The following is a 72089-nucleotide window of genomic DNA, read 5'->3' on the forward strand; positions in this document are numbered from 1 at the left end:
AATAATATTACATAAACATAATATCATAATTTTACAAAATTAAAATTAAAATTAAATATTATTTTTTGTATTTTATTTTTTAAAAGTGCATGTAAAAGTTTAAATATAATATTTAAATTTTAATTTTAATAAAAATATAATAATATATATTGACAATTTTATATTAAGTAGAAAAATCTTAAATTAATGTAATATAAAATACAAAATATTATGATATAAAAATTATAAATTAATATAATTCACTAAATTATATCTTTATAAAATAAATTATTGAAAATAAAAAATAACATAATTTATTTTAATTTATAATTTTTATGGAATATATTTCTTTATTTATCATAAAAATATTTTTTTAAAAAAAATATTGGTTCAATCTGATTTTTAGATCATTTGATTTTTTTTCAGTTTCTTTACACCAATCATATATTTTTTTAACTAATAGACCGATCAATTTTTAGTTTTACTAGTTAAACCGATCAACTCGGTCGAAATTTTACAGATCCATAGTAAAACTTTTTATATATCAATATATGTAATATTTATTATAATGAGGTATATATATATTATATAAAAACTTATAAACATATGGTTTTCATTTTTTAATTCAAAGGCAAAATGAAAATTAAATCAATTGAAATGAATACATTTATTTCTGTTATGATAAATACATCGTTTTTTTTTAAATGACATGTTAATATAGTAGCGACTGCAGCGTTGTAATATCAATAGAAAATAATCCTAACGGTTAAACGGACCTCTCTAACCAGTGATTTTGCTGGGTCAATCATTAATTCCACCATCTCATAAATTTCATAATTAATTTGACATGAATAAAATACAAAATTATCAGTTAATAATAATGAAATAAATTTTTAATTTTGATTAATACTGATTTATATAATAATAAATAAATAAATAAAATTTAAATAAAGTGTTCTACTATATACGGTGGCATGAAATTTGGACCAAAAATTTTAAAAGAAAAATTTATAGAATATTGTTAGCCATAGATGAAGAACTTAAGCTTTTAAATATATATATATATATATATATATAAACAATATTCTGATTCAAATGCAACAGTTCCTAATGATGAATGATGATAAGGAAAACTAAAAAAATATGTGCGAAAATTTTTTATATTTGAAAAATAGATTAATTAATATTAAAGTTTAAGGATACTTTTAATATTTGTAAAATGAACGAGTTTTTATTCTTGATCTTGAAAAAATAATATTTAATTTTCATCCACAAAAAAAGTAACTATTTCATGATAAATCTATTAGTATATTTATAGTATTAAATCAATGTCAATATGTGACATATCTAAAAAAAATTTCTAAATTTCTAAAATAAATATAATTTATTTGGGTTAAATTTAATAATATTTTGAATTTCTGAAGGACGAAAATTAAATAAAATATATTTACAAAAGTTAATATCAAAATTGACCTATTTTATTTTAAACATAATAATTTTAAATTTTACAATGATGTATAAAGAAAATATTTTAGAAGTGAAAAAATTAAAACATTTTATAAAATCTAAAAATATATTTTTATTTAAAATTAACGTGAATAATTGAAAAAAAAAAGGGTAACAAATAAAAAAAGAGCACGCACTGCGCACTAGTATAAATAGTATATAGATCAGTATTATTATGGCGAAGCAAGAAGCAATTATAATAGATGAGTTGCGTGATGATGAATTGGTGGATAACATTTGAATCACATTATGATTAGAGAGATGGATCTTTTGCCTCGGTCTAAGGATTTAAATTTGGCTTATGAGTTTATTCTTAATAGTGTGAGACTAGATATGACTCGAGTAACTAGTGGATTGTCAAAGGAAATTGGAGAAGCACATTTAGATGATTCATTTTTTGTGGCAAAATGGGTTATAGGATAAGATAATGGATACGAGTTTGCCTTGGTTGTAGGTGGAGTGGTGAGATTTAGAGACCGGGTATGTATACTTAGTGAACCTATGGCTACGCTTAGGCCCTTGATCTTTGGACAGGATCATAGAAGTATAGATAATATTATAACAGATGTCTTGAGTAGGATGAACATTCACCAATCACTTTTGATGATTTATGGGTTGGATCTGATTGAGGAGGTTAGAAACTTAAGCATGATGTAACGCCCGATTCTAACGCCCAATTTATATAATAATAATTATATATTTTCTTATATAATATTTTCACAATTATATCGTTAACAATATATATTTTTTATTTTTTAATAAAGATAAAGGTAAAGAACAATCATGTTTTGTGAATTTAATACATGATATATCGTTCTAAAATATTTACAATAATGTATTATTTTACACAATATATTTTTCTTTCACTTTTATTACAATATTTACATTGATAGTGAAAATAAATTTACAAAAATTGTAATAGATTCATCAAATAGCCTCCTTCCAAGGAATACCACAGCTATATCAACTGCAAAATGATCTGGAATCCAAAGTAGATCCATCTATTTTGTAATATATTTAATTTATAAAAACAAAGAAAAGAGAGGAGTAAGAACAATATCCAATAAATACAATAATTCAAAAGAATATACAGAATTATTTATAATCAATATTAAACACATATATATATATATATATATATATATAAATATATATACAGATCATATATTAAATTTTCATGAAACAATAAAATTTGAATTATACTTGTAGTGACTAGTCAGGATAAATGAGCATCATCATAACATCAACCAATAAAAGGATATTTCACCTTAATCAACAATAGGATATTTCACCTTCATTTCTTACTCATTTAAATCCCCAAGGTCAAACCTCCAGCTACAAATAATTCAAACTTTATCTTCTATGGCCATAGAACAATATTTATCTTCATAAATACGTGAAGAAATAACAACAAAACGAGTCCAAGATATCACAACTATAACATAGTTGATTATAAATATATTTACAATAAATATATCTATGTAAAAAGAATATATTAAGAATACCAATGATATAAATAAAAATGACCATCATTATAAAATAATGAAACAATATAAAATATGAACACCTTAATAATTATTATAGACAAAAATAATCAAAGGTTAAGCAAATAAATGAGGTTAGGGACACCCCACTAAATAAATATACATAAAAAGTAACATAAATAAATAAAAATAGGAGTAGATAAAATTTTAAAGAGATAAGGTTCTCCTCCCCCTTACCTGGATTCCCTCTTTCTTTCCCTCTCTTTCCCTCTTTCTTTCTCTTTCTCTCTCTCTCTCTCTCTCTCTCTCTCTCTCTCTCTCTCTAAATTTCCACTTCTGGCTGTATGATTTTTTTCACAGCCCCCTGCCTCCTATTTATAGGCAATCTGACGCACTCGGAACGGCCCGTACTGATTTCGGAACGGCCCGTTCCGGAACGTTCAAATATGCGTAAAATTCTCAACTGGAACGGCCCGTTCTAATATCTGAACGGCCCGTTTTCAAAAAGCAGAACGGCCCGTTCTGAAACCAGAACGGCCCGTTCTCAATCTCAGTAGAACGGCCCGTTCTCCCTCCGGAACGGCCCGTTCTCCTTGTTGGAACGGCCCGTTCTGGGCCCGTTCTCAACTTGAAATTTCAGTATATTTTTATTGCTTGGAACGGCCCGTTCCAATTTTGGAACAGCCCGTTCCAAGTTACCCTTTTACCCCTCAAACTTTAATAAAATTGCGAAAATGCCATTAATAATAAAATTACAAAAATACCCTTATTCCTTTATTAAAATTACAAAATGCCATTAATTACAAAAATACCTTTTTAAAAAAATTGGGGTGTTACAATTCTCCCCTCCTTTTAGAAATTTCGTCCCCGAAATTTACCTGAAAACAGAAATGGATAAGCTTCTCGCATCTTGCTTTCTAATTTCCATGTAGCACTTTTTACCTTATTGATGCACAAATCTATCAATCTCTCTTTCTAATGTTCATAAGTACAAGATGCGCAAACTCGGTAAGTCTATCCATAAGATCAAATTTCTTAAGAATATCATACATAACTACAACTAAGTCCATGGATACAGAATCTTATTTCCAAATTAGGACGTCTAAAGACTGTAAACATATTAAAGACTCTAGTGTTTCACCTCAAACTTTTGGCATATTATATACTAGTATCCAAATTCCTCTACTTCTCTTTTCTCCTTAGGCTATGCTTCCGCTGCACAACTCTGATACATTTTAGTATCTCCTAAATGAATACTAAAAGTACTTTTATGTCCTTCTTCTAAGATCATCTTCCTTAATTCGAGATTACTAAGCACATAGATTCTATCTTTGAATCATCAACTTTCAAGCGTAAAGGGCTATTTATACCTCTACCAATTTTTTCCACTTAGCCCACTAAAAAAGGATTTAACTCCTGAGTCCTCCAATCACATCTATTAATCTATTAGTCCTTTCAACATACTCAATTCAATGTTCCTAAGGGTGAGCTTACACATCACGCTTAAGTTTCTAAATTCTTCAATCAAATCCAATCCTTAAATAATAAAAAATAATATATCAGTGATCATCATAATCAAGGCATCTGTCACAATATTGGTTTAACTTTTATGAGTCTTTCCACAACCTTTCCAAAGATCAAACACTTAAGCATAAGTTCACTAGGTACACATACTAGATCTCTAATTTTACCATTCCATCTACACCCAAGTCAAACTTAAATTTCTAATGTGAGCAAATATACATCCCTTTAACCATAAGAGGAGATATATACAGAGCTTTCGTACTCAAAGTATCGATTACCACATTGACTTTTTCCAAATAACAACTAAAATTAAAATCTTAATCATTAACAGTTTTGAACTATCTCTTTGTCTCATATTCAACTCCTTTGGATCAAACAGATGTGTAAGATTCTTATGATCACTAAATATCTCAAACTTAGAATCATACCAGTAATGTCTCCAAAATCTTAAGTGTAAATATTACAATCTCTAATTCAAGGTTATGGGTAAGGTAAATTTTTTTTTCATGAATTTTTTTTTCTTCATACCTAGATACCTAGAAATATAAGCTACTACCTTTCCTTCTTACATCAACGATCCACTCAAACCCGTTTTCGAAGCATCACTATATAACACATAACACTTACTAAAATCCGATAATCTTAACACTAAGCAATATTTCCTTAAGAGTTTGAAAACTACCTTCACTTACTATTCCATAAAGGCAACTCTCTCTTTTTGGTGAATCCAAACAAAAGTAATGATATCTTAGAAATTTCCTCAATAAATCTCCTATATTAATAAGTTAATGCAAGAAAGCTCTTAACCTCACTAATTGACTTAGGTATCTCCCACTTAAATACAATTTCTAGATAGATCTATATCATATCTCCACTAGAAATTACAAGACCTAGAAAATTCACTTTATACAATAAAAATTCATACTTAGATAACTTAGTGTAATGTTGTCTTGGATATATCTTCACCCTTAACTCCAATATGATGATATCACATCCTAAGGTCAATCTCACTAAACACACAAATATTCATTACTTGATCCCTAAAGTTATCTATCCACATATCAACATACATGCATATCAAATCATATCAAAATACTTACTTTAATCCTTCATATATACCATCCTTAAGCATGTATGAATCAATTACCGTTTACTACGTATGACCTGTACATGAACAACCTTTTTCCCCATAACATCATACAACCTTAAAGAAACTTTTGATCCACAATACAACACCTCAGAATATCAGAATAAAATTGATTTCCTAATAACTCACAAACATCATATGATAACATATATATCCCTTTAACAACTATCAACAAAAATGATACACAGAAAATTATAATCATCCAAATGATCTCAAACCTATCACCAAAAGAAAGCTAACAGGATAAGCTATCACTCTTATGAAGACTTGAAATTCTAAAATGATCATATACTTAGCTAAAATTTTCAAAAATTGTAATAGGTATAATCAGCGCTAACAGCTAGACCTTTGTTTGCTAAAATAGTCATAACGAAAGTTCTAATCTCCATTGTACCTGATTTTGGTGCCCTTTAAAAGTTAACATCCAAGACTACAACTTTATGAAGATCATAAAATCCAACTCTATCAATATAATACTTGTACTGGCACAACAAAACTGCAGTTAAGACATTCCCTGTATTGATCAGCCAAAAGAGCGCACCAAAGTCTAAAGCCACAAAAATACCTTAAAACACTTTCAAACCATTATTTAAGCTTCTTCCTACAATCTTAAACCAAAATAACTTACATATTTAGCACAAAGAACTTAGAAACTAAAATAAAACCCTTATTCAACCTAACCCATAAAAATCAATATATAAGCATCAAATATAATAAATCATATAATAAGATTTTAAAAGTAATAAAGGAAATATAAATTGATTCCAGTAAAGGTGGCAGTGCCTCCTAGTTAGGAATAATTTATAACTTCCAAATCATGTAAAATAAAATAACAGAGATGTACACTTGAGCCTTTTATCAAAACATTCAAAACTTTCTTGGATTCATTCGCTAAAACTATAAACTCTACCAAATGAGCACGGTAAACTCATAACTCACGGCCGATTGGATCGACCTGCTCTGATACCACTTAATGTAACGCCCGATTCTAACGCCCAATTTATATAATAATAATTATATATTTTCTTATATAATATTTTCACAATTATATCGTTAACAATATATATTTTTTATTTTTTAATAAAGATAAAGGTAAAGAACAATCATGTTTTGTGAATTTAATACATGATATATCGTTCTAAAATATTTACAATAATGTATTATTTTACACAATATATTTTTCTTTCACTTTTATTACAATATTTACATTGATAGTGAAAATAAATTTACAAAAATTGTAATAGATTCATCAAATAGCCTCCTTCCAAGGAATACCACAGCTATATCAACTGCAAAATGATCTGGAATCCAAAGTAGATCCATCTATTTTGTAATATATTTAATTTATAAAAACAAAGAAAAGAGAGGAGTAAGAACAATATCCAATAAATACAATAATTCAAAAGAATATACAGAATTATTTATAATCAATATTAAACACATATATATATATATATATATAAATATATATACAGATCATATATTAAATTTTCATGAAACAATAAAATTTGAATTATACTTGTAGTGACTAGTCAGGATAAATGAGCATCATCATAACATCAACCAATAAAAGGATATTTCACCTTAATCAACAATAGGATATTTCACCTTCATTTCTTACTCATTTAAATCCCCAAGGTCAAACCTCCAGCTACAAATAATTCAAACTTTATCTTCTATGGCCATAGAACAATATTTATCTTCATAAATACGTGAAGAAATAACAACAAAACGAGTCCAAGATATCACAACTATAACATAGTTGATTATAAATATATTTACAATAAATATATCTATGTAAAAAGAATATATTAAGAATACCAATGATATAAATAAAAATGACCATCATTATAAAATAATGAAACAATATAAAATATGAACACCTTAATAATTATTATAGACAAAAATAATCAAAGGTTAAGCAAATAAATGAGGTTAGGGACACCCCACTAAATAAATATACATAAAAAGTAACATAAATAAATAAAAATAGGAGTAGATAAAATTTTAAAGAGATAAGGTTCTCCTCCCCCTTACCTGGATTCCCTCTTTCTTTCCCTCTCTTTCCCTCTTTCTTTCTCTTTCTCTCTCTCTCTCTCTCTCTCTCTCTCTCTCTCTCTCTCTCTAAATTTCCACTTCTGGCTGTATGATTTTTTTCACAGCCCCCTGCCTCCTATTTATAGGCAATCTGACGCACTCAGAACGGCCCGTACTGATTTCGGAACGGCCCGTTCCGGAACGTTCAAATATGCGTAAAATTCTCAACTGGAACGGCCCGTTCTAATATCTGAACGGCCCGTTTTCAAAAAGCAGAACGGCCCGTTCTGAAACCAGAACGGCCCGTTCTCAATCTCAGTAGAACGGCCCGTTCTCCCTCCGGAACGACCCGTTCTCCTTGTTGGAACGGCCCGTTCTGGGCCCGTTCTCAACTTGAAATTTCAGTATATTTTTATTGCTTGGAACGGCCCGTTCCAATTTTGGAACAGCCCGTTCCAAGTTACCCTTTTACCCCTCAAACTTTAATAAAATTGCGAAAATGCCATTAATAATAAAATTACAAAAATACCCTTATTCCTTTATTAAAATTACAAAATGCCATTAATTACAAAAATACCTTTTTAAAAAAATTGGGGTGTTACACATGATGTGTGAACTTATCCCTAGGAGCATTAGATTGAGTATGTGGAAGTGACTAATAAAATAATGGATGAGATTAGAGAAGCTTAAGAGTTAGATCCTTTGTTAGTGAACCAAGTGGAGAAGATTAGTAGGAGTATAGATAACCTTTTTCGAGTAGGAGTTGGTGTTGTTTTGAAATTCAAGAATAAAATTTGGGTGCTTAGTAATCCTGAATTTAAGAAGATGATCTTAGAAGAAGGACATACGAGTACTTTTAGTGTTCACTCGGGAGCTACTAAGACCTATCAGAGGACTTTAGGAAGATGTCTTGGTGGCCTAAGATGAAGAGAGAAGTAGAGAAATTTGTGTACTCGTGTTTAGTATGCCAAAAGTCTAAAGTAGAACACTAGAAGTCTTTAGGACTTTTGCAGCCTTTAGACGTCCTAGTTTGGAAGTGAGATGGTGTATCGATGGACTTAGTTGTAGGTTTGCCTGAGATGTTTAAGAAATTTGATCCTATTCGGTTACAATGGATAGATTCACCAAGTTTACTTGTTTTATCCTTATTAATATTAGATATTCCTTGGGGAGATTGATAAAGTTGTACATCAATGAGGTAGTGAAGTTACATGGGTTTCCCTACTAGTATGGTTTCTAATAGGGAACTGAGGAGAGTGCGACTTGGGAATTTGAGAGCCAAATGCAAGAATATCCGATGTTGTACTTAATAGTTAAATTTTGAGGAAGAAATTTCAAAAAGTGGGGGGGGGGGGAGAGTTGTAACACCCTGATTCTCATAAAATTATATTAATATTTTTAAATGTGTTTATTAAAGGACTTGGATATTATTTAATTATCTATATGAGCTCTATTTTATTATAAAAGCTTGATTTATAATTATTATTTTAATCAAATTCTGTTCGTGCTTCGTCCTTTACTCATCAAGGTAAAGAAGGAGTGAGAAACCTCACTCGAGGATGTGAGAATAATTATTTGGTAGTCGGATTGACCCTAATTCCTTGCCTGATGCATGCTTTAGGAACAAGCAAATTATGAAAGCTTTTTGTTTTTCTTTCTGATTGTTCTATTGCATTCCTTGGGGAATGCATCTAAAGTGGAGAAATCCACCCGGTGCAGCTTCACATGCGCTCATTGTGACTTTCTTGTGCCCAACACAACTTTCCTGAGCTTGGCTCAATTTTTCTAAGCACAACTCAATTTTCCTAGGAAACTATTAATTAGTGCCTTGAGCAAAGAACTGTGTTTGACACCCTCAACCCGAACCTACACTTTGAAATCACATGATTTTTCACAACAAACATGTAATCATATAAATCAATCGGTAAAAATCTTCCAAATAACACCAAAAACATGAATCCATACTCAATTTTACATAAAATTCCTCAATTCTTGTTAAAAGATCATATTCCTAATTGTTTCTCTCAAGGTTTCCCATAGGAACCCACATAACTCTTTAATTCATATAAAAACTTATCTATTTTTAAAATTAAACACGTATTCATACTTAGCAATTATCAAGGATCATAACAGAAAACTCAGAAGTCAAAACAGAAAACATTAAAAAGTTATTCACACACCCTTGAGCGAGTTTTCTTACGGTGTGTACTGGAGAACAAATATCTTTTGTATTACGGTGTGTGGAATTTCATCAACTACAATACAAGTTAACGAATATTTTTTAGAATTTCTAAAAGTAGATGATATAAGTGGAAAAGGTCTTTTTGATGCTATTATAGATGAATTAAAAGTTATTGGACTTGATATTAATGACCTTAGGGGACAAGGATATGATAATAAATCTAATATGAAAGGAAGACATTGGTGTGCAAAAAAGATTTCTTGATATTAATTCTAGAGTGTTTTATATTCCATGTGATTGTCATAGTCTAAACTTAGTACTTTGCGATATGGTTAACTCTTGTCCTAAAGCTACATCTTTCTTTGGAGTGCTACAACATGTATATACTTTATTTTCTTCTTCTACAAAAAGGTGGAAATTTTACAAGACCATATACATGGCTTAGCTCTTAAATCATTGTCACAAACATGTTGGGAAAGCCCTATTGAAAGTGTGAAAGCTGTAAGATTTCAAACTCTAGTACAAATAAGAGATGTTTTATTTAAATTAGTTAGTGATCATCCTAAAATAAAAAGTGAAGTTGATTGTTTAACAACTTATAAACTTGAAAATTTTGAATTTTTGCTAGGCATGACTATTTGGTATGACATATGATTTGCAGTTAATTCGGTTAGTAAAAATTTACAATCAAAAGATATGTGCATTGATAAGGCCATTAAACAATTAAAAGGTTTTCTTTCATTTTTTTGAAACACATCGAGAAAATGGATTTGAAAATATATTGATTTCTACTAAAGGAATTACTTTTGAAATGAATGTAGAGCCTAAATTTTGTGAAAAAACGCATTAGTCATAAAAAGAAACAATTTGATGAAAGTGCTAAAAATGAAATTGTAAAATCACTTCAAGAGTCATTTAGAATTGATTTTTTTTTTGTATATTGTAGATAAAGCAATTACCACACTCCAAAGTATATTTGAATAATTTTAAATATATGAAGATATTTTTATTTTTATTTAGTATTAAAAAAATTAAAATCACTGAATTGTGTACTTTTGAAAAAAAAAATGTCTAAACCTTGAAAAATCTTTGAATTATTGGATCTTGATGAGTTAAATTTATTTTCAAAATTAAATATTTTAAAAGAAATTATAAGATTGGAAAATGATAAAATAAATTCTTTTTCAAATACATATATCTATATATGAAATAATATTAACGATTCCATTCCAGTACCAACAAAGATTATAAACTAAATTCAGAAAAAGACTTTAAATCCGAAGACTTGTAGCCTAATTATAAAATGGGACCATAGATATTGAATTTAAATATCATACGCTTCTTTGTAGATTTCTCTACTTTACTTTGCCAATGAAACATTCAACCATCGATCCAAGTTGATGAAATTTGGAAATAGACTTTAAAAGCAAAGATTATGGTCTAAAAGCATGATGGATAATGAATATCTTTGTAGGTTCTTAGCTTCTAGATAATTCACATTTTGAATACAATATTCTTCGATACAGAGAAAGTGGGATCAAGACTTTTAAAAGAAAATGATATGGTAGATCATGCATGGGTGTAGAATTTAAACAAGCATTCCGCACTTTTTTGTAGGTCCCTCTATTTAAGTTTTATGAGAGTTTTCTTTTAAAAGAATCATGTTCAAATTCAATCGAAAATACACAACACAACAACCTTACCAGGTAATGATAATGAAAATTAAAAAGCATATGGACAAATAACGATAATATCAATATTTTTTTAATGCGGTCAATTTTTTTTATTAACAAAAAAGATTATAATAAGGATAGAACTGTATATTATTTCAATGTTTGATTACTTCTGGTGATTCAATATTAATATTAATATTAATAACTATATATTTGAATAACTATTTTATATATATTTATTATTTCTTCTTACAAGTAAAATAAAATAAAAATTGGACAATGTCTTTAGAATTTACAAAACATTCGATATTTGTTTGTAGGCCTGTCTAGTTATTAATTTTCCCCATTTTTGAGTGAAATACACGGTCGACTTTGTCTAAAAAAACAAAAAGAAATGCTATACACGGGGTTGAAATTTGGACCGTGACTTTTGAAAGGAAAAATTATGATCTGGAGGTATGGGAAACGTGGATCTAGAACATAAAAAGGCATTTAAAAGTCATATAATGAAAAAGTAAATATAACATATAAATAGAAAAATTAAACATAAATTATGATAGTCATAGCAAAATGAATCATAGTGTATATGAACATAAAATAATAAAGAAATTAGAATAATGAACAAAATTAAATTAACATCATTTCTATATTACATCAATCTCTTATAAATTATAATAAACATAAAAAAACTCTTTTTAATGTTTCATGCTCATGACTTATCACTCATTCTGATATCAGTTATATTTTATTTTTAAGGTTTAATTTTTTTTGTCTAAAAATTAATATTTTTACTTTATATAAGTATAAGTTAAAGTTTAAGCTTTGTAAAGTTATCTTAAATAGATGTTTAGTCTTTTCAAAATAGGATTATTTTAATTTTCATCCTTTTAACACTAATTATTTTTATTTAATCATCTTAATTTTAATTATTTTTTATTTAAGTCCCTATATCTGTTTAGCTTTTTTCCCATAACATTCATCAATCAGTAAAGACGAAAATATATATATATATATATATATATATATAAATGAAATTAAAAAATAATAATTTAGTAGGATAGAGACTAAATGTTATTCAATATATATATATATATATATATATATATATATATATATGTAGAAACATGTTTATGGATAATTTTTTAATTAAAAGAAAAATGAAAATTCAATGTATTGAAATAAATACATTATTTCTATTATACTAAATACTCCATGCTTTTTCAATTTTTAATGACATAAAAGATCATATATAATTACTCAAAATTATAGTAGGAGAATTTGTTTGCATTCCATGTTGTTAGTTATTTGGTTTATTTATTATTATAATCAAAATATATATCTTTATGATATAAAACGCCGATAATTTTAGTAAATTACAGATAGTAGGTGAATAATTGGAAACAGAAGAAGGTAACATAAAAAGAAAAGAGCAGGCACTGCGCTGTACTATAAATAATATATAGATGAGTGTTATATGGCGAAGCAAGAAGCAATTATAATAGATTGGTTGCGTGATGATGAATTGGTGGATTATTTGGAGTGTTTGGTTATTAACGTTAGGTTTTGGTGTTTGCAGAGAGATAGAGTGCATCCCAAGTGAGAGAGAAACACTTATGAAGTTGAAGCATCATCTCATTGATCCTTCAAATAGGCTTTCATCTTGGAATCATAATAATTCAAATTGTTGCCAATGGCCTCTAGTTGTCTGCAACAACCTCACTGCCCACGTTCTACAGCTTCACCTCAACACTTCTCCACCACCTTATATATATGACTATATATTCAATGGCTATGTAATCGATGAAGAAGCATATGATAAAGCTTACGAGAGATCCCAGATTGGTGGAGAGATAAATCCTTGTTTGGGTGATTTGAAGCATTTGAATTACTTGGACTTGAGCGGCAATGATTTACTTGGACAAGGTACGCCACTTCCTGCTTTTCTTTGGACAATGACTTCCTTAACTCACCTCAACCTCTCTCATTCTGGATTCTATGGGAAGATTCCTCCTCAGATTGGAAATCTATCCAATTTGATGTATCTTGACCTCAGCTTTGCTGCCAATGGAACTATTCCATCTCAGATTGGAAATCTCTCCAATTTGCTTTATCTTAATCTCGAAGGGTATTATTCTCCGTTTGCTGAAAATGTGGATTGGCTATCAAGTCTTTCCAAGCTTGAATATCTTGATTTGGGATATACAAACCTATCCAAATCATTTCATTGGCTGCAAACTGTCGGATCTCTCTCTTCTTTGAAGCACTTATATTTGCGAGGTTGTATACTCCCTCTCTCTCACTATACTCAACCATCTGCACTTAACTTCGCATCACTGCTTACTCTTGACATATCCGATACTTATCTGTTTTCATTTGTCCCGAAGTGGATATTTGGACTCACCAAACTTGTTTCTCTTCAATTAAGTGGTAACAATCTCCAATGTCCAATTCCTGATGGTATTCAAAACCTCACACTTCTTCAAAATCTTGACTTGTCTGAAAATTTCTTCTCGTCTTCTATACCTGATGGATTATACAGTCTTCGTCATCTCAAATTCTTGAACTTAGAATACAACAACTTGAATGGGTCTATTTCTAATGCCTTGGGAAATTTGACTTCTCTGGTTAAACTTGATTTATCATATAATCAACTTGAAGGAAAACTTCCTACTTCTTTGGGTAATCTCTGCAACCTAAGGGAGATAGATTCCTCATATCTTAAACTCAACCAACAAGTCAATGAAATTTTACAAATTCTTGCTCCTTGTATTTCCCATGGGCTCACAACATTGGTAGTCCAAAGTTGTCAACTTTCAGGCAATCTAACAGATCAATTTGGGAATTTTAAAAATATTGTCACGCTAGAGTTTTCCAACAACACAATTGGTGGTTCACTTCCTAGATCATTTGGTAATCTTTTATCACTAGAATATCTTGGTTTGTCCAAAAACCACTTCACAGGAAATCCATTTGAAAGTCTCAGGTCACTCTCTAAATTGTCAAATCTTGAAATTAGTGACAACCATTTTGAAGGAGTTGTCAAGGAAGATGATCTTGCAAATCTTATGAGATTAAAGTCTTTTGTGGCACAGGGAAACAATTTTAGTTTAAAAGTGGATCCCAATTGGCATCCAAGTTTTCAACTTACTTATTTGGATATGAGGTCATGGCAGTTAGGTCCCAACTTTCCATCATGGATTCAGTTACAAAACAAATTGTATTATTTAGATATGTCTAATGCAGAGATTTTAGATTCCATTCCCACTTGGTTTTGGAGAACATTTTCTCAAGCTATTTATTTAAACCTTTCTCATAATCATATCCACGGTAAGCTTGTGACTACATTAAGGAATCCATTATCAACCAAAGTTGTTGATATAAGCACAAATCATTTATGTGGTAAACTGCCTTACCTGTCAAAGAATGTCAAATGGTTGGATATTTCAAGTAATTCATTCTCTGGACCCATGAATGATTTCTTATGTAACAAACAATTCAAACAATTTGGATTAAAACTTCTCAATCTTGCATCAAATAATTTGTCAGGGAAAATACCTGATTGTTGGATAAAATGGCCAAATTTGATGGATGTAAATTTACAAAGCAACAATTTTGTTGGGAACTTACTGTAGAAGAATCCAGCCACCAAAACCAGCCAAACAACTTTCGGTGCTGGTGAAAAAAAAATCAAAAGGGAAAATTACGATTTTGCCCCTAAGCTTTAGGATATTTACGAGATTGTCCTTGGAGCTTCAACTATAAATAGGCCTCCCCATTTCACTTGTAAATCAACTCAGAAATTACTCAAAAACACAAGTTTCCTCTTGTAGAGTGAGTGTTTGTTGAGTGAAGAGTTCTGTATTCCCACAATTTGTGGAAGGTGGTAATAAAATATTTTCGGAGTTGGTCCCGTGGATGTAGCCCTAGTGTAAGGGTGAACCACGTAAAATTCTTGTGTTGTCTACTTTCTTTTCTTTTTTTGTCTATCATCATCTAGCTAGTTTTATTTATTTGTTGCCGCCTATATGGCTGGATCCGCCTAAATGGCTGGTTTTATTAACATGTTTCTGTTTTCTTTCCCAACAACTGGTATCAGAGCCGGTTGTTTCTGCTAAACAGCTGGCGAGAGTACTGTTCAAGTAAATAGTATTTTGTGAAGAAAAAAAATACTATTTACGTGAATAGTGAATAGTGCAAATTGGTCTTCATCACCAATTTGGCAGAAGTTTGCAGAAGCGATCCGAGAAGAAGCAGATAAGTCATGGAGAGCAACACAGGCACCATGGTGAAATTGACGGCAACAAATTATTCATTGTGGAAGTCAATGATGGAGGATCGTCTTAATTTATTGGACCTTTACGATCCAATTGAAGGCGATGGATCGAAGCCCGAAAAGATGTCCGATGGTGATTGGAAGAAATTAAAGAAGAAGACTTTAAGTACCATCCGTCAATGGGTGGATATTACTCTCTATAATCAAGTGTCCAAAGAAACAGATCCCCAAGTTCTTTGGAAGAAGCTAGAGAGTATGTACGAGACAAAGAATGCTCAATCAAAAATATTCATGATGCGAAAGCTCATGAATTTGAAACTACAAGAAGGACGAGCCGTAGCGGAGCACCTGAATGACTTCGAAGGCCTAGTCATGCAACTAATTTCAGCAGGCTTAACGCTTGAAGATGAGATGCAAGCATTGCTACTCTTGGGGTCATTACCAGACAGTTGGGATACTTTAGTAGTATCCTTAAGTAATTCTGCACCAGAAGGCAAAGTATCATTGAATATGGTAAGAAATAGCATACTCAATGAGGAGATCCGAAGAAGAGATGCTGTCAAAAATGAGACTCATGCTCTTGTCACAGAACGCAGGAGTCGAAGTAAAAGCAGAACACCAAGAGGGCATAGAGATCATTCCAAGTCCAGGGAGAGACGCAGTTGCTACAACTGTGGCAAGCCAGGCCATCTCAAGAAAAATTGTAGATTCCTGAAGAAGGAAATCCAGGACAAGAATCAGGCAAATGACAGAAACACTGCAGCAGCAACATCAGCCAATGATGATGAAATAACACTCTTATGTAATCAAGGAGAGTGTTGTCATATTGCAGAACCAGATGAGGAATGGATTATCGACTCGGCTGCCTCATACCATTGTGTTCCCAAGAGGGAATACTTTACCACCTACAGAAAAGGAGATTTTGGCCACGTGAACATGGGGAACAAAAGTACTTCACAAATAGTGGGAATTGGTGACATCCACTTACAAACTGGTGTTGGGTGCACATTAATACTAAAAGATGTGCGGCATATTCCAGATATACGTTTGAACCTGATTTCTGTGAATGTGCTGGACAAGGAAGGATATGAACATTCCATGAAAGGTGGCAGATGGAAACTCACCAAGGGAAGCTTGGTGGTAGCAAAAGGGAAGTTATGTTGCACGCTTTACAAGACATATGTAAAGGTGTGTAAAGGACAACTAAATGCAGTGGAAAATGATGCTTCACCTAATTTATGGCACAGACGACTGGCGCACATAAGTGAGAAAGGATTACAACTTTTGGCCAAGCAGTCCCTTATTCCTCAAGCCAAAGGAGATTTTTTGAACCCTTGTGATTATTGCGTATTCGGTAAGCATCATAGAGTATCATTCAAAAAGAGCTCCAATCGAAAAAAGAATAAGTTGGAGCTAGTACATTCTGATGTATGTGGTCCCATGGAGATAGAATCACTTGGTGGCAATAAATACTTTGTCACATTTATTGATGATGCTTCACGAAAGACATGGGTATACCTGCTACAAGCAAAAAGTCAGGTATTCCAATGTTTTCAGCAGTTTCATGCCATGGTAGAAAGGGAAACAGGAAAACAGTTGAAGTGTATCCGAACAGATAATGGTGGAGAATACATCTCAAAGGAGTTTAAAGATTATTGCTCCAAGTATGGTATTCGTCACGAGAAAACTGTTCCTGGCACACCTCAACACAATGGCATTGCAGAACGGATGAATCGTACAATTGTGGAGAAGGTACGATGTATGCTCAGAATGGCTAAACTACCAAAGCCATTTTGGGGAGAAGCTGTACAGACTGCTGTCTATCTCATCAACAGATTACCATCAGTACCATTGGGTTTTGATATTCCAGAGAGAGTTTGGGCAGGAAAAGAAGTAAGTTACTCTCATCTGAAAGTCTTTGGCTGCAAAGCATTTATGCACGTGCCAAAGGAACAAAGATCAAAGCTGGATGATAAAGCCATTCCTTGTGTTTTTGTTGGATACGGAAATGAGGAATTTGGTTACAAGCTATGGGATCCAGAAAGGAAGAGAATTGTCAGAAGCAGAGACGTAATATTCCATGAGCACGAGACGATAGAAGATCTAAAAGGTGGGGAAGCTGCAAAACCTATGGAAGATGGTGTTAATCCAACATCTCATGTTCCATCAGAATGTGCCACTGATGGAAGACAAACCCAAGAACCAGAACATGAGACAGAAGAGCCAGTTTTTGGGGATGAAGAAAGCGTAGATGAAGAAGTTGTTGTACCTGATACAGAGGCCTTTTGGGAAGGAGCCCAAAAACAAAACCGTGCGGGCTTGGGCCCAAAGCGGACAATATCATACTATGGTGGAGGAACAGGTGGACTATCGGGCCCTACACTTACCCCCATCCATGGGCTCTTTAGCCATGTTACAGTCTTGCAACATTCGTAACAACTCACTCTCAGGAATATTTCCTATTTTTTTGAAGAATAATAATGGACTGATATCCTTGGACCTTGGGGAAAATAACTATTCAGGTAAAATTCCAACATGGATTGGAGAAAGGCTTTTAAGTATTAAGATTCTCCGCCTTCGATCAAACAAATTTTCAGGTCATATTCCAAATGAAATATGTGACATGATTTTTCTTCAGGATTTGGACCTTGCACAAAATAGTTTGTCTGGAAATATACCAAATTGTTTCAACAACATCAGTGCCATGTTTCAAAAGAACAAAAGTACAGATTTATTCATATATTCTGGTGTGACCTCGTATACGGGATATAGTGCAATCAGTATATTTTTAGGGATAAAAGAAAGTGTTTTAGAGTATAAAAGTATTCTTGGCTTGGTGACAAATATTGATCTTTCTAATAATAATTTATCCGGAGGGATACCTAGAGAAATCACATATCTAGATGGTTTGATTTATTTGAACTTGTCCAAGAATCAATTGACTGGTCAAATTCCCTCAAGTGTTGGCAACATGAGATCATTAGAATCCATGGATATCTCAAGGAATCAACTTTCGGGAGAAATCCCTCCAACCATAGCAAACTTGAGCTTTCTCAACGAGCTAGACGTGTCTTATAATCATTTGAAGGGTCAAATTCCAACAGGCACTCAGATTCAAAGCTTTGAAGCATCCAATTTTGCTGGTAATAATTTGTGCGGTCCTCCTTTAACTGTCAATTGCAGTTCCAATAAGCAAATTTCTGGTGTTAAACGCATTAGAACAGAGGATGATGGGCATGAAGTGAATTGGTTCTTTGTGAGTATGACACTTGGATTTGTTGTGGGATTTTGTGTCGTTGTTACACCTTTGTTCATTTATAAATCATGGAGATATGTCTATTTTTGTTTCCTTGATGACATGTGGTACAAAATGCAATCCTATTGGTGATAGTTGGTTTTGTAATACAACATTGCTATTGGTATTTTATATGTCGTTGGAAGTAAAATTGTAATAAAATTTCAACTTTGTGAGCAAATTGTTCTTATTTTAGATTTCATCTATATAGTATTTTGATGAAACATCTTAATTATAGTGGCTACATTTCTTATGAGGATAGAACTTTGTAATATCTTACAATTGAAATGGCTCTAGATTAGTGTGAGAATTGAATTTGGAATTAGCTTTCCGAGATATGAAGGCATGCTTAAAAGAAAAGATTTGTCCTGGTTGTTTTCGGTGTAAGTTTGATAAAGTTGAGCAAGGCCGAATTTCTGTTGGCATGTAGGGAGTACGAAGGAATGAGTATTTCCAGGGGTAACAGAATGAGGAGGTTGTGAAGAATTCTCCTTATCTGTGTTGGTGGTTCCTATCAGAAATGGGTCTTAATTTTTTGTTTTCTTTATAGAGTCCTTCTATCTCATTGTACAAGGAATTTCCTCTGTATTCCTAATTTTTAGTACATATATTTTAATGTTCTTGTATTTTTGTTGTTGGTACCTATCAACTTGGAAAAAAATACACGGACGAGGAATAATTTATGGGGACTTAACACCAACTTTTTAATAATATTTATTTTTTTTATCAAATATTCTTTACACCACTTAAATAACTAAAAAATTATTTATAAATTTTTTTTTTTGTAATATTCCGCAGATAATTAAAATTATTTATGAAAAAAATTTCATAGATAATATTTAATAGATAACTAATTTCATAAATAATATTTCATAAATAATAACTATTACATAATAACTCTAATATAATTGAATTAATTATTTATTTTTACTACTTAAATACTAAAGTATAAAATATAATAACCTATCGTTACAACTTCAAAATAAAATATTTAACAACATTTTCTTATTAACTAAAGGCACATAAATACCCTTTGGACGATAGAGCCAAAAATGAAACTATCCAATTTGATGTATCTTGACCTCAGCTTTGCTGCCAATGGAACTATTCCATCTCAGATTGGAAATCTCTCCAATTTGCTTTATCTTAATCTCGAAGGGTATTATTCTCCGTTTGCTGAAAATGTGGATTGGCTATCAAGTCTTTCCAAGCTTGAATATCTTGATATGGGATATACAAACCTATCCAAATCATTTCATTGGCTGCAAACTGTCGGATCTCTCTCTTCTTTGAAGCACTTATATTTGCGACGTTGTAGACTCCCTCTCCCTCACTATAGTCAACCATCTGCACTTAACTTCACATCACTCCTCACTCTTGACATGTCCGATACTTCTCTGTTTTCATTTGTCCCGAAGTGGATATTTGGACTCGCCAAACTTGTTTCTCTTCAATTAAGAGGTAACAATATCCAAGGTCCAATTCCTGATGGTATTCAAAACCTCACACTTCTTCAAAATCTTGACTTGTCTGAAAATTTATTGTCGTCTTCTATACTTGATGGATTGTACAGTCTTGGTCATCTCAAGTTCTTGAACCTAGAATACAACAACTTGAATGGGTCTATTTCTAATGCCTTGGGAAATTTGACTTCTCTGGTTGGACTTCATTTATCATATAATCAACTTGAAGGAAAAATTCCTACTTCTTTGGGTAATCTCTGCAACCTAAGGGAGATAGGTTCTTCATATCTTAAACTCAACCAACAAGTCAATGAAATCTTACAAATTCTTGCTCCTTGTATTTCCCACGGACTCACAACATTGAGACTCCAGAGTTCTCAACTTTCAGGCAATCTGACAGATGAAATTGGGGTTTTTAAAAATATTGTCAGGCTAGATTTTTCCAACAACTCAATTGGTGGTGCACTTCCAAGATCATTTGGTAAACTTTCATCACTGAAAGCTCTCTTGCTGTCCAAAAACCACTTCACAGGAAATCCATTTGAAAGTCTCAAATCACTCTCTAATTTGACATATCTTAGCATTTTTGATAATCTTTTTCAAGGAATTGTCAAGGAAGATGATGTTGCAAATCTTATGAGATTAAAGTATTTTATGGCACGGGGGAGCAATTTGACTTTAAAAGTGGGTCCTAATTGGCATCCAAGCTTTCAACTTACTTATTTGGATATGAGCTCATGGCAATTAGGTCCCAACTTTCCATCATGGCTTTTGTCACAAAACAAACCTCAAGGGATAGATATCTCTAACACAGGAATTTTAGATTCTATCCCCACTTGGTTTTGGCGAACATTCTCTCAAGCTTCTTATGTAAACCTCTCTCATAATCATATCTTCGGTGAGCTTGCAACTACATTGAGGAATCCAATATCGACCATAACAGTTGATCTGAATACAAATCATTTATGTGGTAAATTACCCTATCTTTCAAATAATGTGTATTGGTTAGATCTTTCAAGCAATTCATTCTCTGGATCCATGGATGATTTTTTATGTAAAAATCTTGATAAGCCAATGCATTTGGAACTTCTCAATCTTGCATCAAATAATTTGTCAGGACAAATTCCTGATTGTTGGAAGATCTGGCCATTTTTACTGGATGTAAATTTACAAAGTAACCTTTTTGTTGGGAACTTGCCACCATCAATAGGTTCCTTAGCTAAGTTGCAGTTTTTACAAATTCGTAACAACTCACTCTCAGGAACACTTCCTACTACTCTGAAGAAGAATATCCAATTGATATCCTTGGACCTTGGGGAAAATAATCTTACAGGAACTATTCCAATGTGGGTTGGAGAAAGGTTCATAAATTTGAGAATTCTTGGCTTTCGATCTAACAACTTTTCAGGTCATATTCCAAATGAAATATGTGGTATGAGTCATCTTCAAGTTTTAGACCTTGCACATAACAAATTGTCTGGCAATATACCTAGTTGTTTCAATCACTTGAATGCAATGACAATAATGAATAAAAGTACAGATCCTCTTATCCAAACATTTGACTATTCCTATTCGGGATCTAGTATTATAAGTATGCCCCTTTGGTTGAAAGGAAGAGAAGATGAGTACAAAAGCTTTCTTGGTTTGGTAACAAACATTGATCTATCAAATAACAAACTATCAGGAGAAATACCTAGAGAAATCACATACCTAAATGAATTGATTTTCTTGAACTTGTCTCACAACCAATTAATTGGTCATATTCCACAAAGTATTGGTAATATGAAATCAATACAAACCATTGATTTCTCTAGCAATCAACTTTCTGGTGATATCCCTCCAACCATCTCAAATTTGAGCTTTCTGAGCATGCTAGACTTGTCTTATAATCATTTGAAGGGAAAAATTCCAACAGGAACTCAAGTGCAAACCTTTGATGCCTCCAACTTCATTGGCAACAAGCTATGCGGCCCACCATTACTTATCAACTGCAGCTCCATTGGAAAAAATCCTAGTTATGATCACATTGGCAAAGAGAGTCACAGGCATGAAGTGAAATGGTTTTTTGTCAGTATGACATTTGGATTTATTATGGGCTTCTGGATAGTTATTGGTCCTTTGCTCATTTGTAAATCATGGCGATATGCCTATTTTGATTTCCTTGATCATGTGTGGTTCAAACTTCAATATTATGTTGATGTAGTGTCATTATTTAATGTTGTGAAAAGTAAAATTGTCATGTAACATTGAAGTTGACTTGATTTGCACTATATTGGTTGATTGATCAATTTTTCTACCCATTTCTGTTCTATTTGATTTTTCAAATTTTAAAGCCTTATGTAAATTATGTTGTGGCATAGTTAAAGAATTGCATATTAAACTTATTATAGATAAATATTAGTTAATTTTGTGGTTGAAGAAGATCAACAAGTTCTAATCTTTTGTTAGCAAACATTAGATCATATGGATTAAATTTGAAATTTTTAGTGCTCTTGGTTAAAATTTTCTCATTGAAGCCATGGGTTAAGTCAGTTACATAGCGTAATATTATGTTCCAACATTCAGTATTGTATTCTATCTAATGGATAACAGTTGTATGATGGGCATTGTTAGCATTGCATCTATATATATTTGTATCTGTTCTAGATTTTAAGTTTGTTTCTTTGAAATTGATCCTCCATGCTTGAAGCTTTCTTGAAATGAGATTTTAAAGTCACTTATTATTAGGTATTATAACCATTTCCATCAAATCCAATTATGATTGCATCTTACACTTCCCTAGAATTTTCTTCTTTTTGAAGCATAATTTAGGCTTTTATCTAGAGTTTCTATTGGACAAGATTTAGGAAGCCCTTAAAGGTAAACAAAATTTTAAGATAGAAGTAACCAAGTAGGCAAACCCCATGAACACAGAAGAAATGTTTATGTCTTCTAGTTAGCATGTATTGGATCACATTTTCAACAAGTAATCAAAACTAAATAAAACATATATATACACGTATTTTCAACAATCTAAAACTTTGGTTGGACCTATTTTTCAGTACATCACTCAGGTTACATCAATTTAAGTAAGAAATTGTTCAACTTATTGAAAGGTAATTTCATAATCACCCTTTTTCAAAATCTAATTTCAAGAACCATAATAGGAAGATATTCTAGAAAAGTGATAACCCATTGTATCAATAGATGAGAATGAGATGTTTGATTATGAATGACTAAAAGTTACTTGGAAAAACATGTGAACTTTGATGAGAACGAGATGTTTGATAATGCAACACTCTCCTTCTTTGTATTCCCCTCTCCTTAAGGTATCTCAAAATTGTTGTTGAACTTGAACCTTACAATTAGAGCTGTCAAAACGGGCTACCCGGCCGGGCCCGGCCGGGCCGGGCCCACCACGGGTTGGCCATTTGGTGGGCCAACCCAACCCGGCTCATTTATCAGTGAGCTCAAAAAAATTGAGCCCGGCCCGGCCCACCACGGGTTGGCTCACCTTAAAAAAAAATAATTTTTTTCAATTTTTTTCTTAATATACAACTAAAGTCCAAAAATTTAAACTTATTTTAAAAATCTAAGATTCTTAATTAAGACATCCTTAAATGAATTATTCATCCCAAACATTAAATGATAATTTTAAATACAATCAAATCAAATCTAAATAATCTCAAATAGATAAATATAATCTAAAATTATCTTAAACTTCAAATACAATCCAAAATCACAAAAATTACAAATCACAATCCAACATTAAATTATTAGTCTCGTGTTAGACTGCACCATGACCCAATAATTATTGTATTTTTTCAAAAAAAAAAATTTAATCACGGGTTGGTGGGCCAGCCTGGGTTGGTGGTGAGCTGGGTTCAAATTTGACCCATATTAAAATTTTCAAATTTTTTTTAACCCAACCCGGCTCGAACCCGTGGTGAGCCGGGTTGGCTCGCCGGGCCAAGCCCATTTTGACAGCTCTACTTACAATGGAACACTCTCCATTCACCAACTAGTTAAGAATGTCGATGAATGCATGGTTTTGGTAATGAGGCTCGCTGTGATATCAACTTTTGCATATTTAATCTTACTAGGTGGGAACCTGTGTTTCATCTCTTATTTCACCTTTATATATGATTGTTTTATGAAATTTGGTTGGTTTGTTTTATTTTTTTGTTCAGCTACCATGAGTGGAGTAACTTGTCTTACATTCCCTTGTCAAGGTTTATGGCTAACTCTACCTCAAATCAACATTGTTCCACAGAAAGGCTTTGTTGCACTAGTAGTTAGATGTCTATAACTCTAGTCCCTTAATTCCAGCAAAACCTACATTCAACTGTAGATGATTATGAAGTTGAGGAATAAGCTTAAGTAATAGTTGAAATTTGTTCTACTTGTTGATATGATATTGGTCTTAATCTAATCTTATTTTTGTGTCTTTCTACATAAATACCTTTCCAAGTGTTTAAATTGTTCTCTGCCTCCTCAGTACTGTAGTTTATTATTGAGCATGTATACTTTGTTCAAAAGGTGCCTACATAGATTTCAGTCTAGATGATATTCTTGCAATGTTGGAATGCCTTTCTTCATGATAATGGTTTGGGGACTTATTTGGCCATTTGTGAATGAATAACATTTTAACAATAGTTGCATTAAATGGAAAGTTGGCCTATTGCAATTGTATGGATGAATGACCATGATAGCATGGATTAAGGATGTGCACTAACAATTACTAATATTTTCTAATCAAAACCACTATTTTGGAAAACACTCATTAAAATGTGATTGCTTCTTGAGTTTTATTTGGCTAAGATTTCCATAAACTGTAAGGATGAACTTACTCTTTCTCACTTTGAAAATAAGCTTATGTACGATGAGCATTATCATTTCCTATGTAAGTGTTTTGCTATAATGTGCAACTTACTTATGTATTCGATTCATCTAAGAGTATTGATTCCATTGTTTGGTATTGTGTTTTTTTTTTTTTTTTTATCTTTTTAAGTTTCATGTGAATGAACCTTTGCATTATCACAAGAGGCATTGACATATGGATGAGGACCAAGAGATAGACCATGGCTATAGTTCGTGGCAATGAAACATTGTTTGACTCCATCAAAATTGGTGGCAAGGAACAAGAGCATGATGGAAAAGAAGCATAAGCATGACATGGCATGCTTCTTTCTCCTTATTTTTTGTTGTGTTTCTAACCCCCTTCATTTCAACATATAATATTAGAAACCCTTTTTCTTTTAAATATAAGGTTAAACATTTTTTTCGTCTACTTAAATATGTAAATGTTCTTTTTTCATCCAACAATTTTAAAATATTTACTTTTGATCCTCTATTTTTCAAAATGTGACAAAATTTACTCTCTTCATTAACTTTATTAACACAATTTAACAATTATCTTAATCAACAAAATATATGTCATTACACATGTCTACCTGAGATTTATGTATGCTTAAGTGGTTCAAGGTCCATATATGATAGTTTATCCCAAAAACAATGTTTCATTCTTTTCAATGTTAGGGCTTTTATTCTTATACACTTCTCTTCATCTGACAGTTCCTTTGCTAGTCTGATTCTTGTAACACTAGTGTTGAACGTTTCTTTGTTTGAAGTGATTAAGGAGAGAAAAATTACATATTTGTAAGGTATTCAATAAATTGAATTATCGGTATTAATTAAGGGAATAAATTTTGACACATTTTGAAAAATAAAATATAAACTATGTTAATTAGAAGATAATTTTGACACATTTTATAAAATGGAGGACCAAAAAGTATACGTATTAAAATTGAAAGATGAAAAATAAATATTTACATATTTAAGAGAGAGAAAAAATTAACGAAGTGTTCATCACAATTCGAAAGTGAGGTTGTCTATTGCACTTTACAAGAATATCAGTGTTGAAACTGATACTAATACCATATACGTCAAAATCATAATTCTTTAACGTTTGTGCTTTGGCTATTTCAATTGTATGTTTATACATTGTTATTACCTAAAAACTGAACTTTAAATTTTTAGTTTCCCACATCTCATGATTCAAGAAGTTAGAGATGCAAACAAAAATGGATTGAGCAATTATTTAACATTTATAGCACATTGAAAGCATTAGATTGTGAACATTTCACAAGAATCATTGAAAATTAAGATCTACAATATCATGTATGAAAGACCATTAATATGCAAAAATACCATCCTCTTCTTAATGCCATGCTACCAAATTATTGATAAAATTTAATGTGTAGATTGTGGAGATTCCAAGTGTGTATTGATGACACTAGGTATGAAAACTTCAAAGGTGGGAACTTAAGTTGCTCAAATTTAAGAGACGAAGTGTTCTTCCACAAGACGATGCAAAATCTTTCCTGTAGCAATTTTGGGCAAAGAATCAGTATAAAGACCTTTTCGAGGACTTTGAAAGATGGAAGATTCTTCTTGCTATATCTTTAGCACCTGTGCCTCAACAATGTTTGATCCTTCTCTTTGGACGACAACACAATCGTATCTATTAAAAGGTAAAAGAAAGTATGATCGATACAAATTTCAAAGAACTAATCGACGCATCATTTCAACATATAGTAATCAACAAATTTTTTAATTCTTTCACTTATTCATCACCAAGTACAAACAAGAAAATACAAGTTCATTTTCTAATCTTTTAAGAACTTTGAACTAATTATGAATATTAGGAAACACAATGAAGGTCAAAACAAGTTGCCTCATAATAACGACTATAATCATTTTAATGATAATTATGTTTTTTTTATGTGACATTGATTTATGAAGTATTTTAAAGTTAACCAAAATTATATATAAGTGAAGCGTAATCATCACTTTATAAGTTGATTTTGTTGGGTTGAGTTAGACACCAAATCACTTTCTTAAAATGGTATCAAAGCCTATATTGGTGATTGTTAGCAGGCTTATAAAGTCACCGGCTATCAGGCTATTATCAAACTACCTGCATATGCCTAATCTTGCAAACTTCAAAATGAAGATGTCCAGTTCTTGGTGAAAGGGGACTATGTTGGATATCACACATCAACAAGTGAGATTGTCAAATTGTTTACAAGTAAGGAACAATTATCACTTTATAAGTCAATTTTGTAAAATTGAGTTTGTGGAAGAACATATGCACAAAGTTTCGATGATGCCGAAACATTGTAGAATTGATGATGCCAAAGCATTGTAGAAAATAAAAGGTCAAGCAAAAGCAATTTGATCAAGAAGAAAGATCTCAAGGAAATAACTAGATAAGTCTTGACTACTTAGCTTGATATGTAAAATGAAATTTTAGAAATTGTAAATTTTACTTGGCCATTAAAATAAGGATTTCAAGAAAATCTAAATTTAGTCTTTTTGAATATAAGAATAAGTTTTTGAAAAAAAAGGTAAAAAGAGTGTTCAAAGAGATTTTACAAAAATATTTTTGACTGAAAATTAGAAGTTTCCTATAATCAAAAGTTTGTGTAACAAATATAGTAATATTTGTTTGGTAATCGATTACCAGAGCAAGGAAACTTCAAAGTTCAAATTTTGAATACAAAATGTGTTCTAGTAATCGATTACCAGAAGAGAAAATTTCAAAATTCAAATCCAAATATACAATGTTTAAGTTATTTCAAAATTATAATTGTTGTAATCGATTACCAAACCCTTGTAATCGATTACCAGTATATCTTTTCTAAAAGTTACAAAGAATTACACATTTTCATGAAAAGATAAAACTATGAGATTCTTATCTATAAATATGTATGATTTTTTCTTTAAAGGGTTGACGAACTAAAATGTAAATCAATTATAAAAACTTATTGACCAAATTCATTTGCAAAATCTCTAAAGAGTTCATTAAGATCATCAATGTGTAATATCTACTCTTCAAAGAGAGACATTCTGTAAATACCCAATTGATCATTTAATCTGTAAAGGGGAAAAGGGTTTTTCTCCTTGTTGGTTTTTGAATCTTAACACAAGGAAAGGGAGTTCCAAGGTGTTGGAGGATTTAAGTCTTGTAAGAGTTACAAGAATAGTAGAAATCTCAAGTGGGAGACTTGAGGACTGGATGTAGGCAAGATTGGCCGAACCAGTATAAAACAAGTTTGCAATTCTTCTTTCCTTACACTTTTAATTATTTGTTTTTTAATTGTGTTTGAGTAGTTTGCATCATCATTCTTTACATACAAATTTGTCTAAGCAATTAAATTTATAAGAAAGTAATTGGAAAAACTTTTATAAGAGAAAAATTTAGAAAACTTAATTCACCCCCCTCTTAAGTTATACGAGACTATTTGACTAACAGAGTTAAGCCTTAGTTTACTTTCTTAAGATAACATAACACATTAGAGCCAATAACTAAATACTAACATGCACTCATGATACATAATTTTTATGGCCAAACACAAAAAATATGACAAAAACCTAGGTTTTATTTTGGTGGGTTACATTTTTGCATTTTCTTTTTGTTATAAAAGGCCTAAGATTCCCTTTCAAATTCAAAAAAAATGGCCTAGGCTTCTAAAATTTCACTAGTGAAAAAAAGACTTTTAGGATCGGCTATTTTTTACTTTTAAGATCGGTTAAAGAATTAATCTTAAAAGAGACGATCTTAAAAAGTTGAACCAATCTTAAAGTTCAAATTTTAAGATCGATTATGGAATAACCAATTTTAAAAGTATCAATTTTTAAGATGAACGATAGTGGTTAACAACATGTTGAATTCGAGCAAAACAATGTCGGAGATGAAGAATACGCATTCAGGTTGGGTTCACGGAACGAGGGAGATCGAGAAAGGGAGGAACACGCAAGGGAGAACAAATAAGGGGGAGCGATGAAGGTGCAAATGGTTGAGTTTGCAGAGCAAGAGAGACTAAGCAAGGTAGGTGCGTTCGAGGGAGAACTATTGGGGAATGACAAAGGCGCGAGGGGCTACATTCATAAAGAGAGGGAGAATGATTAATGGGGAGTGATAAAGGCATAAGGGGTTGCATTCATGGAATGAGGGAGACCAAGTAAGGGAAGTACATGCGAGGGAGAATGACCAATGTGGAGTGACTAAGTTGTGAGGGGCTTCATTTGCAAAGCGAGGGAGGCCTACATGAGGGAGAACGACTAACGAGGAGCGATGAAGGCACAAAGCGTTGTGTTTGCGAAACAAGGGAGATAGAGCAAGGGAGACACACATGAGGAAGAACGATCAAGGGAGAGCATTTCATAAATATTTATGGTACTTTTAAGATCGGTTAAGTTTAATCAATCTTGAAAGTACTTTTAAGATTGATTTTTCTATGGTTGATCTTAAAGTTTATGTATGATACAACTTTTAAGATGGGTACTAAAAGAATCAATTTTGTATACTACTTTTAAGATCAATTTTTTTGTAACTGATCGTAAAAGTTGTGTCAAACATATCTTTTAAGATCAATTATTTTATAATTGATCTTAAAAGTAATTTTAAAATTGGTTAAAATTTAACCAATTATAAAAATGTTCACATTATTTACAAAATTATTATCGCGTCACTTTTAAAATTAGTTACCTCTTAATCAATCTTAAAACCTCAATTTTAAAACTAATTAGTTACCTACTAATTTTTGTTAATAAAATAGTTTTAATCAAAAATTTAAATAAAACATATAAAATAGTATTTGTTGTATAAATAGCAAAATATAATACATAATAGTCGAAATAATATAAAGTGTATTAGTTACAACAATAAAATGTGCTAGAAATGAAAATGATTACATTTAGTATTAAATTTTGTGTGTATATTAACCTTAAAATGACATTAACTACACATTTATAAATTATCTATGATTTTACTAATTACAAAAAATTAAATAATAAAAAATAAATCTATCTTATACTTGGTCAACCCATCATTGGCTAGCTTCATGTCCACCAAATTTCTAGCTAGATTTGGCCAAAATAATCAAATTATTTATCATATTAAGTTGGTTATCCCATCAAACAAAATGCATTAATTAACACCCCCAACTAAACGATAGTGATGTAACTAGTTTAGTAATTGTCATGTGCATCAATATCTCAACTTTGCATCAATTTGGAAAGGTTCAAGAGATATTCATCTTCATGTGCCTTCAGTTGATTTTTAAATCTTTTAGCATGATTGGTTAATTAGTTTATTACAAATCGTGGAGTTACCAATTTTTCTAAAAATTAACCATGATAAGCTAAGCTATTTGCAAATTCGATCAAATAACTGCTCTAACCAGCCATATTATCAATTTCTAGTCCAATCAACTAGTCTGAGTCATGTTGAAATTTTAATTCAATCCCCATTCTTCATAATTTATAATCACTTTAATTTGCAATTTAGTTTCACAAATGGTGTCGTATAGGTTAGTAAAAACATACAATATAATGTTCAAGTGCAATTTTATTAGTTCAACTCACTTTTAAGGTAAAATTAGTAAGTCAGATCTTCATTCACCAAATGTCATGAACTTTGATCACTTAGGTTATTACCCTAACAATCCAAGTCTCCAAAGAATAAGAATGACCTAATTATCCAAACAAGAAGTTGGACTACTCTCATCCAACTTAAGTCCAATTAAACAAGGTTTATTGGGTTTGAATATTGGGCTTCTGTGTGCCACTTGGATCCATATAACTCATTGAACAATAAGTTACGATTTTAACAGGCCCAAATTAAGACTTTAGAAAGAGAAGTGCTAGCGACATTATGTTGTTAATACTATCTCGTTGAAAAATAATAATTTTTGGTGGATCTACCTCTAAATTAGGAGTAAGACTCATGAATTGTGATTTTTCAACAAATTAGTATCTTAACTTATTACAAAAATCACTTTTAAAATTAGGGTTTTAAAATCGGCTCTTAAGTAGTCGATGTTAAAAGTGATGCGGTGATAATTTTGTAAATTATGACATTACTTTTTAAGTCAACTACTTTTTAACCAATTTTAAAAGGTCTCTGATGCAACTTTTAAAATCAGTTCTTAAATAGCCGATTTTTAAAAGTTACTTTTAAAATCGGCTACTCAAGAGCTGATTTTAAAAATGCTACTTTTAAAATCGGTTACATAAGAACCGATTTTGAAAGTGTTACTTTTAAAATTGGCTACTTAAGAACCGATTTTAAAAGTAGCACTTTTAAAATCGGTTCTTAAATAACCAATTTTAAATATGTCAACGCCTATATTTATTCTCTTTCACTCCATTCTCTTTGATCTTTCCCTCTATTATCTTTAATCCTTTCCTCCATTTTTTTCTTTACTCTTTCGCCCACTCACATCTAAAGTCCCTAACTTCTCATTTTCTTTGCAAGACTATATTAATGTAATATTCTAATTTTTTTCTCATGTCTTGCATTTCCATAAATTTTGAATCTGGAACAGCCTGTTCTGGTTGCAGTACGGGTCGTTCTCCAATAAGAACGGCCCGTACTGCAACTAGAATGGTCCGTTCTGGCTGGAGAACGGCCCGTTCTAGCTGGAGAACGGCCCGTTCTGCAATCAGAACGGCCCGTTCTGACTTCAGTATGGGCCGTATTGCAACCAAAACGGGTCGTTCTAATTACAGTACGGGCCGTTCCAGACTATAGTTTTAGGCCTTTTGAGAAAACCGGAACGACCTGTGCCAATTTAAAAGTATAACTTTTAAAATCGATTTATACATGACTGATGTTAAAAGTCTTACTTTTAAAATCGGTCAGAGAACCGATTTTAAAAGTAAAAAATAACCAATTTTAAAAGTGTTTTTCCACTAGTTTGTAAAATAAACAAACATGCTTATTATACATAATTAAAATTATTATATATATATATATATGTGAATATTATTATATTTGAATATATAAATTATTTTTAAAATTAATGTACATTAATATTTTAAACATATAAATTATATTTTAAAGTTATGGTAAATAATTTGTATTGTAGTAATTTTTTTTATTTATTGATAAATTATTTGAAATTATTAATATTTAATTCAAATTATTATGATAAATAAAAATCAAATATGAAAAGAAGTTAAGAAAATCTCTACAAATTCTTTTGTTGAATAAAAGTTTTTTAAAAATACTCACGCTCAAAATAGAAATTTGTATTTAATATATAAGGATGATTTTAACTAATAATGAAGAAAGTATTAGAAATAGAATGATTAAGAGTGCAATAATATTCCCCTTGATTAAATGAATTGTAAGAATATATAAAAGCAATATTAGGTCAATTAAGTTTTAAAAATAGGTTTGAATTTGGACTACATCGATATTTTTGTGTTTGTAGCTTTGGGATAAGTATAAATACTTATAACAAAAACTAAATATGAAAATAAAAACATCTAATAAAATTAGACATATAATAAAAGAATAAAATACTAGCTTCTTCATGTAGTGTTTTTTAAAATGTTAAATTTTCTTTTTACACTTAACATAGCCTTAAATTTTATCCAAAACTATTTTGAAATTAATGAAAATTTTTACTTTAGAGAAACTTTAAAATCTAAGCTAAAATAAAATAGCTTAAATTGTAAAAAAAAAAAAAAAAAAAGATATGCATAATTTATTCAAATGAATAATAATAGCTTAAATTTAGGAAGAGAAAATTTAAATGAAAAACGGAAAAAAATTAAATTAAAATTTTAACTATTAATAGCTGAGATTTGAGGTCAAAAAGTAACTTTAAGGACGACAGAAAAAACTAAATGTGGTTATTTTAAGAAATTAGAATTTGAAAAATAAGAAGAAAAAAAAAAGATAACAATATAAAGTATTTAAAAATATAACGAAATATTATTTAATGATAAAATCAGGTGTAAGAAAGAAATAAATTCAACGGAACGTATTCTTACTTATCAATAACTGTGCTTTTATTACTACATGAAGGTGGATTATGCATGTTAATTTCAACGAAGGACACCATCAAGTGGGAATGTAATTGGTCTATTAATTGTAAAGATTTTTCCATTTTTGTACAAGTCAAATGGTGATTGTGGATTCGATCCAATATTAATTATGAATCACTTCAATAAATGTTATATAAAGTGAGTCACATATAAAAAATGTTACTATAAATATACGTAAGTATATATTTATTTGACATATAATTACACACAATTTTAGTATTAATTTTAAATGAGATTTAACAATATATTTTGTTGTCACTATAACTTATACCCACACTTTTTAATAATATACTAACATATATTATATTTATTATGTAAGTTTTTTTTTATCAGCCAAATAAATGCATTATGGAGGCACTAGGGGTGCCAAACCCACATACATAAAAGTTTAGATATTGATAATTGAAATAAAAATACAAAAAGTTCACCTCCTACTTACCCTACTCAATCATACACTCAACAAGCACTTACAGAGAAATACACATGCCTGGGTTGCTTAGCCACTGTTGAAAGTTGTAATGGAAGGACTTGTCATGCCTCAACCAGGCCCAAGCATAGAAAGAGATATCATCTTGTAGTCTTTTCTGATCAAAATGATGTCCTCTGAACCTACAATTGTTTCTCATATTCCAGACACACCAAACTATCACACACCAAACTACCTTCCATCTTCCTCCTTCTTCTTTAGACCATCCCAAGTGTGGTTGCTGGAGAAAATGGTGGTGCACACTCTGCGGCAAGACAGTTGAGATGGAGGCCCATTGGTAGCAACTTTTCCAAATATTTTGTACTTCTTTACAAGTGAACAATATATGTACCATAGTCTCCTTCTCCTCTTCGCACATGGTACAAGTCTGGCTGTCTACCGGTAAAGCAATGTTCCTTCTAGTCAGGTTCTCCATTGTAGGTAGACCATTGTGAAATACCTTCTAGCATAAGACAGCGACCTTCGGTGGGATTTTTAATTTCCACAATGAGGAGAAAAGCTCTGTCATTGGCTGATTAGTGCTGGCAAGATAGCTCTGGCTGTGAATGAGGGTATATGTAGAAGACACTGAATATTGTCCATTGGCCTCACAAGTCCACCACCAAAAATCTTTTTCATTTTTCTTTGGTTTTCTTCTTTCCAGCATCCGTTGTAGCTCCTCCCATTGACCAACTTCTATTTCAAACTAGCCTCTTCGCCACTTTAAATCCCATCTCCAATCTTCGCCAATCCAAGATCCATGCTCCATGACGAGGTTCATCTTTTGCTTTGAGTTCAAGAACAATCTGGGGAAAACCTCGGCCAGAGTCGTGTTCCCAATCCAAGTATCATGCCAAAATCTGGTTTTACTTCCCCTTCCTAACCTCCACTCCACTACAGCATCAAACCACCTTTCTCTTGTTTGACCACCACACGCCCTTGTTAAATCCTGCCACCAAATGGAAGAGTTCTGATGGCCTGCCTCTTTCAAAAGTGATTGCCACCCACCGTACTTAGAGAGTAGTAATCTTCCCCATATAGAGTCCTCTTGATGGAAGAGTTGCCATTTCCATTTCCCAAGCAATGCATCGTTAAAAGATTCTATATTCTTGATGCCCAACCCACCTTTTTCCTTAGGTTGGAAAATTGTTCTCCACTTGACCCATGAGATCTTTCTGGTTTCGTCTTTTGACCCCCATAAGAAATTCCTTTAGACTTTTTCTAATTGTCGCACCACTTGTTTTGGCGTCTTGAAAAGGGAAATCAGCTATAAGGGAAGTCCAGATAAAACAGAGTTAATTAAACACACTCGTGCCGCCAAAGACAGGTTTTTGCTCCCCCACAATGCCAATTTCCTATTGTATTTGAGCATTATTTCTTTCCACATATGTTGTCTCCTCAGGTTGGCCCCTATAGGAATCCCAAGGTACACAAATGGAAGGGTCATGACTTTGCAATTGAGTAGCGTTGGGCATCTTTCTAATGACCTGTTATCTAATTCGACAACCCCAAATTTACTTTTATGGAAGTTTATTTTTAGTCCTGAGACGAGCTCGAAACATCTGAGGATGCACTTTACCGTAACAACATTGGCCAAGGTTGCCTCCCCAAAGAAGAGGGTATCATCAGCAAATTGTAGTAAATTCACCTCCATCTGATTAGATCCTACCTTAAACCCAGAATATAAATTAAGGGTGACTGCAGCCCTCATCATACCACTCAAGCCTTCAGCTACTACCAAAAACAAAAACGGTGCCACATTGTGTCACATTGTGTAGGTAAAAGTAGTTTTTAGTGACACATTGTGTCACTAGCTATAGGATGTGTATCACTATATGCCAATTTCCTTATAGTGAAAAATGCTAGCACTAGGTTGTTAATCAAGACTAGCAATTATTAATTAACAATTAATAAATATGCCTAAGAATTTGGAAAAAAAAATAAAAAAAACTCCTTCAATTCTCTTCTCTTTTATAAGAAAAAAATAACTGATTTTACATATATTAAGAAAATTAGTTATTTATAATAATTTTTCTATTCTAAAAATTCTTTCTGAATTATCTTTGTTTTACATATTAAAAGAAGTAATATAGCTAAAATGTATGCGTTAAAGGAAGAATATTTTAGAAAAATATCATTAAATGATAAAATAAAAAAAATAACTAGATTTCTTCATATTTAAAAATGAAAAATGTATTTTTTTCTTATAATAAATAACACAGAATGTACTAATTAGAGTACTTTTATTTTCCTCTAAAGTCTCAAGTGTTGGGTAGGAGTAGGAGAGTGGACCCAAGAGCATGAACGATTTTCAAATTGAAGTGAAACAATCCAGATAATTAAGATGCAATAGTTAGAAAAAGTTAGGTGTGTATCACATTCTAAAATGGGGGTTCAACAAAACGTGGTTTAATCGGTAAAATCCCAAGTTTATATGTCGCTAATCATGGAGCTGAATCAATTGTTTGTTCTTTCAGATGAAGTCGTACGTGGCTGCATGCAAGACTTGACTCTTCAACCTGAAACGCAATGGTGAAATTCTCGACCTATGGTTCATTTGTTATACTACATGGTTAATCATGTGTATAAATATGGTCAATGATTAATTTTGATTTATAAATAGTTACGAGAAAAGAATATAATTATATAACTATTAATATATATTTCTGTGTAAATATATTTTTATAAGTAGTTGATCATATCATGAAGTTATTAAAATGTCTCTATATCAATGAGTCGTTAACTTTGCTTCATGTATATCAGTTTATATTTGTGATATGAATGGTTAAATATGTCTTATAAGATTAAAATAATACTACGAGATTATTAAAATGTTTATTAATTAATTTTGTTAACATGGAATTCTATCAAGTAGAAAAAATTAACTCAATTTCTCTATAATCATCGGTATTATTATTATTTCAACTATTATCATTTTTCTAATCATTATTTCTAGCATTAATTTCATTGTGTCTTTATCATTATGATTAGAACAATCACCTCCACAATTATTATTATCATCAATTTATTATTATTATCATTATTATTACTATTTTTTCTTTTTCACCATACTAATTATTTTTGTTATTATTTCTATTATATTATTGTCACCGCCTCATAATTATTATTATTATTGATAATAATCATCTCTATAATTTCATATATCACTATCATAATTATTATTGTAAACATTATCACCTATCATATTATCATATTATATAAGTATATATCAAATACTTAATATAACACATTAATATTTATTTAGTGTGCACTAAATATTTGATATAATTAAAAATTATCTTACTTTTATCTTATTATCTTTTAATCTAACACCTATATCCTATCACATATTTATCATCAAATGAGTCATGAATATATTATGTTAATTATTCATTTTTGTTAATTATGACAACTCTAAAAATACAAAAAAAAAAAATACCTTATTGAATAAAAATACTAATAAAATGTTAAGGATATAAAAATAACAAACTAAAATCATTTTTAAAAATTTATCATCATATTAAAGCCTAGTTCTAGTCAATTATTTGACATTTTTCCACTTTTATGACAAATTTTTTAATTATAAGTTGGTCTCTAATAAACCTTATACCATATGATCTGAAGCAAAGTTTCTTAATTTTTTTTAATACATCATAACACTAAATTCTATATATGTATCTCAATATGAAATAAAATATGCAATGATTCTTTCTTTTTGAAGATATCTGAAAACCCATCAACCCGAAATAAAGTAACTAAATTAGATTAAAAGAAAATTTCATTTGTAAAAACTTCTTGTATTCGAGATGCAACAATTTCAAATATTTTTAGAATATATTTGCAACTTCAGAACTCTTAATATATAATTAGGAAGTTACAAAGTTGATTTTTTTTTTTATTTCTCCCTAACTTGGTTATTGAATCATCTTTATACTTAAAAAGTTTATAAAAATTAAACTTTTTTTAATAAAAACAAATGAAAAATTTAGTATGACATTTTGTAAGAGCAGGAGATGATAATTCTTCAAAGACACTTAGATGATACCCACTCCATAAGACTCAAAAGGAAAAAACAAAAACAACACTATCAATATGGTCAACACTAACTAACTCTACTGTGCTTAGTCTATATATGCATTGATTATAACTAGGTCTATGATTTGTTCCGCACACAAAAGAGGAAATGCATGTGCATGGAATTACAATTCTTAATAATTTATCATTATATGTTTACACTTTTCTTCTCTTGCATTTGTTGTTACACAGTTAACTTGTTAGCTAGAAAATTGGAGACCGTTTATTCCCTCAGATCCTTAGGGTTTTTTCAAACTCTAGTTTCCAAGAAAATAGCACCTAAATTTGTGTGATCTTATTGTTCATTCAGCAAACGTAACCCAAGGAAATATCTAAAATAAAATGTGACGCAGGCATAGATATAATAATTAAATGGTTCTTTTCTTTGTCTTCCATCTTTGTAGTTTTAAGTTAATTTTGATGTAGTGTCAATAATTAAAATAAAATGTGAAGCACGCGTAGTGTTAATAATTAAATTGAGAGAAGGTGCTGCCATTTGGGGGTTCAAAACCTAACAAATCATTTTAAACTTTTTATGCTGATTAAAAGAAATTGAAAACCAATTAAATTGAAAACGATAAAACTAAAAACCAAAAAAATCGCATTTCTTACAGTGATTTGGTTTGGATTTCGGTTCCTAAAAATCAAACCAAACTAACACTAACTCAAAATAAACATTTATATATAACATAGGTTAAAACACATTCTATATCAATCGTAAAATCAATGTATACTAGAAAAAATAAATAAAAAACTTTTTTACGCCGATTAAAATTTAACCGAAGTAGACCTTCCCTCCAACGCATCCATCCCCACCCATATTGTGACGAACAACAATTCCCCAACAAAGCCCCCTAAGCACCAAACAGTATAAAAGAATGTTTTCTTAACTAAAATCCAAATTCATATATCATTTCATGAGATTTGATCAAGTTCAAATGCCTCCAAAATTTACAAAATCATTCAACCAATTTAAATGCGTTCGGTAGATCAGAGACCACAAAGAGCAAATGAGTGCATTAGAAAAATCTACTCAATCGCTTAGAAAGGGTTGAATAGATTTGACCTAAAGGAACATGAAAATTTCATTTTAGAAAGGGTTTAATGAACTAAAAAGGGCTTAGTATATGAAGTTTTCTTCTCCATAAACAATTTTAAAATTCGTTCAAGCATTTGGAAAAGGTCGAGCGAATTGGTCACTTCAGCATGCTCTATTTTAATTTATTGGACATATATAAAGGATAAAGAGAAATAAAGGAATCATGAGAGAGAGAGGGAGAGTAAGAGAGAGAGAGAGAGAGAGAGAGAGAGAGAGAGAGAGAGAAAACAGAGCTCTAAAGGAGGAAAGCTTCAAGACCAAATGAGGATAGGGATCTTGGGTACAATCTTTTCTTCTATATTTTCTTTGTACATGAAGATTGCTCTCACCACCATGAGTAACTAATCTTCTTCCTTGTTGAGATTGAATGTAATCTATCAAATTATTATGTAATCCTTTTGATCTCTCTTTCTTCTCTCTCTCTCTCTCTCTATACATACATACATACATACATATATATATATATATATATATATATATATATATATATATATATATATATATATATATACTCTATTATTTAGAGTTAGTGATTTGATTAATGCTTGAGGTGAATTAACCATTGACCTTTTGATTTGTAATTTAGACTTGTTGGCATTTTGTGATAAGCATATCAAGTCTACTGTAATATATTTTTGAAGTACGGGTTTTCAATCCACAAAGATTTGAAAGATGTTTTTGTAATTTCTAATATTTTAATTAAAACTTGTAAAGAAATATGTACACTGAATATTATCATGTTGTTGTGCATTTCAATATTCAATTTGTAAAGAAAATAATAATATAGCAAGCAAGAATAAGGTTGAAGAATAACATTGAGACAAGTTATTGGGATTGAATTATACTCTCCTAAAATTATCTATATATGATTTATATCCCTTAGTGTCATTGAATTCTCAAAAATATTCTAAATCAATTCCTTTTCTTAGAAATTCTAAGGATTTTAATTTAAAGAACAATTCCTTGGTTTATCAAATCAAAGTTCTTGCATTATGTTCAAGAATTTTTTTCAAATAATGACTCTAAATATATTCCTGGTCTTTAGAATCATTAGGTGATTTGATTCAAAACATATTTAGCAAATGTTTACTAACCAATATCTAAAACAAGAATCAAAAGATGATTGATCAATTCACTTGAAGCATTAGAAACAGAATCAAATCACCGATACTAAATAATAAACTATCATATATATAAATTAAAATTTTTATATAAGAGTTTGATGAATTACATTTAATCTCAACAAAAGAGTGGATTAACTACTCATGGTAATTAATGAGAACAATCTCCATATACAAACAAAACATAGAAGAAGAAGATGAACCTAGAATCCCTATCCTAGATGACTCTTGAAGTTTTTCTCTCTTCAACTTTGTTTCTCATTTTGTTATTCTTCGACTGATGGTGACTTTGTGACACCCTTACTACCCCAACACATATATTGTATAAATAAACTAAGGAAATAAATTTTTCAACGTCGGTAAAAAGGTTCACATAAAAATCTTTAGAAACATTCTTCGATATCCAAAATATTTTGAAAAGGAACTTGGAAAATAAAATATAAGAGGTTACAAAATGTTTTCAAAATAATAGTACAACTCCATTTACAAATAAAGTTCATGTCCTAGAAGTCCTCTGCCCCGATGTCACAATATCAGCGCATACCCACAACTCAACTGTTAGCATTCTAGATGCCACTCATAGTCAGATCTTCCTCACCTAAAATATCCACAAATTGTATAGTGAGAAAAGAAAACATTTATATGTAAAGTACACAAGGAAAAACGCAACATATCATCTCATTATAAAATATTTATAAACATTTTAATATATCATAACTCTATCAATCATGCATCATCATCACATCACAATTCGCAATCATAATCCATCACAAATCTTACAATTAACCTTATGCCAAGGTCACACCTGTAGCATCTCTTGCTCAAGGTCGTGCCACCCCCGACATAAGCATTAATTGCCTCACACATCCGACCCTATGCCAAGGTCACGCCTGTAGCATCTCTTGCCCAAGGTCGTGCCACCCCCAACATAAGCATGAGAAATCACACATCCTACACTGTGCCAAGGTCATGCCTGCAATATCTCTTGCTCGAGGTCGTGCCACCCTCGACATAAGCATGAGGAATCACCCATCCCATACTATGTCAAGGTCACACCTATAGCATTTCTTGCATAGGGTCGTGCCACCCCTGGTCACAAGTGTGAGGAACCACAATCACATTCTCATTCACATTCACATCCACATCCACATCCACATCCACATCCACATCCACATCCACATCCACATCCATATCCATATCCACATCCACATATCAATTCCACAATACATACACAATCCACACAAAATGGTGGTTCACATACCCCTCAAATAATTCACCATGAATCCTCATCTAGATTATCAATTTTATCAAATAATATAACAATAACATTCATTAACTAATATAATAATCAATAGAATTAACAATTTAATACAAATTTAACATAAACTGTAAAACCCCCAATTGTTCCAAAACCTAGCTCACAGGCACTTTTCTACAATTTCGTTCTCTCTCCCAGATCATCATTCTTACAAATTAAATATATATTTCTAATCCTCAACACATACGGAATCTAATGGTATAATTAATTCCTCAAACAAAAATGATTGTAAATTTACTCGTAATCCTAAGGGCTCTTCTTCTACCCAATTCCGTCATGTAACTCCACATATAAATAATTCCCTTTTCCCCCGTACCTGGATAAATAGTAGTTGAAACTAAGGATCTGGTTGATCTCCTTCGCGGGGTTCCTCTCGGTCTTCAGAGAGTACGGAAGAAAAAGGGAAAGAAGAGAGAACAGAAAATAATAGGAAGAGAGAATGAGAGATGTGTGAAAATGACAGGTGAGGGGCGCTATTTATAGGATTTCAGGCTCACCTACCGGAACGGCCTGTTCCAAAAGTGGAACGCCCGTTCTGGATCCTTTAAATCTACGCAAATTTTTGAACTGGAACGGCCCGTTCCAAAACCGGAACGGCCCGTTCCAAAACCGGAACGGCCCGTTCCCAATCCCAGCAGAACGGCCCGTTCTCCTCCAGAACGGCCCGTTCTGCTTTTCCAATTTTGGGCCTTTAACTTATTCCAGAACGACCCGTTTCACTTTTGAAACGGCCCGTTCTGGGCAACGAATTGGGCCTAGGGCCCATTGAAAATTGGGTTGTTACAGACTTCCTCTCTCTTCCTCCCTTAAAAATGTCTAGCAATTAAAACAAAGTAGGCATAAAAAAAGTAATTTACTCAACCCTTTCCAAATGGATAAGTGAATATTTGAATTCTTCCAAGTGAAGAAACCTTCATTAGTTAAGCTAATTCCAATCAGCTTATCCCTTAGGATCCAAATTTAATTTTTACACCTTTCTAGACCAAATTTGCTCAACCTTTTCCAAATGATTGAGCAGATTTGACTCTACAACCACTTTACTCTCTACCTTTGATCCATTTAACCATTTTCAAATTAATGGTTGAAAGGGTTTTAGAAATCTTAGAGTCTTGGGACTTTATCAAATCTGCATGAAAAATAAGGGTTCATTAGTAAAAATCCATCAACTCTTTATTACCTAACTTATTTACAGAACCTTTTGATTCTTATAGTATTTTAGGGATTAAAATACATATTTCTTTTAAACATAGTTAGATAAGTGTTAAAAATATTATAATTTCCAAGTAAAATTGACATTTATCAAGACTTTAATCAAAAGATATTTTCTAAATCCATTATAAATCAAATCACCTGATAATTTTTAAGGTTAGGAATAGATTTAGAATCGTTAGTTAAATAAATTCTTGAATTTAATGTAAAGACTTTGATTTGATAAATTGAGGAATCAGTTATAAAATTAGGATCATAAGAATTTATAGAAACAAGGAATTGATTTAGAATGACCTTAAGAGTTCAATAACATTGAGTGATGAAAATCATATATAGATAACCTTTGAAAAGTGAAAGAGTAATATAAGTAAAATTCAATTCCAACCATTTCTCTTAATGTCTTCCTTTCAAATTTACACTTATCTTCTATAACTAGTTTACGTACACTACAAAAATGTAGCAGTTTAGAGTCGACCAAAAGCCGACTCTAAATCATAAAAATTGACGTAATATTGTCAGTTATTCATTATTTTTGACTGACGCTAAATAAGTTGACACAATTTTTTTTGTGTCGTTCGTAATTTTAACATTCTCGAGACTTGATCTGTGAACCTAGAGGTTTTAAGTGAACTTGATAACCAAGTGAACCAAAACATATTATGTGTATATAATATTGAAAAAAATTATCTCTATCTCTCTTAAAGCACGCATACTTTTATTTTAAGTTTAGTGTTGGAAAAACCAACTCTATTTCTTTAGATATAGTGTCGGTTTTTTTTACACTAATTTAATTTAAATTTAAATTAAATTAGTGTCGAAAAAGCCGACCCTATATTTAAAGAATAACGTCAGTTTTTCCAACACTAAACTTAATTTAAATTTAGTGTCAAAAAAGATGACACTATATCTTAAAATAGTGTCGATTTTTCTGACAGTATTTGTACCAATTATTATCCAGCACTTATTTTTTGCAGTTATTTCACCATTTTCTAGTAGTGGTATTAATTGAATATTGAAATTTAAAACATGTTTATATTCAAGTATATATCTTTTCTTTTACAACTTTTAATTAATTAGGATTTTAGAAACTACAAAAATATCTTTTAAGTCTTTGTAGAATGATAAGTCATACTTCAAAAAAATACTATTGCAGATTAGGTACAATTGTCACAAAAATCCCAACACTTATATTTTTTCCTTCTAAATATTGAGTCAGTTTGTTTAAATTTAAAAATAAATGATTTTAAACAAATGCTTTTAAAAAAACCATTTAAAAATAGATAGTTAGGAGTTGCCTTAAAAACTGTTTATTTAATAAAAAATTAGACAAGCACATAAAAAAAATTAAAATGTTTATTTTATTAAAAATAAGCAATTGTTTTTTTATAAACAAACAGATATGTTCTATCTTATATTTTTAGGTTTTCGTCCATTTCATTAAAATATTTGTTCCTATATTTTTATTATTTGAAATTTGATTGTTCTAAAAAAAATTATTGACATTAAAAAATTTATATTGTCAATTAAAAATAATCATTTATAATCATTAATACGAAATATAAGATAATTATTATAAAATTAAAAAATTTATCTTTGAATAATTTGTAATTGAATAATAGTGTAAAACTATTTAACATTCATAACATATTTTCTCTTATTTTAATATTTTCTTTTCATTTATTGTTATGATGAATTAGTTTGAACGGTTTTTATGTATTAAATTATCTGTGACTCATAAACTAAAATTCAATTTTATAAAACTCTAAGAAATTCGATAGTTGTATCAGATATAATAAAAACCAAATCTCATAGCAAGATAAAATTATACATAAAAGTAAATTATCCAAAGCTTTTAAATGTATTATATGTAATGGGATAAATTATAGCCATAAGCAAATTTTAGTTTTTCTTTCATTTCCTTTTTTATATACAATGGCATATTTAACAAGGAACTACATTGTCGGTTTCCACACTAGCTAGGATACAAGGCCAGATCATCTTTTATTTTCCTAACAGCGCCAAGAATGAAACTTGGCTGCTTAGCTTTTAGCCACCTTGATCTGTAGGTTAATATTAAAAACATTAAAAAAAAAAATTTATTTATTATCAAAAAAGTATTTCCCCTCGAACACTTACACATAGACTAATTTCTATCAAAAATTTGATAAATATTAAAGAAATGAACATCTTTCTCTTCTAGATCCTAACAATTGATCAATTTTTTGCATTATTTTTTGAAAGTCAAGATTCAAACTTCTGTTATTTATTACGTAAAATAAGTTACTCATCACTTACACAAACTCAAATAGATCATTTAACAAAATATTTGACACACAAAAGTGTCAGCTCAAATTGATATATTTAACACACAAAAATACTACTAATTTTACTTAAATTTCAAAAATATAAGTGAATAACTTTTTTTAACTGCAAATTTAAGTGAATAATTAACTTCTTTATTTTCATTTAAGAATTATAAAAAAAATTACAACAAATATAAATATATATAAAGATAAATCAAATTCTACCGATAGATTTTTTACTAACTATTTTATATTTTATAATTTAATGTTGTTTTCATAAAATCACCGTTAAATTGGCACGTAAAGAGATTTTAACTCGAGTTGTTAAACTAAAATAATCACTCGTTACACGACCAGTAGATAGGGGCACTAAATTAATTTTGTGAAGAAACTTAGCTTCACTGTCAATAATTATTCTTATTTGAAACAAAAAAAAAAAAATACCTGTGCTGTGGCATTACAAGGTCAAAACGTAATTTTCAACATGAGAATAGTTTCTATATGTGGACCCATTAGGAGCAATGTTTTGTTTGGTTTGAATGATAAAGTGACACATGTAGGTATCGTAGGTAGTTTGGAGCAACAGATCCTCCATTGATAGCGGAAACTGCTTGACTATTAACCAAACTTAATTAATTCCTCATTGGAGCCATCATACCATACAACCCTACCTCACACGGCTCAAATGCTCAACCTTGTATGCCTTCCATATTGTTCAATCATAATAATCTTTTGTATCTTATTTGATGTTTTATTTTTTTTTAATCCATTAAAATAAGAGTTTGTTTTTCATGTGGTTCTTTTTGAACTAGTTAATTGGAAACCACTTTAGATATACTAAGATGGAAGGTTAATTAGGACAGTGTATAATAAGATGATATTGTAATTAATTAAATGGGAATTCTAATGGAAGTTTTAAAATGATTATTAAAATATATAAATAATTGTGGATTATATAACAATTCATGATTAGATAATATGAAAGAAACATTTATTCCAATTAAGTTGATTTGATATTGTATGTAGCTTTTTTTTTTCTATATTATTTTTATCTTTTTATAAATACTTTTTTAAAAAATAATTTCTTTAAATTCAAAAGAGACAACAAAAATCGTCTCATTTTTATTGTAAGAAAAGAATTTCATTTATATCCTAACATGTATTTTCTATAATCCTATTTTATAATTCATTTTTTTATGTCTTTATAGCATTTATTGCTTCTTTCTTTATTTCGTTTATCTTTCTTTTAATTATAAGAAGAGTTATAGAAATCTAATTGCAAAATATAATTGGTTAAGTTCATTTTACTTCTATTAATTAGTTAGAACTTGAGATTAAATTCGGCTCCTCTCATATTTTACTATTGTATATCTTTTCATGCACTAGGAATGGTAGGCAATACTTAATTTTTTTTTTGTTTTATATCTTTTCATATATTGAAAATGAGGTAAGTAATCTGTAATCTTACATAAAATATTTATAAAAAAAAACGTGTTACGTAATAAAAAATTTCAAAACGTTTTTTCCTATATCGTGTATAAGTTAAATCAAACTTCAATAAACGACTAAAACACTGTTCTTTCTCTTCCGCTCTTTTGATTCGTATCGAAAAGTCCACCTCCTAATAAAATATCCTTTTGCACTTAGAAAAAGAATTTTCTTCCTCTAAGAAACCGCTATAAATACACTCATTAATTAACATGAACCATCACACCAATCCTCCAAGTAGAAAAGCACAGCCAAATTTCCAAACTCCTAAGCTAGGTTTTTTTGGCCAATATCCCAACGATCTTCTTCTGCTTCAGCCATGGCCTTTAACATTAGCTTCAGATGTTTGGCAATTGTTTTCCTTGCATTTTTGGCCACCGTGCAAGGAACTCTTGGTAACGTCTCCAAAACTTGTCAACCTCTTTATTTAAAACATGATTTTAGCCAAATATTAACATCGGTCTAATTTAAAATAATATGTATAAAGTCTTTACTTTAACTTTGTTTTCATCTTTATATATAATATTTTTTTGCTAATAAAAACACATGTTTTGGCATCTGAAATATATGCGTGGTAATATTAATGGTGAAATTCAGGGGAGATAGAGTGTGAGTATTTGAGCCACGACACGTGCGCATTTGCGGTGTCATACGAAGGAAAACGGTGCGTGCTTGAGAAGCGTGTGAAGAGGACAGGGGAAGAAGCATACACGTGCAAGACTTCAGAGATTGAAGCTGAAAAACAAAAGAACCATATTGAGAGTGATGAATGTATGAAGGCTTGTGGTTTGGACAGAAAATCCTTTGGAATCTCATCAGATTCTCTTTTGGAAACTCGTTTCACACAAAATCTGTGTTCCCCTCAATGCTACCAAAGCTGCCCCAACATTGTTGATCTTTACTTCAACCTTGCAGCTGGTGAAGGTAAACATAATAATCTGAGTATATTCGGATACAAATTAAAAAACTTATGAATTTCTCATCAAGAAAATAAAGAGTGTTTTTAGTAAAAAAAAAAAAAAGGTTCTAAGAACATTTCTAAATTTATTTACAAATATATATCATTTTTATATAAATAATATTATATTTATTAAAGACAATTCTATTTGAATCAAATAAATTATTATTAGCAACAAAATTCTCATTTCAAGTATTTAGTATGGTCATAAATTCAATATTTAAATTTGAAACTATTAATTAAGTTAAAACATTTCTTTATATATCCGTCCATTCATGTGTTTGAAAGTATAGCTCAGTTACACAAACTAATTAACCATTCTCCAAAAAATAATTAAAAATACTTTTATATTATCATCTTCCTCCAATTTTGTTTCACTTAAGCTTTTGAGATGGGAATTAAGAAAATTATATCACGTACTTTTGGGACAGGTGTGTTTCTTCCAAAACTGTGTGAAGCACAAGGTGCAAATGCTCGTAGACAAATGAGTGAGATGAAAAGTTCTGGTATTGTGGCACCAGGACCCGTGCACTCTCTTCACTTCACAGCAATTCCTCCACAATCTTTTGATGCTGCTGAGTTCGCAGCTGAACCTGCACTCACCCCAGGACTCCCCTAATTCTAAGTAGTACTCTTCGGAATGCATAATTAAGATTAGTAAATGTTATACTTTGATGTGTGTTTAGTTTGTAATAAGGATGTTGCATACACCAATATACATAGTTATGTAGGAGGTTTGGAATGTGCAGTCATAATATATTCTGTTGTACAAAATTTTAATGCTGCAAGTGGTCTTTCAGACTCTTGGCATTGAAAATGAGTGTAGCTTTTATTATTTTTGGTTCATATAAATTCCTCATTATAGTTGTTGGAAGTGGTCTTTTAAATGCTCTTATAGATGATCAGTTATAAGTTGCAACACACCTACGTGCACAAGTTACATACCAATATATTATGCACAGAATTTAACTTTTTTTAAAATCACTATATTCTGCCTTAAAATCGACAATTAAAAACAAATCTATGTTTTTGAGATAAAATTTTTATTGATAAAATATTATTTTAATACTAACATATATTTGATCTTATGAGTATAGTCCATCTCGTATGTCTTAGGATAAAGCTTACAATCACTAATTTAGAAGAGTTAGTTATTAAACTCAAAAATAAAAAAACACTTCTGCAAATTATATTAGTAATTTTCCATTTTAGTTTCATATTTCTTCTCATAATAAAAATCGTCCTTAATGTTTCATTTGTATTCTGATAAGTAATTTACACAAATGTTTTTTCTTCATATTGAGATCGCATATTTTGGACCTTATATCCGATAATTTCTTCATTCTCTAAAAAAAAAATTAAAAAACCATATTTACTATTAAAAAAATCTATATTTACATTTTTTACATAGATTAATACAACAACCAACTATCAAAATTTAACTTTCTATATTGATTAAGACCATAATCAACACAAAAAAAAATCTTTTTTTTAATAATTTATTTGTTTTGTTGTTTTCTCTATATATAATTACAAATAAACAATAAAAAAATTCAATATATTATAGGACAAACTACTAATTAACTAGTATAGGAAGGGTTTATAACATCGAGTATAAAAGACATTTTATATTGATTAAATAATTGATGTAGATCTCGATAGTGTTACATTAAAGACTTTTCATAAAACTAAAAATCTTATTTGCGAATGCACCACATATCCCCCTTCCTCCACAATAGGCATGGAAAAGGGGCGGAGCGGGGCCGAGTTTTATGTTTCTCGTCCCTGTCCCGCAGATTTAAACCGCTCCCGCCTACTTTCGATATTTGTTGGGAGGTAAAATTTGGGTACCCATCCCCGTTGCTGGCGAGATTCGAGTTTCCTTGTCCCGCCCCGTTCTCGGTCTTACCTTTTTATTTTTCTTTTTTTCTTTTTTTTTTTCTTTATTTATTTTTAATAAATATGAAAAAATTTAAAAAAAATAAAAGAAAAGTAAGATAATACAAATTTTTATATATAAATATTTTTAATTTTGGTTTTTATATATATAAATATTTTTTTAATTATATTATTAAGCAGGGAGGGGCGAAGGCGGGGCAAGTACAGGGGCAGGTCTTGACATCCCCGCCCCCACCCCTGATTTTATCAATCAGGGAAAACTCGAACTCGAACCTAATAAACACGAGTTTTTCCCATCTAACACGGGGCACGTTTGGGCAGGTACCCACGGGGCGGGTTAGATTGTTATTCCTACTCCACAAACACACCTCTCATTCTCCCATTTGTGAACGTAGCCCACTCCTAAAAATAAATAAAATCATAGCAATATAAATAATCAATCCACGGTAATCAGTCAATGTAATAACATGGCATTTTGTCTTATTTTTCCATTAGCGTTTATATAATATATTATCAATTTAAATATCATTAAAGTGTACATATGATAAATTATACAAGGTAAACTAAATAAAACCTCGTAACTAAGGTAAACTCTATAGCGAATGTGAACTACATAATTAATGTAAAATACATAACTAATGTAAACTACATCAACATAAGCATCTTTAAACTAAATTAAATGTAACAATCATGTACAAGTTATCATAAAAAACTTAAACCATTTCAGGAACTTACAAAAAAGATTAATGGAGGTGGAAGAAAGGTTAAACAAGTTAGACCAAAAAGAGGAAGAGGATGGTTTATCAGATTAGGATCAGTTGAACAAACGAAACTTACAGCAACACCTGTGGGAGGTTTAGAAGCATAATGAATCTCTATTAAGGTAGAAATCTAGGATAACTTGAGTTAAAGAGAGCGATAGGAACTCAAGATATTTTCACATGGCAATTAATGGGAGGGGAAGAAAACTCAACCTATAAAAGGTTTGCAATTGGATGGCGAGTGGGTTCAGGATCTAGTCACAATCAAGGTTAAGGTCTCAAGATTCTTTGGTAGTAAGTACTCAAGAAATCTGGAACAAACCGAACCTAAGGGGGTTCAATTCAAAACTAATCAATGGCAAAGACTTTACCTCACACAACAGTTTGAGAATGAAGAAGTTAAAGTTGTAGTGTGGGAGTGTGAAGGAAAAAAGAGCTCGAGCCCTGACGGATTCAACTTCAATTTCATCAAGAAGTACTGGGATGTTTTGGAGGGCGACATGATGAGATTCATTAAAGAATTCCACACCAATGGAAAGTTGCCAAAAGGAACAAATGCATCTTTTATTTCTCTGATTCCCAAATTTGATTGTTCATCACAGCTTGGTGATTTTAGGCCCATTTCACTTGTGGGCTGCATGTATAAAATTCTTATAAAAATTCTTGCTAATAGGATCAAGAATGTTCTCTCTTCTATTATTGATCCGATCTAGAGTGCCTTTCTTGGGGGAAGGAACCTTCTACACAATGTAATGATCACAAATGAGGTTTTTAATTAAGCTAAAAGGAAAAAAAAAATGTATGTTGTTTAAGGTAGATTTTGAAAAAGCTTATGATTTGGTATCCTAGAATTTTCTTCTCTATATGTTGTGAGACTTGGCTTTTGTTATAAATGGTGCAATTGCATTCGGGAGTGTCTAGTTACAACAAGAGTCTCAGTTTTGGTAAACGAAAGTCCATCGACTGAATTTTCTTCCCAAAATGGAATTAGACAGGGAGACCCTTTGGCACCAATTTTATTCTTAGTGGTGGTTGAAGATTTAAGCAATATGATGAGGGTAGCAATGGAGTAGAACCTGTTTTTAGGTTTCACAGTAGGGTCGGAAAGGGTGGAAGTTAATCTATTACAATTTGCTGATGATACAATATTCGTTGGGGAAGCAAGTTTGGGGAATGTGGTCACGGTTAAATGTGTCCTAAGATGGTTTGAGTTGGTATCAGGCCTAAAAATAAATTTTCACAGGAGCATGTTTGGGGCATTGGGAGTGGAGACAAGGGAATTGGAAAAGTATGCATTGTTGCTTAACTGTAAAGTTATGAAACTTCCATTTACTTACTTGGGGATTCCCGTTTGGGATCATCTGAGGAGGAGTCAAGTGTGGGAAGAAACAATAAAGAAATTCAAAAAGAAGTTATCGAGGTGGAAAAGTAGGAATATGTCATTAGCGGCACAAGTGTGCCTTGTAAACTCAGTATTGATAGGGTTTCCATTATATATGTTCTCTTTCTTTAAAATGCCCAAATAAGTGGTGCAAAAGATTGAAAGAATACAAAGAAAATTTATATGGGGACTTAAGGAGGGAAGTTCAAAAATGCATTGGGTGAAATGGTAAAAAAATATGCCAACCTAAAAACCAAGGTGGACTAGGTATCAAAAATCTTGAGGCATTCAACGATGCATTAATTGGGAAATGTAAATGGAAAATCTTCCACCATCAGGATTCATTGTGGAATAAAATCTTGCCCTCCAAGTACAAGGTTGGCAAACCTTACGAAGAAGGAACCATGTTAGAAGGCATACTATTGGTGGAGGGACCTACTAAAGTTTGTGGTGGGCTAGCACGTGATTAGTGGTTTCAAATGGGGATAAAGTGGCGACTAGGAAAAGGAGATAAAATCATATTTTGGGGAGACAACTAGACTAGATATCAAACATTGAATGAAGCCTATCCAATACTGTTTCAAATATCAAATCAGAAGGATAATTTGATAAAGGATCTGGGCTATTGGGCTGATCAGGAGTGAAGATGGGATTTGTTATGGAGAAGAGGTGGGATTGGTAATGAAGAAGCCCAATGGGACAATTTAAGAGCCTAATTCAAAGGAAATATGCCAAAGATAAGAAAAGAAGATTCATGGTGGTGGGTCAATGACTATAATGGTGATTACTTTGTTGCTATAGCATACTCAACCATTCACTCCCAGCATTTTAATGCCACCAACAATCATTTTCTTTCAATGGTTTGGAAGCTCAAAGTCCCTCCCAAGGCAACGGTTTTGATCTGGAAGATCTATCACAATGGTCTCCTTACTTGTGACAACTTAATCAAGAGGAACATCATTATACAAGACCTAAATGAGATTTTCCCATTCTATAACTTGGAGGTGGAATCCACTAACCACATTTTGTTCACATGTCACCAAGTGGACCTCATTTGGAAGGCATGCTACAATTGGATCTCTACCCCATCAGTTCTTCTTGGGAATGCCTCACAACACTTTTTCCAGCTGCCATATCCTGCATGCACTAAACAGGAGGCCTTGAAGTGGAAGATCTTATGGTGTTCAATAATATGGTGCGTTTGGAGCTTAAGGAACAATTGTAGGTTTAGGGGCAAGCACTTTATGATGGAGAGGCTTCTAAATGACATTTTGGTTACAACTTGGGCATGGCTGAAGATGGACCCTACTTTTCAATTCACTTTCCAGCAATGGCGTGCAAACCCAGGTCTCTATTTGTCATGTACAGGTTAGGTTTGATGACAAAATGACACGTGAAGTCAAAGTGAATGAGACGAAGGAACAATTAAAATTGCTGCCATATGGCAAGTGGCTTGGAATTACCCTATACTCGATGACGGTGGTGTGGACTATGAAGGGAAGGGGCAGATCATGCCTATCTAGGAAAAAAATGGAAAAGATAGGTGGTTAAAATTATCTCAAAATGAATGTGTCATAATGCGGGTGGGTGATGGGAACAATGTAAGAGAAGAAGATTAGTAGGTGGTGGGATATAAGCATGAGTAGAACATTAAGTTAGTTTCTGGTAAAAGATTTTTTAGCTTTGTATTTGTACTCTTTTCATTATTATTATTATTATTATTATTATTAGCATATATATATATATATATATATATATATATATATATATATATATATATATATATATATATAATTATCTTGATTGATAAAAAAATTATAAATATTCAAAAAAATAATAATTAAGATTGATTTAGTGGTAAGAATTAGAGTAGTATACATATGATCTTATATTTGAACCTTAATGTCATCAATATAATTTTAATAGATAATATATATATATATATATAAAGTCCAACATGTGTAAATATCTTCCATGTCTTTATCCTTAAATTAATATGGATTGTTGACAAGGTCCATTCAACATATTTTTAGGTTTAAAGTAAATTTTGATGTGAGATTTTTATAAAATTAATTAAAGTAATAAAAAAAAATTGGACCCTTATAAAAAATAAAATAGTTTTTTTTTCTAAGAATGTCCAAACATTATCTATGAAGAAAAAATATCCTAATTATTATTATATTAAATCAATTAACAATAAAAATAGTATAAATACTAATATTATATAAATTTTTGAAAGACCTAAAATAAGGGCTTACTTAACTTAAGGATTAGACCCGCCCTCATAGTTGATTTATACAAATTCAAATTAAGATAAATATTAATTCATTAATTAACATTCATATGACATTTAAATAAGTAATTTGATTTTAAAATATATTATCATGATAAATATTAGTTCATTAATTAACATTTATATGACATTTAAATAAGTAATTTAATTTTAAAATGCATTACCTCTTTTAATGAGTCAACAATATCTATGAAGATGATCGTGAACATGTATAATTAAATATATACAATAAAAATAAACTGGACACTATTTGATATTCAACATAGTTATTTCTATAGTGTAAAAGTAAATTAATTGTTATAACTCCTTAACAAGATGTTGATATAGATTTCTTGTATTTTCATTATAAAAGTTCAATGGAAATTAAGAAAAATAATTATTATTTTCTTGCATTGTTTTTTTTTTTTGGTCTTGTGAAGCTATTACACTACTGCAAAACTAATTTTTATCGACAATTAATAGATGGAAATAAATTAATTTCTGGTATTTTATTAATTAATTAAAAGTAATTATGGTTAATAAATAAAGGCTGGTAAAACGTCAAGTAAAGGCAATATTGATATTTGCCAGTAATAATTTATGACTTTATTTTTATCATTTTCTTAAAAAAAATTAATCTATCTATTTACTTAAATTTTAACCTTTTGTACTTTTTATTTTAAAATGTCTTGTTTCATATTCTCAGTCTTCTCATGGTTCCGCATTCGTAACTTCTCTTCTCGCCACAGCCAAATGTAAATGACAGGCTTAACTTCTCTTCTCACATTGATCGATCAATTTCAATCTCTCTTGTCATCAACTTTTCTCATATTAATAGCTCCATTTGATCTGCTTCGAAATGCATGCATTTTGAAGATTTAATGTTCACTTTCAGGTTAGGGTTTCTATAATCTATTTCTAGTTTTGGTTAGATCATTCACTTCATTTCTAGTTATGCTAGATCATTCACTTTGAAGTAGCAATGGTACTGATTTTTCTAACTTTTCTAATTCTAATTCTTCAATATTTTTATTTCCCCGACATATTAGATATCAAGAAATTGGAAACCTTCATTTTTCTTTCTACCTTTATTCATTGTTGGTGGCAAAAAAGGAGTCTAGAAAATGTTAAACTATTTTTCATTCAACTGCATAGTTCCAATTACAGATAAATAAACATAATGAAAACATAAGAAGCAAACATGTAAGGTGTTCTGCTGCTACCTCATGATTAAAAATCATAGTTGCATTAACATTCATGTGCTTCGATTAGTTCATCCACACTTAAGCTTGAGCCAACTGATTGTCAGTGATATTTCTAGTTGTTCCCCACATTTTCCCGCATCCACACCAGTCACTAGCATCTCTTGCTTGTAAACCTTAACCACACATTACTTTCTCCACCTAGTCTGCTGCTCACTCTCTGTTAACACCCTTGTGGAAGTTTGCAGAATACCCAAAGTGAAAGAGTTAGAATTTAAAATAGTAAACTTTTCAAACTTTCATAAGATGTAAAGGTCTAAAGTAAGATGCAGAATCTGAGTAAAAAATATATATCATATATGTAGTGCATGCTTTAAAGTTTTTTGGAGACGAAATACTTTATTGAAAGTACAACAAAAAGCATGTAGCAGAGCAAGCTTTAGTTATATGAATAGACTATGTTTCCCTTATCTTTGAAGCTGTCAAATGTATGTTGTTATTTAAGTTATATTTATTTGACATTTACGATGTGCTTAATTCACATTAATGTGTATGTTGACATCCTCTTTAATCACTGCTTTTTATTTCTCTAAATTTTGGTGTTTGTGTGAACCTTTTATGTAGTTCGTGAGTGTGAGCATTAGGATTCTCTTTCCACAACTTCTTTTGTTGTTCGTGACGTTACAACATTTGCTACTGTAACTTCTAGAAAAATAAATGTATGTGATGTGTGAGGGACTACTCACTACACTAGAACTTTTTATCATGTTTCTACTAATGGTTTGGATATGCATTTCTAGCTTCCAGGGGATAAATTCTGTAGAGAATAAATCTGGAGTGATGTACGGATAGTAATCGCACTACGTAGCAGTGGCGGCCAAGAATAGAGATTAGAGGCTAACTCACTTTCCATGTCATTGCCTTACTCAAAATTTAATACCTTTTCCTTATAGCCTTGGTACCTCTTAACCTACCCATTCATCTTTTACAGATTACTTCACACCATACTTGCTCATTTAGGCTTAAAGTATGAAAAGATTCTTGTTTGTCCCAATGATTGCATGCTTTTTAGGAGTGAGTTGGCTAATAAGAATGTTAATGAATGTTCAATTTGTAAGACTTCTCGTTGGAAAAACAAAGAAAAGAAAATTCTTGCGAAGTTCTTAAGGTATTTCCCTTTACAATCAAGGTTGCAAAGATTGTTTATGTCTTCAAAAACTTCAAAATTGATGAGATGGCATGATGAAGAGCGTAACAAAGATGGGGTTTTACGACATCCAGCAGACTTTGAAGCATGGAAAACTTTTGACAATAATCATCTTGATTTTGCCAAGGATCCCTGTAATATTTGCTTAGGATTAACTAGTGATGGGTTTAATCCTTTTGGTAAAAAAGGAAAAGATTATAGTACATGGCCAGTGATTCTAATGCCATATAATCTTCCACCATGGTTGTGCATGAAACAAGAATTTATCATTCTATCCTTACTCATTCCTGGACCAAAAGAACCGGGAAATAATATTCATATTTTTTTGGAACCTTTAATAGAAGAGTTAAAGGAATTATGGGATGTAGGGGTGGAAACGTATGATGCCTTTGCTAAAGAAACATTTCAAATGCGAGCAGCTATCATGTGGACTATAAATGATTTCCCAGCTTATGGAAATTTATCTGGATGGTGTACTAAAGGTGAATTTGGATGTCCTTATTGCAACATTCATACTCAATTTAGATGGCTCAAAAATGGTAAAAAGTATTGTTATATGGGTCATCGAAGTTTCTTAAGGTTAGGACATAAGTATCAAAATGATACAAAATCATTTGATGGCACTACTGAATTTCTACTTGCACCTTGTCCAACAACTAGATCTATGGTATTAAATCAAGTAAGTGACATAAATTTCACTCTTGGTAGGCTAAGTAAAAAGGTATTTGGGGTGACGAAAAACACATGGAAGAAGAGAAGTATTTTCTTTACTTTGCCTTATTGGAAGAATAATTTGGTGCGTCATAACCTTGATGTGATGCACATAGAAAAAAATATGTGTGATAATGTGATATATACAATGTTGGGTCTTGATAAAAAATTGAAAGATAACTTGGAAGCTCGGTTGGATTTGAAAGAGATGAACATAAGACCAAGCTTATGGCCTCAACAACAAACTAATGGGAGGACATACCTACCTCCTACTTATTTCACAATGTCACGTGAGGAAAAAAAAATTATTTTATGAAGTACTTGAGAATGTTAAGTTTCCACATGGCTATGCATTGAATATCTCATGCTGCATTCGTAAGCGAAAAATATCAGGGTTTAAAACTCGTGATTGTCATGTAATGATGCAAGAACTCCTTCCTCTATGTTTGCGAGGAACAATAGATCAAAGAGTGAGTTCTATTTTGATTGAACTATGCACATTTTTCCGAGTGTTTTGTAGTAAAGTACTTAAAAATAGAAGAGTTAAACTTACTTGAGGAAAAAATTGCACTAACTTTGTGTAATATGGAGAAACTCTTCCTCCCATCTTTTTTCACAATTATGGTTCATTTGATTATTCATTTAGAAAATGAGGCTAAAATTGCAGGGCTGGTACATTATAGATGGATGTATCCAATTGAAAGGTATGGAGAATTACATCTAAATTGAATATTGCTTTTCATAAAAAGTTGAGTACTAAAATTATTTCTTCAAGGTACTTATGTACTTTGAAATCATACGTTTGCAATCATGCATGCCCAGAAGGTTCAATTGCATAAGCTTATCTTGCAAATGAGTGTTTGACATTTTGCTATCATTATATGGAGGGTGGATATTCAAGATATTATTGGTCCAGAAAAAGTGAATATGAGGTCAAGAATCATACAAACAAAGAAGGATATATTTTCCCTATCATTGGGCAACCATATGGTAAAATAGAAGTATTTTCAATGGATGATAAAACATGGTTGCAAGCACATCGATATGTACTCTTCAATTGCGAATCCAATATAGTTAAAAATTTGAAAAGGTAAGTGCTATGTAATTATCTTTTTCACTATATATATGTGTGTGTTTGTTTGTTTTATATCAACATTGACATAAGTTAGTTGTTTAGTGAACACATAAATGAGATTAGAAGATCAAATCGCAAACGTCGCCTTACACAACACCAGGTTGATCGTATATATTTTGATTCATTTCATGATTGGTTCAGGGAGCATGTAAGTAGTAGTATAAATTGTATATTAGTTCATATGAATTAATTAGAGGAATAAAACTAGTAACATATATGACTCATTGGTTAGGTTATGGAGTTAAAGGAAGTCCAAAATGATCTAAAAGCTCTTGCATAAGGTCCAAGTCACATTGCAAGAAGATTCAATGCCTTTGATGTAAATAATGGGTATCATTTCCGAAAAAAACAGTATGAAGAGTACATGACGACACAAAATAGTGGTGTTATGGTTGTATCAAAGACAAAGAGTTATGCAAGTACAAGTGACAATGCTCCCAAGTCAACAAACATTTGTTCTTATGGCAGATTGAATGATATTGTGGAGTTGAATTACTATGAAGAATTTAAGGTTATTTTATTTAAATGTGATTGGGTTGATGTAACCCAAGGTAAAGAGTTAAGAAAAATGCCTTGGGTTTCACACTTGTGAACTTCTCACACCTAATACACTCTGGTGATCAAGAAAGTCATGAGCCTTTTGTATTTGTAGGACAAGTTGAACAAGTGATATTTGTGCAAGATCCTCATGATCATGAATGGTTTATTCCTAGGAAAATAAAACCTAGAGATATTTTTGACATGGGAAAAAAAAAGTACAGAGTTTGAGTTATCAATGAATAATGATGTAAATGACTTGACTTTATTGCAAAATATTTGTGGCATAGAACATGATAAGAATTATTGGGTAAGAAGTGGTGTTGATGGAATAATACTTGAATAAACCTAGAGACTAAGCTTTCTTGAAATGAGGTTGAAGCTAAAAATAAAGGAGGAAGTGATAATGAATAAGATAGGTAATGTTTGTTAGATTTATGTCTTTATATACACATGCTACTATTAATATTTTCTTTTATTTTTTATTTTACCCATTCTACAACTAATTATTATTTCTTTTCAGATTACATAGACTTGGAAAATAAATTTGATTGCTATAACTTGGTTTTTTTTGGAAGTAGTGAGAAATAGAGCCTTTTTGTCAATAAGGTTAGCTTCTTCATACTTAAATTTAGCATTCAAAAATATGATATTACTTTAATAAAAATAAGATGATATGTGATATATTAGTAGTTTCTTATTAATAATTTAAGAAATTTAATTGTTGATATATTCATATTAATTAATTAGTAGTTATTATCAAACTTTCTCTTGTAATGTCATTAATTAGAGCTAATAATTTACCATTTTGTTGTGTTTGAAACTGGTCTATTATTGAGAGTTAGTAAATCTTTTTTTTTTTTAGATTTATAGAGATAATAAAGTGTGTTGGACAGATTTTCATTGTAACCTTGTCACTCACATATATCAGGTAAACAATTTGGTAAATATAAATTTTATTTTTACTAAAATAATAAATATTATCTTTTTAGGTGCATTTTTTCTTTACAGGGAATACATTTTATATCATCATGCCTAGAAAAAATAGCCTCAAAGTTATTGACAAACATCATGATGAAGTGGAGTCTTTAATAGAAGAATTGATGAATACCAAAAATTGTTTAGGTAACATTGATCCTGAGCAAAATCCTACATCAGGTAATATTTTTATAATAAATAATTAAATATTATATTAGTCATTTTTAATTAATTGAGATTTGAATCATGACATTTAAAATACTTTTATTTTAGGTTCAGTTGAGGCAAGGAAGGTTCGTGGACCTACATTACTAAAAGATATATGGAATATGTCTCCAGGAAGGACAATTAATATGCAATTCAATAGTCGTAACCAAGCAATAGGAAAGGAGGGTCGGAAGCTTTCTAGCTTTTTGGGCATTTTAGCTAGAAACCCAAAATTAACCCCCTTAAACATAAATGATTGGAGAAGTTTTGATGGAGAACAAAAAAATAAATTGGTGGAACTTGTGAGGGTATGAGATTTTTATTCTTAATAGTGTTAATTTTATTTTATTATTTTTACTTGTATTGTATGACTTTGTAATTGCTTGCTTTTCTATGTAGAGGAAGTTCTCAATTCCTGCATATGGTGAAGAATTTGTAAAAAAATGAATCAGGAAGAAATGGAAAGACTACAAATGTGAATTAAGATGTACATATACAACAAAGTACTAGACTAAGGATGCTTTGATGAAAAATAGACCAAATCGGATACCAAGTGACCAATGGATTGGTCTTGTCTCTTATTGGTTTTCTGATAAAGGAAAGGTAATAACTTGAAAAATCTAGTTATAATATATTTATGTCCAATTTGTCCCATGTTTATTGTTATAAATTCTAAGAGACTATTGTTCTTAATTGACAGATACGTAGTCAAGCAAATAAATGCAATAGGACAAAGCAAAAGATGTCTCACACAGGGGGATCTAAAAGCATTGGAACTTTAATGTTTGAAAAGGTATTTTTGAATTAATCGTGAAACATAATTATAAGAATTTATTTGACATTAAGTTAACTTAATTAGGCCAAGGATGGGATAGAGCCTACAAGGGCAGAAGTTTTTATATTAACTCATAAGAAACGTAAAGATGGAAGAGCATTGGATGAGGAATCTGCAAAAATAGTGGTAATATTTTTTAAATAATTTACATATTTATAACACCACTAAATTTTTTGTATCAATTTTGAGTTGCTATAATTTGTTTCACTTAGGATATGATGCAAGTAAAGTTGAACAGTGGTGAAACATCTAATACACAACCTATTGGTAGTGTTGCTTGGAAAGGGGATGTATATTCCCAAGTGATGGGAGAAGAAAGGAGTGGCTATGTTCGTTGCTTAGGACTTGGTCCAACACCTTCTCGGCTGTGGGGAAGTAAATCTTCCATTGGAAATATTCTTGGTAGTAATACATTTAATGGGATAATACAAAAGTTAGAGCGAGCAAGAGGTGAGAGAGTTAAAGAAGTCAAAGGAAAAACAAGACGAGAGATGCATTTGATGAAACACATTCAAGATAAGTTAGTATCGCAATTATCTTCCATGACCCAAGTGTTTTATAAACATTTTCCCACAGAGTTACCTCTGGCTCAAAACTTTGGGAGTTCATTCGAACAGGTAATATTATAAATGTAAATGTGTTATTTATTTTATTTTGGTTCTAAGATTTAAATTTATTTTCTAATACCTTAGGTTTTTTATCAGGTCCTAGGTATTAATAATGGTTGAGCAGGAACATAAAGTTGAAAAAATTGCAACTCCTTATAGTAATATGTTTGAGGCAAGTGGTTCAATCAAGCGTGAGGTATGCTCCATTTCCTTATGCTTAAAACTTTGGAACCTGTATCATTGTGTGTTCTGGAGTTATTTCTTATACCTCCATTGTTTCATTCTCTATCACATTTCATTTCAATTTTACTTCTTCATTTAATCACTCAAATTGTGAATTATAAAAATAAATCTGCATTATTTAAAAACATTGTATCTACAACTTATTGTTGTCTCACATTAATAGCAGTAAATTCAACATCAGCATATTCATCATTTTTTTCTTCATGCATAGATTTTTGCATATTTCTAAACCTTTAGTGGTAGTGTTGTATGCAGATTCATATTTCTAAATGAGTTGCACCTCATTTCTATCATGATTCTTGAGCTTAATTTTGTTGTAAATATAAACTTAATTTTGCTATAAGTTATGTTAGCAATTATGTCTTTTTAACTAGAATTCCACATTAGGTGTAGTATTGTTTCTATAGTTTGCTCAATTACAACAACATTTTTCATATAATTGAAGTTTAAGGCAACTCCTAATTAAGTTTAATACGAATGTAGAACCATTTAGATGAAGCTTTTGAAAAAAATGCCCCTGTTAAAAAGAATTGATTTGGGTACTCTTTCAAGTGGCTCTCCATCAACTATAGATGCATATGAGAGGATGTTTTCAACCGTTCCAAAGTGTGCAAGATTTGGAAAGCTATTGAAGGTTCTTTCACTTTATTCTCCTTTGAAAATTTTATATTTAAGGTTATGTTATTAACACTATATGTTTGTGTAAATTTTTAAGAATGTGGACCCTAGAACCTGTGAAGAGAAGAAAAATATAGATTGTGTTGATGATGGAATTCAACCAATAGGTATTACTCATTAAAAGACAATATCCTAAGTTATTTTTGTAAATGAAAAGTTGATAAATGTATACATGATTATTGTTATATTTAATAATGAGTTCTGTCTTTTTTAATAAGCAAAGACAAATCAAAAGAGTATGACTAAAGATGGTGACATCACTTCCTTGCTAAAGCTTCTTAGGAAAAATAATGATGAAGATGCTCGAAAACTAGCGACAAAGACTTTGTTTGATAGGCAAATGTTGGAGGATTACTTCATTGGATAACCCTTTCTTATAATGATGAGGCTCTTAAATATTGTAGAAGTTGGAAAATGCATTTGTGTTTCTCTTTTCCTCCCCTTTTTTTGAGTCCCTTGTTATACTGCTGTACTTATGGTGAATATTAGTATTTTGGTTATATCAGCTTATTGATTTTGAATGAATGATCGATAGTTGTAATACAGATAATGTCACAACTTGATGTTTACCATTAGCTATATATTGTCTTGCCTATGATTGATATAATTGTGAAGTACATGTATGTGTGAATCTGATATGGCTCACTCTGTCAACTGCTTCCATTATTTACTCTTGCATGCCAATCTAGAAAAGAAAATGATTTAAGGTTTCATTGGCAATAAATAAAAGCCACTAAAGGAGTGGGAAGGAAACACTTTTATAAAATAATTTTTATGACCTTTAAAATAGCCACTAGAATTGTCACTAAAAAAATTTAAGTTTTCCCAACAATTAAGTGAATTTTTACCAGCATTTTATATAATTGTCGGTAATAGAATTAGCGACTTTGGATACACCAACCATTATATAATTGCTGGTAAAAATAAATATTATGTTTCAATATATGAACTATATTTCAAATTTGTTTTAAATAAATATTTTGAACATGTAAATTATATTTTAGATTTATGATAAATAATTTAAATTGTAGTACAATATTCTTTTTATTTATTGATGATTTATTTTAAAATGTTAAAATTTAATTGATAAATAATCATGAAAAATTGTTAGAGTTCAAGTGTTAAGTGAGTCTTAAATTGTTTATAGTTGAACATGTTGAATAGTATATAAGTATTAAAGACTTTTCTACCTATTGCCTTCAGGTTTTGGATTACGTTATGATGTCAAATTCACTTATATGATTTACTTATTATCTATTGTGTGGAGTGTTCCTTAATGTAAAGTCCCCAAAAATGGTATAGAGCTGATGATTCGACTAAGTAGTTGGTGACCGGCCGACTCAAACAAGTATTGACCAATAAAATTGATAGTGAATGGATCCAAGAGTAGAATCCTCAATAATGGAGTTAATTGGCAGGAGATTCACTACAAGAAAAACGTAAATTTCCGACAGAAAATTTCTGACGGATATGGATCCGTCGGAAATTTCTGACGGATTTATATTTCCGTCAGAAATTTCTGACAAAATTTTCCGTCAGAAATTTCTGACAAAATTTTCCGTCAGAAATTTTTCGTCGGAAATTTTTGACAGAAATATAAATCCGTCGGAAAAATTTCCGACAGAAAAATAATTTCATCGGAAATTTCTAACGGAAAATTTCCGACGGAATATTCCGTCGCAAATTTCTGACGGATTTATTCCGTCGGAAATTTTCGACAGAATTTTCCGTTATTTTTAATTATTATTTTTAATTTTTATTTTTAATTTCTTTTTTTAATTTCTTTTTTTAATTTCTTATTTTTAATTTCTTATATATATTTGTAGTATTAAAAATTTTATATATCTTTTAAAAGTATAAATATATATTATAATTATTTATTACAAGTTTTTTATATCTACGATTAGTATTAAAGATGAAAATAAATTAGGTCATACTATATTTTATTATAATTTACTTAGTTTGAACCTAATTTTCTTTAAAAACATATATTTTAAGTATGACTTATTTATCTATCATAAACAATTTTTAAATATTTGGGTAGAACTACAATCATAAATACTTATTTTATAATAATTTAACACTATTAAAAATATAAAAATAAATATGTTAAATTTATAAAAATAAAGTTTAATTTATTTATGATATAAATATATTTTTAATATCTAATATATATTTTTAGATGATAATTTATTTTAAAATATATCTTATAATAACAATTCTAAATGGAATATAAATCTTATGATTTTTCTTATTTTGATTTTTTTAATCAATGTATACAATTTTACTATTTTGATCTTTTCAATCAACGTATATAATAAATTAAAAAAACAAAAGAGAAACATGCATGCTATAAATTTTATTTTATCAAAAAATTATTTGTTTTAATATATTACATTATCTATGTGAATATTAAGATATATATATATATACATATATATATATATATATATTATAATTAAATTTTTTTAAAAAATTAATTCATTATTAAGAAATTTTTTTTATCACATGAGAATTAATTTCCTTCAAAAATTTGACAGATATCAAATAAATAAACATTTTTTCTGAATCTATTATTAGAATATAATTTTTTTTAAAATATATTATTTTTTTAGATAAAAAATTATGTATATGTCAAATAGTAGTGAGGGCAAGTGCTTCACTATTTCAAACGTGCAGCTGTCCATGTATATATATGTATGTATATATATATATATATATATATATATATATATATAATATAGGGGGTTATAATTATACCGGTGTAACTTTTACTAAGTATTATGCCGCTCTATAACTTTATATTAAATATAAATTTTATAAATCCAACCGTTAAATTAAAAGTTCATATCACTTTATACGTGTATATCAAATTTTGTTAAAATTAAACAACAACTGGAAGATAATCCAAGAGTTGATATTTTAGTGTATTTTGAAATGAATATATTACATCAATTTTGTTTTATAAGAATGAAGTATCAAATCATCTTGGATTAATATAAAGTTTTGTATATATAATCTATAAGAGATATGAACTTTCAATCTAACAGTTGAATTTACCAAATTCACATTTAATATAAAGTTATTGAGCGGTGTAATACTTTTAAAAGTCACATTTAATATACACCGCTCAATAACTTTATATTAAATGTGAATTTTGTGAATTCAACTGTTAAATTGAAAATCTTTTACTCTTAAATCATATATACAAAATGTTATATATAATTAGATAAAATTTTAAGTTAGTATTTTATTAATAGTTGATAATTAGAAGAAAAAAAAAGGATAAATACATTTTTTGAATTTTATATGTTTGATTTAAGGTAAATAAATATGTTAAATTAATTAATAATTTATTTAAAATATTAAAATTTAATTTATAAGTATGTAATAAATAAATATTTATAATTTTATAAATTATATTATCATTATAAATTATAAAATTAAATAATTTAAATTATAACTTTAAATAAAAATAAGTAGATGTTAATTATAAAAGTAAGTACATATAAATAAATAATAATTAAATTTATTATTATTATTATTATTATTATTTGTAATATAAAATTATTATATATTATTATTATAGTACAAATATAAGATTGTATATTTGAGGATGACTTAAATGAATTAATTTGTACAAGTTATACTCACAACACACATAGACATTTCGGTAGCTTACTCATCAGAACTTCACAGTTAAGCGTACTTGACCTGGAGTAGTACTGGGATGGGTGACCTTCTGGGAAGTCTCCCAGAAATTGCACAAGTAAGGATAAAACATGCTAAACAGTGAAATATTGTGAAATAGAACCCTTGAGAGGCTAAATATGAGAGTTGTTACATTAATAAATTTATTAAAATTAAAAAAAAAATTAAAATTTCCGACGCATTTTTTCGTCAAAAATTTTGACAGCAATTTCTGACAGAATTTTTCGACGGATTTCTCCGTCGGAAAATTATTTTCGACGGATTTTTTTTTCCGACGCCACTTTTTCCGACGGATTAAAATCCGTCGGAAAAAGAAAAATCCATTGGAAATTTTCCTATTTCTGTCGAAAATCAGCATTTTTCTTGTAGTGATTTAAGAATGAGATCACTCCTTATATTGAAAGTCTCACTAAAGGTGTGGAGGATGTGTGTCGTTGATGTGCAACAACAATGTAAGTAAGGGCACCATTGAATACCTGTAGACAAAAAAAAAATGTTTTCGCTTAAGGGAGAGTGTGATCATGTGAAAGAGAATCACACTTGAGGAAGAGTGTTGGAGTTCAAGTGTGAAGTGAGTCTTACATTAATTAATTAAAGTTGAACATATTGAATAGAATATAAGTGAGAAAAATACAACTACCTAATGTCTTAAGGTTTTGGATAATGTTGTGGTGTCAAATTCACTTATGTGGTTTACTCACTACCTATTGTGCGAAATGCTCCTTGATATGAAACTCTCCAACATAAATCAAACCAAATTAGATAAGAAGTTAAAAAATTTTCATAAAGAAAAATCCCTAAAAATACTTATATAAGATAAATGTTCATATTTAATATATAAGTGTTAATAATTTATTTATATTGTAACATACTATTATTTCTATTTATTAACAATTTATTTTAAAATACTAAAATTTAATTTATAAACAATTATGATAAATAAAAATTAATTATACAAGAAGTTAAAAAATTATCTAAAAACCCTTGAATTGAAATAGTAAAGCCTTTAAAAACACTCTCATTCAAGATAAATATTTATTTTTAATATATATGAATTGAAAGATTGATATATGTATAATATATAAGATATAATATATAGAAGTTGAGAGGTTAACATATATAAGGTTAATTAGAGATAAAAAAAAAGCATAATAATATATATATAAATAATATATATTTTTTATCTTACAAGTCAATTTTTAACGTTAAATCAGATTCATAATCACCCTTTTAAAAAAAAATTATTTTGTATTAATGTTTTAAAAATTTTAAAAGTGAGAAAATAGCTTTACCACCCATTGTTCTTATAAGGAAAAGAATATACTTGTGCCTCGACTAGGGATGACAATGGGGCCCCATGGGGGCGGGTAATAGTAAACCCGCCCCCGCCCCCGCCCCGCCAGATGAAAATTGGCCCCTTACCCACCCCATATCCGCGCGGGTATCCATGAATTTCTTAAGTACCCACAGATATTCATGGATATTTATAAATCTTTTAAGAAATTAAAAAAAATATTATAAATAATTTTAAGTTTATATTTAATGTCATTAAAATATTAAAAATAAAAATTTAGTATTAATTTTGAACTTGTATTTAACGTTAATTTTGTTAAAATAATAATAAAAATGCAAGATAATTAATAAATTAAAATGCATCAATCTCACAAGTTAAAGTCTCATCATAAAGCTGCAATAATTCAATCTCATAATTCCAAACGAAAGTAAATAACTTAAAATACATAAATCTTATTGGTCCAATCAAAGCTAGAAAATTAATCAAATTACATCCAAAATAATTCTATAACATGCTTAACACATGTTAGTAACTTCATCAACCTCACTTTTATAAGAAAATAAGATGAGAGAGTATAGTTTTAGGGTTATTTGGTACAAGGATAATTAGGATATTTAAGATATTTAAGAAATATTATTAAACGGGTATTCGCGGGTATGTATATCATCATACCCGCCCCCGCCCCGTTTATAAACGGGTAAAAAATTATCCGTCCCCATTATCTGCGGGTACTCAATTAGTCTATCCATTTATTATCCGTAACGGGTTTTACCCACAGATACCCGCAGGTGCAGATATTTTTGTCATCCCTAGCCTTGACATAACAAAAAAATAAAAATAAAAAATCAGCACAAGAATACGATCTATATGCGAACCTTAATTGGGAACAATCTTTTGTTTTCATTAGAACATGAAGTGACACACGGGGGTATCGTAGTAGTTCACTCCTCCAATCATAGCGGATACCGCTTAAAAATCACTTCTTACATGTCTTTCAGAATAAGATATTTACTTTCATATATTATTTGTATTTTTTTTTTACTAAATCAACTAATATAAAATAATTAATTTTAGATATAATTGGTATTAAAAATATTTTTATACATCACAATTTCTGATAAAAATGATAATTAAAAAACATTTACATGATAACTATATTCAAGTTAAATTCTTAAAATAATTAAAATTAGATTTAAATATATTTTTAGTGTACAATTTATATAACAATATAATAATTTAAAATTTTTTATTTTAATTAAGTTGATTTCATATTGTATATGTATTTATATTTGTTTTATATTTTTTTATTTTTATATATACATATTTTAAAAATATTCTCTTAAAATTAACGGAGAGAACAAAAAGAAATGTCTTATTTTGATGTAGAAAACATCATTTTAATTATATTATTCTAATATATATTTTCTACAATCATGTTTTCTAATTCATTTTTTCTTCTTCACTTCCTTATCTCTCTTTTAATAATAACAGGACTTATAGAAAAGAATCATGTAACCAAAACTTCTGAAAACATTTCCTACCATGTAAGTTAAATCAAACTTCAATAAACAACTAAACTAGTGTTCTTTGTTTTCCGCTCTATTGATTCGTATCGAAAAGTCCACCTCCTAGCACTTAAGAAAATAATAAATTTTCGTTCCATAAATTAACCTCTATAAATACACTCATTAACTAACCATTAAGCATCACAACAATTACTACAAAGCATAATTAACGAAACTTCAAAACTCCCAAAGGTAGCAACTAGTTTTGGCGAATCCCAACGATTATTTTCTGCTTCAGCCATGGCCTTTAACGTTAGCTTGAGATGTTTGGCAATAGTTTCTCTTGCATTTTTGGCCACCGTGCAAGGAACTCTTGGTAAAGTCTCTATAACCTGTCAACCTCTTAATTCAAAAGTCATTTTCTTAATTGCTTCCTGCATATATATCCTATGCGCATATTCGATTTAATTTGAGCAGTTTCTTTTAATTAAGTTCTTTCAGAAAGCTATAAAAAATGAGTCGTTATTTTTTCAATTTCCTGGATGTGGATCAAGTTTGGTATCAAGATTTTGTTACATCGAGATATATTCAACTTTGATCCATGCGAAGAGAAAATCTACCAATGTAAAAGGATTTTATATCATTATGTTATAGAAGAAAATTGTATCAATGTAAAGACAAAAATTATTAAATCTGTTGAAAAAGACAAAAATTTTTATTGAAAATGTATCTACACATTCTTTCTTAAAAGGGTGTCAATACATTTTTTAAAATATTTATTTTAATATACTTATTTTCATTGATTAAAAATTATAAAATTAAGAGAAAAAATATTAAATAGAACGTGAAACCTATTAAATTATATATATTTTTTTATAACTTTCAATTAATTTCATATAACCTTGTTGTGATTTTTAATCCTCAAAAATTTCTATTTATTAACTAGAGTCCTTCAAGACCCTTTAACTTTTTATATTCTAACTCTGTAAATTAAACGTGGTAATGGTAAATTTTCAGGGGAGATAGAATGCGAGTATTTGAGCCCCGACACGTGCGCATATGCGGTGTCATACGAAGGAAAACGGTGCGTGCTTGAGAAGCGTGTGAAGAGGACAGGGGAAGAAGCATACACGTGCAAGACTTCAGAGATTGAAGCTGAAAAACAAAAGAACCATATTGAGAGTGATGAATGTATGAAGGCTTGTGGTTTGGACAGAAAATCCTTTGGAATCTCATCAGATTCTCTTTTGGAAACTCGTTTCACACAAAATCTGTGTTCCCCTCAATGCTACCAAAGCTGCCCCAACATTGTTGATCTTTACTTCAACCTTGCAGCTGGTGAAGGTAAAACATATATAGCACCCTCCATCATTGATTTATTTATTTTTATGTATATAAAAATGTAACATTGTGTAATTTTGGGACAGGTGCGTTTCTTCCAAAACTATGTGAAGCACAAGGTGCAAATGTTCGTAGACAAATGAGTGAGATGAAAAGTTCTGGTATTGTGGCACCAGGACCCGTGCACTCTCTTCACTTCACTGCAATTCCTCCACAATCTTTTGATGCTGTTGAGTTTGCATCTGAACCTGCACTTACCCCAGGACTCCCCTAATACTGAGAAATATAATGCATGCAACAAATAATTAAAATAGTAAATTTGGTACTTATTGTGTGTTTAGTTTGTAATACCAATATGGTTGGTTACATAGAGGCTTTGGAATGTGTCATGATTAGTACATTCTGTTGTACAAAATTTCAATGCTGCAAGTGGTCTTCCAGACTCTTGCCATTGAAAATCAGTGTAGCTTTCACTGTTTTTGGTTCATTTAATTAAATTTGCTCATTATATAATTTCTGGAAGTGGTCTTTTTAGATGCCCTTATAGATCATAAGTTGCAACTTGCAACACAGTTACGGACACAAGTTACTCATCAATCTCTTAAATCACATATGAAGCACCGACTTCAATATACAAGATTGACATTTCAACACAACTAAAGTCTAAAACATAGAACACATGAACATGTCATACACTCACATGTATGTACTGTATATAACTAAAAGGTGTCACTATCATTAATTAAAAAGAAAATTCCATAATACTATAACTTTGTTACTTTACATTACAAAATTAACTAACAACTTTCTAAGATTTTTAATAAAAAGTTCCAAAAAAAAAAAAATACTTGAAAAAATAGAAAATTTATTTATTATGATTCTAATGTTAATTTTAAAATGATTGATTAAAAAAAACAATTGTTTCTATAACTGTGTCCAGCACTCCAGCTATCCAACTCGTATTGAAGTTAGATAATAAATAAATAAATAAATAACAGAGTAAAAATGTGTCTATCACGTATCCACAGTATGTCAACAATGTATTGGTGTTGAATGAATGTTGGACCGTAAACACCTCTATTGTTAGGAATGTCAATGCTCACTAATTAGTAATTAAGCTCAAATATATTAAGAATTTTTTTTTTTCTTTGCGACAGAATACATCCCTCATTAATTTGCAAGGAATTTAAATTCATCTCATACGAGAGAGGATTGCGTAATCTCTTGCTAATTTGTGACGGAATATGTCTCACTAATTAATTTGTGAGAGCTATTTAAATCTGTAACAAACATTGTACTTTCCTAGTGTAAATCCTAATTTCTTCTCTTCTTTATTTACCTTTATAATGTGTTTAGATGAAGATTTTTACAAATTCAAGAAATTTTAAATTCATGATATTTGAATTACTTTAATTTAAATTTTTATTATTTTAAGATATTTTATTTGGATAAATTAATTCAAATTTTTTAATTTAAAATTGTTAGATTGGATATGATAATTTAATTTCACCATAGTAAAATTAATTTAAAAAATATACGTTAAGATTTTTAATTTAAATTGTATAAAAATAAATATTAGCTAATTTTTAAATATTTAATAATTTAAGAAATAATATTAAATAATATTTAATAATTTTAAAAATATTTTTTGAATGTTCAATAATTAAAAAAAACGAAGAGATAACGATAAGATAAACTATATAAGTGAAATAAGAAAAAAAAATTAAAAAAATTTTAATTTACTTTTTTGAGAATTTGAAATTCTATTATTTTAAGAAATTTTACAAATGCTTAAATTTTAAATTCTTTATAAATTCTCTATCTAAACGAGGTATTTTATCTCAAAAAAATTAAAATTTTTCACACAAATAAATTACTTCATTTAAATTTTTTATCCAAGACTATTTTAACCAAATTCACACATAATATTTGTGAAAATTAAGATAATACTAAATTGGTATGGTGGTAAAAATTGAATAGTTTATATAAGATTTTACATTTCAACATTGTCATATTGAACACCAAAAATAGCTTGATCGGTAGAAATGTTTTTTTATTTATTTTTATTAAACTACCAAAGTAAAAGTTCTAGAGGTGTAACGA

The 72089-nt window shown here is 30.1% G+C and overlaps 5 protein-coding genes, 1 long non-coding RNA gene and 1 pseudogene across 6 annotated transcripts; all 7 read left to right on the top strand.

Annotated features, from left to right (window-relative positions):
- The first annotated feature begins 8888 nt into the window (after positions 1-8888).
- LOC145949374 (uncharacterized) lies at positions 8889-11056 on the top strand (annotated as a pseudogene).
- A 1877-nt stretch (positions 11057-12933) lies between these two features.
- LOC145958398 (receptor-like protein EIX1) lies at positions 12934-15496 on the top strand. Its single transcript, XM_083075489.1, has one exon. It carries the CDS (start codon positions 13047-13049, stop codon positions 15162-15164), a length of 2118 nt encoding a protein of 705 aa, XP_082931615.1. The 5' UTR covers positions 12934-13046; the 3' UTR covers positions 15165-15496.
- Positions 15497-20175: 4679 nt separating this feature from the next.
- LOC109789361 (receptor-like protein EIX2) lies at positions 20176-22847 on the top strand. Its single transcript, XM_020348289.3, has one exon. The coding sequence runs from the start codon at positions 20327-20329 to the stop codon at positions 22805-22807; it is 2481 nt and encodes an 826-aa protein (XP_020203878.2). The 5' UTR covers positions 20176-20326; the 3' UTR covers positions 22808-22847.
- Positions 22848-46733: 23886 nt separating this feature from the next.
- On the top strand, positions 46734-48355 carry LOC109789362 (uncharacterized). Its single transcript, XM_020348291.3, has 3 exons — positions 46734-46918; positions 47121-47447; positions 47913-48355. The coding sequence occupies exons 1-3, from the start codon at positions 46843-46845 to the stop codon at positions 48098-48100; spliced, it is 591 nt and encodes a 196-aa protein (XP_020203880.2). The 5' UTR covers positions 46734-46842; the 3' UTR covers positions 48101-48355.
- Positions 48356-56605: 8250 nt separating this feature from the next.
- LOC145953890 (uncharacterized) lies at positions 56606-61270 on the top strand. Its single transcript, XM_083067672.1, has 4 exons — positions 56606-60374; positions 60472-60564; positions 60631-60732; positions 60819-61270. The coding sequence occupies exons 1-4, from the start codon at positions 60297-60299 to the stop codon at positions 61233-61235; spliced, it is 690 nt and encodes a 229-aa protein (XP_082923798.1). The 5' UTR covers positions 56606-60296; the 3' UTR covers positions 61236-61270.
- A 43-nt stretch (positions 61271-61313) lies between these two features.
- On the top strand, positions 61314-62683 carry LOC145953891 (uncharacterized). The gene is made up of 3 exons (XR_014431117.1): positions 61314-61410; positions 61941-62091; positions 62173-62683. It is a non-coding gene; the product is annotated as an uncharacterized LOC145953891 (long non-coding RNA).
- Positions 62684-68852: 6169 nt separating this feature from the next.
- Positions 68853-70499, top strand: LOC114915155 (uncharacterized). Its single transcript, XM_029269428.2, has 3 exons — positions 68853-69021; positions 69663-69989; positions 70073-70499. The coding sequence occupies exons 1-3, from the start codon at positions 68946-68948 to the stop codon at positions 70258-70260; spliced, it is 591 nt and encodes a 196-aa protein (XP_029125261.2). The 5' UTR covers positions 68853-68945; the 3' UTR covers positions 70261-70499.
- The last annotated feature ends 1590 nt before the right edge of the window (positions 70500-72089 follow it).

This window comes from Cajanus cajan, chromosome 1 (genome assembly GCF_000230855.2).
Source record: "Cajanus cajan strain Asha chromosome 1, NIPB_CcT2T_4, whole genome shotgun sequence".
NCBI classification, from domain to species: Eukaryota; Viridiplantae; Streptophyta; class Magnoliopsida; order Fabales; family Fabaceae; genus Cajanus; species Cajanus cajan.

Bases quoted from the DNA above. Each gene is read 5' to 3' on its own strand.
- LOC145958398 (XM_083075489.1), top strand. From the start codon at position 13,047: ATGATGAATTGGTGGATTATTTGGAGTGTTTGGTTATTAACGTTAGGT.
- LOC109789361 (XM_020348289.3), top strand. From the start codon at position 20,327: ATGGGATATACAAACCTATCCAAATCATTTCATTGGCTGCAAACTGTC.
- LOC109789362 (XM_020348291.3), top strand. From the start codon at position 46,843: ATGGCCTTTAACATTAGCTTCAGATGTTTGGCAATTGTTTTCCTTGCA. The intron at 46,919-47,120 runs GTAACGTCTCCA...GGTGAAATTCAG, and splicing joins CACCGTGCAAGGAACTCTTG to GGGAGATAGAGTGTGAGTAT. The intron at 47,448-47,912 runs GTAAACATAATA...CTTTTGGGACAG, and splicing joins CAACCTTGCAGCTGGTGAAG to GTGTGTTTCTTCCAAAACTG.
- LOC145953890 (XM_083067672.1), top strand. From the start codon at position 60,297: ATGAAAAATAGACCAAATCGGATACCAAGTGACCAATGGATTGGTCTT. The intron at 60,375-60,471 runs GTAATAACTTGA...CTTAATTGACAG, and splicing joins GGTTTTCTGATAAAGGAAAG to ATACGTAGTCAAGCAAATAA. The intron at 60,733-60,818 runs GTAATATTTTTT...TGTTTCACTTAG, and splicing joins AGGAATCTGCAAAAATAGTG to GATATGATGCAAGTAAAGTT.
- LOC114915155 (XM_029269428.2), top strand. From the start codon at position 68,946: ATGGCCTTTAACGTTAGCTTGAGATGTTTGGCAATAGTTTCTCTTGCA. The intron at 69,022-69,662 runs GTAAAGTCTCTA...GTAAATTTTCAG, and splicing joins CACCGTGCAAGGAACTCTTG to GGGAGATAGAATGCGAGTAT. The intron at 69,990-70,072 runs GTAAAACATATA...ATTTTGGGACAG, and splicing joins CAACCTTGCAGCTGGTGAAG to GTGCGTTTCTTCCAAAACTA.